This window comes from Bos taurus, chromosome 5 (assembly GCF_002263795.3).
Source record: "Bos taurus isolate L1 Dominette 01449 registration number 42190680 breed Hereford chromosome 5, ARS-UCD2.0, whole genome shotgun sequence".
Taxonomy (NCBI): domain Eukaryota; kingdom Metazoa; phylum Chordata; class Mammalia; order Artiodactyla; family Bovidae; genus Bos; species Bos taurus.
Genome location: NC_037332.1, coordinates 27,649,263 through 27,718,990, shown reverse-complemented (window position 1 = coordinate 27,718,990; position 69,728 = coordinate 27,649,263). Strand labels below are relative to the sequence as shown.

General features: G+C 49.4%; 3 protein-coding genes across 3 annotated transcripts; 2 read left to right on the top strand and 1 right to left on the bottom strand.

Annotated features, from left to right (window-relative positions):
- Positions 1 to 30,066: 30,066 nt before the first annotated feature.
- Positions 30,067 to 44,133, top strand: KRT7 (keratin 7). The gene is made up of 9 exons (NM_001046411.1): positions 30,067 to 30,423; positions 32,096 to 32,307; positions 34,696 to 34,756; positions 35,909 to 36,004; positions 37,557 to 37,721; positions 38,818 to 38,943; positions 41,785 to 42,005; positions 43,414 to 43,448; positions 43,821 to 44,133. The coding sequence occupies exons 1-9, from the start codon at positions 30,097 to 30,099 to the stop codon at positions 43,976 to 43,978; spliced, it is 1,401 nt and encodes a 466-aa protein (NP_001039876.1). The 5' UTR covers positions 30,067 to 30,096; the 3' UTR covers positions 43,979 to 44,133.
- A 112-nt stretch (positions 44,134 to 44,245) lies between these two features.
- On the top strand, positions 44,246 to 68,914 carry LOC787600 (keratin, type II cuticular Hb1). Its single transcript, XM_002687255.6, has 10 exons — positions 44,246 to 45,811; positions 63,236 to 63,667; positions 64,434 to 64,642; positions 65,243 to 65,303; positions 65,680 to 65,775; positions 65,999 to 66,163; positions 66,432 to 66,557; positions 66,810 to 67,030; positions 67,844 to 67,875; positions 68,410 to 68,914. Exons 2-10 carry the CDS (start codon positions 63,248 to 63,250, stop codon positions 68,520 to 68,522), a joined length of 1,443 nt encoding a protein of 480 aa, XP_002687301.2. The 5' UTR covers positions 44,246 to 45,811; positions 63,236 to 63,247; the 3' UTR covers positions 68,523 to 68,914.
- On the bottom strand, positions 46,555 to 58,577 carry LOC507184 (keratin, type II microfibrillar, component 7C-like). The gene is given in 8 exon segments (XM_059886890.1): positions 46,555 to 46,978; positions 47,709 to 47,783; positions 47,785 to 47,835; positions 48,047 to 48,211; positions 48,721 to 48,816; positions 49,651 to 49,711; positions 50,312 to 50,520; positions 57,780 to 58,577. Coding segments are annotated over 8 exon segments (1,323 nt in total). The 5' UTR covers positions 58,221 to 58,577; the 3' UTR covers positions 46,555 to 46,753.
- Positions 68,915 to 69,728: the final 814 nt, after the last annotated feature.

Below are 69,728 nucleotides of genomic sequence, written 5' to 3'. Positions count from 1 at the left end.
GTAGTGTTCAGTGGTGAATAAGACAGCCTTCTTGAGGGCAAGAAATGGAGGTGAAAGAGGCAGGAAAGATAAGAGGTGAGCTCATGTTCCAGAGGATGGAAGTTAGCACGCAGAGGTGGGTGGGCCTGTTTCTGTTTGACACCTCTTGAGTCAGAAAGGAAGCAGGCACATCAAAACTGCAGCAAGAGGGATAAGGGTGAGACACCGAGACCTCCTGACTTCCGGGGCTGTGTGTCATCGGCACGTGAAGGGCGTGTTGTCTAGGTAGGGAGAGCAGTTTGAAGGGCTCAGTCTGGAGGTGGGGGGAGGGGGATGGATGACTTGATTTTGGGGTCTTTGTGCAGGAGTTGTGTGTGTGTGCATCTGCATGGGCATGTGTGTATACTCAGCCTCTAGTGATGTATTTTCTGCCCCACCTGACTCTGAGCCCTCTAGTGCGTCTCTGTGCTTGTACCACAGGCACCCAAGGAAGAATATCCCCTTTGCTATGGTCTGGAATGTACTCTAGATTTGGGTGCAAGTCTTGACTGGGGACCATCCTTGTTCCCTGAATGTCCTCCAGTTGGACAGACCACTTATTCTGGGCCTGCCACCCTCACCCTCACCCACAAAATGTTTTCTCTGCCCCTTCTTCAGGGACCCCTACTCCCTTCCTCTTTCCTGAGGAAGAGCTAGAGTCAGGGCTTTAAGCTAGTGCTGTGCATGTCCTGAAACTTCCCTGTAAGACCTCAGTTCCACTTTGACTCATTCACCCCTGAGTGAATTCACCCCTCATCCATTCATTCCAACTTCCACAATATCAACCCTGCTGTAGTGAGTCCACATGTACAGCACGCATGTGTGGAGAAGAGGGATGCATGTGCCATCCCTGGCGTGTAACTGGGGCCAACGCTTGGTGTACCCTGTTGGGTACTGTTGGCTGCTGGCCCCTGTCTGCTCTTGGAGTTCAAGTCTGTATCCCTTTACAATAGGTTTGGGATCATATCCTGTGTTTAAGGCTCAATGGCAACATACAGAGTCAGAATCCTAGATGTCAGGGCCAGATTAGACCTTAGGGACCATCAGGGCTCATCTACCCTTCATTTATAGACAAGGGGTCCCCCAGAGAGGGAAGGGCTTTGCTCAAGGTCATACAGGAATTTGGAGCACATGTTTGGGCTTTCCCATGACACAGCCCTTTCCACCACGTACTTTGCCTCCCTAATTTTCACCAGCCCTTTCTCTCTTTTTCTCTTGTCTGTGCTTCTCTTAGACTTCCCTTTCAAATTCACCCATCAAGACCCTGCCATTCCTGAAGGCCTAGACTGCCCTCCTTCATTCTGGAACCGACCTGAGTACTCTCTCCAACCTTCTTCTGCACCATCAGCAGCATGTTCTGCTAATTCTCACTCCTTAATTGTCTGTAACACAAATTAATGCTTGAGTACTTGATGCTCTAATGACCTGGGTTCCAATCAGGCTCAATTGCTTCCCAACTGTGTAACCTTGGGCTAGTTACTTAACATTCTTAGTGCTCTGTTTTCTTGTCTGTAAAATGGGGCAGGTGTTTGAGCCCGAGTGAACAGTGAAGCTCAGAGAGCTTGACTTAGAAAACACCAAGCTTGCAATCCGGAGTGTAGTGGGTGTGGGTGGTGAAAGGCAGGCAGCAGCCAGATAGTGGGGCCCCTCAGCTGGGACAGATTATGCTCCTGGTGGTGGGGAGCCCTTGAGGTCTTTTTAGAAGGAAAGTGACAAGTCCCCACCTGGAGTCTGGGGTGGCTGTAAAGTGGGGTGGGAAGGGCATGGCCTTAGGAATCAGTGGATCTGGATTTACATTTCAGGTCTTCCACTGGTTAGCTGTGTGATGCTGTACAGATTGCTAGATCTCTCTGAGCTTCCTCTTTCTGTCTGCAAACTAAGAAGGATATCTACTCCATAGACGTAAAGGGGAGGATTAAATGAGAAAACATCTATAAATTGCTCAGCTTGGAGTCTTGCACTTAGTAAGTGCTTAATGAGGAGTAGCCATCGTGACTGTTGTGGCTGTCACCATCCACCAGCTGGTATCCACCTGCATCCTGGCCTAGCTTTGTCCCCGGGTCTGTCTGGCCCCCAGGTGACAGGGTCATTCCTCGATTTCCAGCCTGGAAGCTTCCCAAGGGCTGGGCCCGCATGCATGGTCTCCCTGCTGTAGCTGCTCCAGGAAGTGAAGGTGTTGGGAAAGCTGCTGAGGAGGGGTTGCACTTGGGGGCCTCTGGGGGGCTCTGCAGAGGCCCCAGGGACCTGCAGGTAGGAGGAGTGGAGTGCTGGTGTCTCAGACCCTCCTGGCCACCCATTGCCCTTGTAGAGTCTGAGGGGATTAAGGTGAGCAGGGAGCTGCATGTCAACAAGATGTACATCCACCCTCCTCGCTGGCATGGCGAGCCAGCTCTCCCAGAGATGGTCCTCGGGGCCCCAGACACTGCAATGGGTCTACTGCTGCTTGTGGTGTGGGGTGTTGTGGGGAATGGATGGAAATGAAGCCAGAAAAGTCTGCAGGGGTCTTGAATGCCATGCTGAGGAGTGAACACTCTCCCAAGGGGAGGGCCAGCTATGAAAGGGAGAGACATAGTCAGATGCAGGAGCTGCAGCGCTATGGGAACGGGGAAATGGGGGAGTCTGACTTCAGGTTTCATGGAGGAGGGAGTGATGGGGGATGGTGTGCTCCTGGGGACGGGGCATAGGGTGGGTTGGTTGTGGAGTGGGTTGCGGGGTGCAGGGTGTCTGGAGCAGGGTGTTGAGGTGCGCCCGCACATGTGGGAAGGGTGGGAAACGGGCAGGGGTTGAGGCAGTGCTCTGCTGGAGGGGGAAGGCTGAGCATAGGGCTGAAGCTGGAGCGAGAGCAGGCCAGGGGCCTGACCGTGGCCTTGGCTCAGCCTCCTCCTCCCTTTAGGCCTCAAATGCTGGTTGGCTTCACAAGCCCTCAGACAAGACAGGCCGCTTCTCTGAACCTCAGTATTCCCATCTGAGAAATGGAGAGCACCACACCTTCCCTTTGTCATGTGGAGTATCCAACTAATAAACAAGTCGCTGTTCCTCAGTCTGGTCCCGAATTCTGGGGCATGGAAGTTCAGAGAGCCAGAATCTGTGGCAAAGGAACTTCCCTGAAGGTCCAGTGGTTAAGACTTCACCTTCCAATGCAGGGGATGTGGGTTTGAGTCCTGGTCAGGGAGCTAAGATTCCTCCGCATGCCTATAACCAAAAAACTCAAACATAAAAAAATAGAAGCAATATTGCAACAAATTCAATAAAGACTTTAAAAAAAAAGATCCATATAAATAAAAAAGACAAAGAATCTGGCAGAAGCCTCGGTGGGCTCTGGGCATGATATGAAGCTCTTGGAGTGCTTGGGAGGGGCTGCAGGGACTAGGGTTCTGGGAGTGTGTCCAGGGTGAGGAGCTGGTGGACAAGATATGGGTCCATGGCCTCCTTTGCTCCTCTGTAATCTGAGCTGGTGTCTCAGAACATTCCAGCTTACTAGGCTCACTTCCTATCCTGTGAGAATGCGACCAAGAGTGGGACCAGGGTTGGATGGAAAGGCAAGATGGGGTGACCGCTTAGACATAAAGGGGTGAGAACCTGGAACTTTCCCAGCTCCAAAAGTCTCCAAATCTTGGCGTTTTTACAGCTCGACTTCTTACTTCACAGAGCCCTGAGCAGGAGGCAATAGGCCTGTGGTTGGCAGGAAGGATTCCGGCAACAAGAAATTCCAGCTCTGTCTCAGGGGTCCCAGCTTTCTCTAGACCCCAGGGGAGCAGTTGGGTGAGCTGAGGTGAGAGATGCTCACACCCTAGGGCCCCTTCCTGAGGCACCTGCCATCTGGGTCTTGTGGGAGGGGTCTTCATGTGTTTGGTGGGTGGCAGGTTAGGGCTGGCCAAGGCACCAAGGTGGATTGCTGTTGGTGGGGTAGGATGGAGGGTGGTCCAGCCAGCCTAGGAGACAGAAAGAGCCACCCCTCTTTCTGGTCCTGGAAAAGGTGTACTGAGCCCTGTTGCCATCTGCAAGTAGCCTCTTTCCTTCTCATCTCTCACACGCCTCCCTTACCTCCTTCCTCTAGTGTCCCTCGCATCTCTGGCACATCCTTTCATCTCCCTCCGTTTCTCTCTTTTTCTTCCCCCAGTCCTTCCCTGTCTCCTGGTTCCCCCCAGGACCCCCACGTCTTCATTTTTGCCTCTGCCCCTTGCTCCCTGTGGTTCTCTTCCACTCACTTGTCCCCGTTCAGACTTCCGTCTTGGAGTCCTTGCCCACCTGGGTGGGAGGTTACGCCACACACTGCGGGAAGCTCAGAAGTTCGGGGCAGTCTTGTCTGCAGTCCCTCTCCTCCTGACGATGAGAGGACCGTGCCTAAGGCCACTTCTGTCCCCAGGGCTTTGGGCTGAGCAGCGGCCCCTGGAGGTGAGGCTGGGGATTGCGGCTTTGTGTAGGCTTCAGCTCCCTGCTGGCTCACGCTGTCACCCCAGACATCGTGAAAGTCACACTTGTTTGTGTGGGGGTGTCCCTGAGTGTGTGAAGGTGTGTGTAGATTTGGGTGTGTGTGCCTGGTGTGGGTGTGTGGTTGGAGTGTGTCTGTGGTTATGTCGAGTGCATGCAGTAGTGTGTGTGTGTGTGTGTGTGTGTGTGTGTATTTGTGAATGGAATGCAGGCTCCTGCAGACTGTTGCTTGTATGTAAGCGCCTTGGATACTGGGGCTTGTGCATGTGCACACTCCAGAGCACATGGAACAGTGGAAAGACACATGGCTTTGTGGGTTCCTGGAGGAGAGCTTGAGGGCTCTGGCAGGTAAGAGTTCATCTGTGCTTGGGGACACCACTGAGCATGGGAGTAGCATGAAGGCAGAGTGTGAGTGCGAGTGAGGGGCTGTGAGCATGCGTGTGGGACCGCTTACAGCATGCACCTGTGTGTCCAAGACAGGCTGGCTGCCCGCGAGGTAGGTTGGTGTGTATATGTGTTACCACTGCAGAGGTGGGGAGAGGAGCCCCAAGGGAGGGGGACTGGGTCTGCGGTGCACGCGACACGGAGGGTGGGGGCGGGGCAAGCTGTCTTTGTGGACCTGCGGAGCAACTCCTCCTAGGCCAGGGGTGGGGCTGAGCTGAAAGGGGAATTAGTTAGTGATTTATAAGCTTCGAAAGAAATGACTCCACCCCCAATCAGGCCCCAGACACAGTGAGTCCCACGCATCACTCAGGCCTGACATCATCCAGGCACCTGAAACCACAGGAATGAGAAGAGACTGCCTCCCTTACCTGCCCACCTGCCGCAGGCTAAGGCCGGGAGAACAAGCACATTTCCCGCACTGAAGCACCTCCTGGGTGCAGGAGCCCGCAGCCCAGCTGAGGCCCCAGTCCCAGCCAGAGAACCCTTCTCTGCTGCCGAAGCAGTACCCTGGCAGGGAGTGGGACACCTGGGGGATGCCTTGCTGGACCTGGGGGCCAGGAACCCCCCTTTCCCAGTCAAGCCTGGCTCCTCTAGGAGAGCCGGGTGGGCCCCCTGCAGGCTGCCCTCAGGGACTGAGAGGGCTTAAAGCAGAGGGCAGGAAGCCCTCAATAAATACTGGCTGGGGGAATGAAGGAACAAATGATGGTTCCCAGGGTGCTGGCTGGCCCCAGGGAATCTCTCAAGGGTAAGTGGGAGGCTGGCTCTGTGCATGATCTTTTCTGAACCTCACTTTCTTCCTTTCTAGGAATTAGCCAACAGTGTCATTATACCAATGAAATATGGCAGTGTGCCTGGTGCTTGGCCCATGGTAGGTACTTAGGGAACCATAGGTATCTCTTCCTTGAGAGCTGACAGCTGCCCTGAGCCCCTTCCAGAGTTACCCCTGGGCCAGCTACGAATCAGCTACCGTGGGGCAGCAGGAATCCCCAGGTTCCCATTCTGGAAGCATGAGTCAAGCCCGAGTCCAGGAGGAGGGAGGTCACACTGGGGTCAGATGCTGGACCCAGGCAGGAGCAGGCATGCATCTGGTTGCTACCTTATCATGATGTGATGCCCACTGCCAGTGATGGAGCCGGGAAGCCAGGGCCCTAGGGCTGAACTGAGTACCCCCAGGTCTGTGGGTTGAAGGTGTTGTTGACATGGGCTTTGTGATATGTAGATGCTTTTCAGATAAAATATCCTGAAAAGGACCCAGCCAAGCCCTGGAAGGCTTTGCTTTCATAGCTGTTGCTGCTGCTGGGGGTGGGGCCTCTGGCCCTGTGGCTGGGGACTGCCTCATTTCTATCAGAGCTCCTGAATCCAGCTTGCAACACCCAGAGACCCATCTTGATTCCTCGAGAACCTCTGTTCTTCATCTAGATTTTAGCAGTCTCCAATGAAGACCCAGATGAACTTTCTCTAGGCTTTGGTGAACATTGGAGATGTGGAAATGCTCACTTTGAACTCTCTCCTACACCTGTGACTAGGCAGGAGGTTTTGTCTTTTCCTGTCTCTGCAAACTGTGACCATTCAGCACAATGTACAGTGCCCATATATTGGGTGGGCTTAGGTGGGGATGAGTGTCTCTTGCAACATTTAGTATTTTCACTACACTATGTAGATCCCCTGGGCTTCCCAAGTGGCGCTAGTGGTAAAGAATCCACTGACTAGTGCAGGAGATCTAAGAGACCCAGATTCGATCCCTGGGATGAGAAGATCCCCTGGAGCAGAAAATGGCAACCCACTCCAGTATTCTTGCCTGGAGAATCCCATGGACGGAGGAGCCTGGTGGGCTACAGTCCAGGGGCCTCAAAGAGTCAGACAAGACTGAGCGACTGAACACACACATGCAGATCCCCATTGCCTGGTTTCTTATCTCTAGGCGTCATTGCTTCTCTGAAGCTGGGAGTTTGGGCTTCCCTGGTAGCTCAGGGAAAGCGTCTGCCCACAATGTGGGAGACCCAGGTTCCCTGGATTGGGAAGATCCCCTGGAGAAGGAAATGGCAACCCACTCCACTATTATTGCCTGGAGAATCCCTTGGACGGAGGAGCCTGGTGGGCTACAGTCCATGGGGTCGCAAAGAGTCAGACACGACTGAGTGACTTCACTTTCACTTTCTTTCAAGGACAGCAAACTATGACTTACCCATTCTCAGTTGCTAAACATACCACTCCAGACATCCATGTACAACATGTGATTTGCATTGAGATGGCTCAGAGAGCCTTTGCACGTGGAAAATTAGGGGGAAGTTGTGGTGATGGGACTTATCTCTGCCACTCAGACATGAAAAAAAAAAGTCCACTGAAGCACATACATGCACACACACACACACATACACACACACACACAGAGAAACAGCATTCATGGAGCACTGGCTGTGCCCCAGCCCATATTAGAGACTGGGAAAGAGTGGATAAAGCGATGCCACTTGAGGTTGACTTTGCACAGCTTTCACCTACAGCAGCTCATAGTCACTCGGAGGAGATGTTGTTCAATCGCTAAGTCGTGTCTGGTCTGACTCTTTGTGATTCCATGGATTGTCACATGCCAGAATCCTCTGTCCTCCACTATCTCCCAGAGTTTGCTCAAATTCATGTCCATTGAGTTGGTGATACTATTGAACCATCTCATCATCTGCTGCCCACTTTTGCCTTAAATCTTTCCCAGCATGAGGGGCTTTACCAATGAGTCAGCTCTTTGCATCAGGTGGCCAAAGTATTGGAGCTTCAGCTTCAGTCTTTCCAATGAATATTCAGGATTGGTTTCCTTTAGGATTGATTGGTTTGATCTCTCTGTAGTCCAAGGAACTCTCAAGAGCCTTCTCCAGCACCACAATTTGAATGCATCAATTCTTTGGTGCTCAGCCTTTTTATGGTCCAACTCTCACATCTGTACATGACTATTAGAAAAACCATAACTTTGATTATACAGACTTTTGTCAGCAAAGTGCTGTCTTTGCTTTTTCATACGGTGTCTAGGTTTATCACAGCTTTTCTTCCAAGAAGCAAGCATCTTTTAATTTCATGGGTGCAGTCCCTGTCCTCAGTGATTTTGGAGCCCAAGAAAATAAAACCTGTCACTGATTCCACTTTTCCCCCTTCTATTTGCCATGAAGTGATGGGACAAGATGCAATTTGTTTTTCAAATGTTGAGTTTTAAGCATCTTTTCCCTCTTCTCTTTCACCCTAATTAAGAGGCTCTTTTAGTTCCTCTTTACTTTCTGCCATTAGAGTGATATCATCTGCGTATCTGAGGTTGTTGATATTTCTCCTGGCAGTCTTGATTCCAACTTGTGATTCATCCAGTCTGGCATTTCGCTTGATGTACTCTGCATAGAAGTTAAATAAGCAAGGTGACAAGATATAGCCTTGATGAACTCTTTTTTCCCAATTTTGAACCAATCCGTTGTTCCGTGTCTGGTTCTAACTGTTGCTTCTTGATTCACATACAAGTTTCTCAGGAGATAGGTAAAATGGTCTGGTACTCCCATCTCTTTAAGAATTTTCCACAGTTTGTTGTAATCGACACAGTCAAAGGATTTAGTGTAGTCAACGAAGCAGAAGTAGATGTTTTTCTGAAATTCCCTTTCTTTCTCTATGATCCAGTGAATGTTAGTAATTTGATCTCTGATTCCTCTTACTTTTTCTAAACCTCTGCCTTTCGAATATCTGGAAGCTCTCAATTCATGTACTGCTGAAGCCTAACTTGAAGGATTTTGAGCATAACCTTCCTTGCTAGCATGTGAAATGAGTGTAATTGTATGGTAGTTTGAATATTCTTTGGTATCGCCCTTCTTTGGGATTGGGAAGAAAACTGACCTTTTCCAGTCCTGTGGCCACTGCTGAGATATGTATTGACAAATGTGTATTTCTTTTCCATTCTTGAAATTTGCAGAATTAGCTCAGGGAAAACAATAAACCTACTAAAATATGCAAAAAATGAAGCAGCAACTTTGCTGAGTAGCCGGAAAACCCCAAACCTCGCAATCCCGCAATGACTGACTACTGGGACACCTGCTCCCAAAACAGCCCTCTCCTGGGTCCCTAGGCTACCGCATCAGCGGGGTCCTGCCCCCTGCTGCTGGGGACACGATGCTGGGAAACGGCATAGAGGTCCAAGGACAACAGAGTTTGGTGACTTTATGGACTAAATACATATTTATTGTATCAACAATGTGACGGTACCAGAAATTCAAGGTCATTTGCTCTTCTCTCTCCTTCTCCCTCTCCTCTTTTCTCCAAGCTCTGCCTTCTCTCATCCTTTAGGGTCTGATGGGAGGGGGCTTGGTGCTAGCAAGGTGTGGAAAGTATCCTGGTTTGCTCCTCCTCTTAACCTGAGTCCCAGAGATCATAAGCTTCTGAGCTCTTCCTAAGTGTCCCACGCTGAAGTTCCTCACATAAGGCATGGCTGAAGCTGCCACCCCAGCCCTCTCAGCCCCTGGTCTGATCCCTTGAGCTGTTTGCCCAACCCACGCCTGGCAGTCTGTCCCCAACCGTCAAGACAAACAGGTTTGGCTGACCGAACTGGTTGCAGCCTTTGCTTTTAGTAAGATAAAGAGTCAGAGCTTCTGGCCACAGCTGAAATAAACTTTTTGAACTTAATTTTCCTCTGAATCATCTCTAACTTATGGAAAAGTGGCAAGGATAGTACAAAGAACTTTTTTTTCTGAACCATTTTGAGAGTGAGTTACTGACCTGATGTTCCTTTACCACTCAAATATTTCATGTGTATTTCTTACAAAGACATTCTCTTTCACTCAACCACATTAGAGCCATCAAAACCAGGAGATTAGTATTGATACACTGCTGCCACCTAATCATCAGACCCCAATCTGAGGGGGTCTCAGATTTTGCCAGTTGTCTCAGTAATATCCTCTGTAGGGAAAGCATCCAGTGTTAACTGCATTTGGTCATCACATCTTCTTAATCCCTTTTAATCTGGAACAGTTTCTCAGTCTTGATTTTCATGACCTTGACACTTTTGAGGATTATAATAAGCCAGTTATCTTGTAGAATGATCCATGAGTTGGGTTTGTCTGGTGTTTCTTTGTGAGTATGCGTTATGGGCAGGAGTACCACAGAAGGGATGTTGTGTGTCTCCCTCCGTATCCTGTAAGGCAGTGAATGATTTCAACTTGTCCCATTATTGATGATGCTAACTTTGATAATAGCTGGCCAGGTTTCTCCACTCTAAAGTACCTTTTTTTCTCTTTGTAAATAAAATGTACCTTGTGGAGAGATACTTGATCTCCAAAGGATCAGGATACAATTTAAGAATCCTGATCCTTACCAAATTTCCTCCCACTAGGACAGCTGCTGTTTCTTGGCTTCTTACTATACTGATTGCCAAATCCAGGATTACTTCTACATTTATTAGTTGGCATCATCTGTATGGGAAATAAACCTCCTCTTCATATTTATTCATCCATTCATTCATTTATTTATGTTAGAGTAGACTCAGCGATTCCTATTTTATTTACTCTTTATTTTGAGGCTCAGATTGTCTCAGCTTTGGCCGGTGGGAACCCCTTCAAGTTGGCTTCTGTGTCCTTTCGATATAGTCCTTCCATTCTTTAAATTTCTGGAGCCAGGTAGTCCTGAATCATCTTGTGATTTATCTGTCCCAGCCCTGGAACTTATCATTTCTCCAAGGCAACTTAGCTTCCTTTGGTGGAGAATGGTATAGAAACCAAGATCTTGGCACTGGGTATGCTCATAGCTTTTGAAATGTTGCCAGTGATTTTCCAACTCTTTAGCCAGGAACAGAATGTTACCTTCAAGCTTTAATCTTCTGGACTGGGTGACTATGAAACCTGTTCAGGTGGTGGACAACATGGACATAATGAAACTTTTAATGGAAATATATGGGATTTCCCTGGTGGTCGAGGGGTTAAGACTTCGCTTTCCAATGCATGTGGCAGGGATTCAATCCCTGGTCAGGGAGCTAAGATCACATAAGCCTCACGGTCAAAAAACCAAAGCATAAAACAGAAGCATAGTGCAACTAATTCAATAAAGACTCCCACTAGACACAATTAAAATTAAAAATAAATATATATTTATTGAATAAACAGTTTACTGAATCTAAGACATCAGTGAACAGAGGTAAGGAATACATATGTGTGTCTGTGTGTGTGTGTGTGGGCTTCAATACTTTGGCCATTGGCCATCTAATGCAAAAAGCTGACTCATTGGAAAAGACCCTGATGCTGTGAAAGATTGAAGGCAGAAAGAGAAGAGGGTGACAGAGGATGAGATGGTTGGATGGCATCATCAATTTAATGGACATGAACTTGGGCAAACTCCAGGAGATGGTGAGGGACAGGGAGCTGCAGTTCATGGGGTCACAAAGAGCTGGACACGACTTGGCAACTGAGCAACAACCTTCATTTGAACACAACTTAAATCTATTTTTTAAATTTTTTCTGACTAATTTGAAGGCCATGAGTCCATATTTATACCTTGAATATCAATCCCAACACACCACATGGGTCATTTTAGTTTTCACACTTCCATCATCTCTTACAGCCACTGCCCCCAGCCAAGAATGCCCTCTTCTGTGTAGAGACAAGCACCCCCTGCCCCATCCCCTGCCCATCCCTACTGCTCTCTGGCATGGATGCCTGCTTCCTTTGGCCCCATCTTACAGCACTGGGACTGAATTATACAGGCAAGTAAGCAACATTTTGGACTTTTCACTGACCAATGAATCATTACATTTTCCGATCTTTGGGAGATTTTTCTCAAGACCTGCCCTTCAAAATGATTCTTGTTTTGCCATTGTAAATGTTTCAGACTGCATGGTTAATGTTTGGAAGATAGAAAAAAAGTCATCCATAATTTTACCACTCAAATACAACCATCATGTAGTATGTTAGTGCATTTCCTTTCAGTTTCTCCCCTGCATGCACCTGTTTTCTCTTAAATATAATTACAGCTTTAATGTTGCTGCACCTTTCGGTCTGCATGTTTACCTAAGGCAATAATAAAAACACTTACTACTTATGAAATATGTAGTGTGTTCCAGGCTCTGTATGTGTTGTTTCCTCTTTAATCCTTACTGTATCTGCAAAGTAGATATTTTCCTGATGTTAGAGATAAATTGAGGCTCATGGAGACTGTTAAAAATTACACTTCTAGTAAGTGATTGAGCTACGACCGGAAACCAGATAGCTCTGACTTCAAAGTCTTGTTTGCTACCCACCTCCCTGAAGATACATATATAAAAAAAGCTAAGTCGCTCAGTTGTGTCCGACTCTTTGTGACCCCATGGACAGTATAGCCCACCAGGCTCCTCCGTCTATGGGGTTCTCCAGGCAAGAATACTGGAGTGGGTTGCCATTTCCTTCTCCAGGGGATCTTCCCGACCCAGGGATCTTCCCCACCCAGGGATCGAACCCAGGTCTCCCACATTGCAGGCAGACGCTTTAACCTCTGAGCCACCAGGGAAGCCTGAAGATATATATAGATATAGATATAGATATAGATATAGATATAGATATAGATATAGATATAGATATAGATATATAGATATTTTTTTTTTACATAGTACAGCACTAGTTCCATAACTCTGATGTTAAATGCAGGCATGTACTAATGAGAAATTCTTTCATAACTTACACAACTGTTCCCGTCTTGCAGGATATGTGGGCTGCTGTCTCTTTCTCCCCCTCTCCCTTCTCCTCCATCTTCTTCTTTCCTCATCTTCTCTCCCCTCCTCCCCTTCCCCACACACACTGCCTTAATGAACATCTTCACGGATTTTTTTTTCACTAATTATTTGCTAAAGGTTTGACCTAATTTGAATGCCACACTGAAATGACACTGGCATGTTATCATTTTAAAAAGAGAGCCTATAATTTAATAGGTAAAAAAAAAACCACCCTTACTTGATTTAATTAGTGTATATTTGAATACAAGTTTGTTTTTATTCAAGGACCATTTAAGGCGTATCTGCTGTTTACTAGGACTGATGGCAGGAATGGAAACAACAAAGATATTTTTATTGCACAACTCAGTGAGAAAGCCAACAGCAAGGCACCTCAATTCATTCAACCCATGGCTAAGTTGATTGTTTTAGGGATTCGGTCATTGCTCCTAAGACCGAGGGGGTGATGTGTGGGCAAATGTCAAAACGATGAGTTGGTTTAATCAGCTCAGAAAAATGTGGTGTGGGCTAGATGGGATTCCCAGTTGATGGGTGTAATCAGTTCAGTTCAGTTGTTCAGTCGTGTCCAACTCTTTGCGACCCTAGGGACTGCAGCATGCCAAGCTTCCCTGTCCATCATCAACTCCTGGAGCCTACTCAAATTCATGTCCATCACATCAGTGATGCCATCCAACCATCTCATCCTCTGTTGTCCTCTTCTCCTCCTGCCTTCAATCTTACCAGCATCAGGGTCTTTTCCAATGAGTTGGTTCTTTGCATCAGGTGGCCAAAATATTGGAGTTTCAGCTTCAACATCAGTCCTTCCAATGAATATCAGGACTGATTTCCTTTAGGATTGACTGGTTGGAACTCCTTGCAGTTCAGGGGACTCTCAAGAGTCTTCTCCAACACCACAGTTCGAAAGCATCAATTTTTCAGTGCTCAGCTTTCTTTGTGGTCCAACTCTAACATCCATACATGACTACTGGAAAAACCATAGCTTTGACTAGATGGACCTTTGTTGGCAAAGTAATGTCTCTGATTTTTTAATATTCTGTCTAGGTTGGTCATAGCTTTTCTTCCAAGGAGTAAGCATCTTTTAATTTCATAGCTGCAGTCACCATCTGCAGTGATTTTGGAGCCCAAGAAAATAAAGTCTGTCACTGTTTCCATTGTTTCCTCATTTATTTGCCATGAAGTGATGGGATCGGATGCCATGATCTTAGTTTTCTGAATGTTGAGTTTTAAGCCAGCTTTTTCACTCTCCTCTTTCATCTTCAAGAGGCTCTTCAGTTCCTCTTCACTTTCTGCCATAAGGGTAGTGTCATCTGCATATCTGAGGTTATTGATATTTCTCCCGGCAATCTTGATTCCAGCTTGTGCTTCCTCCAGCCCAGCGTTTCTCATGATGTACTCTGCAGATAAGTTAAATAAGCAGGGTGACAATATATAGCCTTGACGTACTCCTTTTCCTATTTGGAACCAGTCTGTTGTTCCATGTCCAGTTCTAACTGTTGCTTCCTGACCTGCATACAGGTTTTTCAAGAGGCAGGTCAGGTGGTCTGGTATTCCCATCTCTTTCAGAATCTTCCACAGTTTATTGTGATCCACACAGTCAAAGGCTTTGGCGTAGTCAATAAAGCAGAAATAGATGTTTTTCTGGAACTCTCTTGCTTTTTCAATGATCCAGCAGATGTTGGCAATTTGATCTCTGGTTCCTCTGCCTTTTCTAAATCCAGCTTGAACATCTGGAATTTCATGGTTCATGTATTGCTGAAGCCTGGCTTGGAGAATTTTGAGCATTACTTTACTAGCATGTGAGATGAGTGCAATTGTGCAGTAGTTTGAGCATGCTTTGGCATTGCCTTTCTTTGGGATTAGGATGAAAACTGACCTTTTCCAGTCCTGTGACCACTGCTGAGTTTTCCAGATTTGCTAGAATAGTGAGTGCAGCACTTTCACAGCATCATCTTTTAGGATTGAAATAGCTCAACTGGAATTCCATCACCTCCACTACCTTTGTTCGCAGTGATGCTTCCTAAGGCCCACTTAACTTCACATTCCAGGATGTCTGGGTGAGTGATCACATCATTGTGGTTATCTGGGTCATGAAAATCTTTTTTGTATAGTTCTTCTGTGTATTCTTGTCACCTCTTCTCAACATCTTCTGCTTCTGTTGGGTCCATACCATTTCTGTCCTTTATTGAGCCTATCTCTAATTTTCTTGAAGAGATCTCTAGTCTTTCCCATTCTATTGTTTTCCTCTATTTCTTTGCATTGATTGCTGAGGAAGGCTTTCTTATCTCTCCTTGCTATTCTTTGGAACTCTGCATTCAAATGGGTATATCTTTCCTTTTCTCCTTTGCCTTTAGCTTCTCTTTTCTCATCTATTTGTGCCTTAGCTCCAATGTGGAGTCAAGACCTGGTTTTTCAAGCTCGCTCTGTTAGGACCTGCCAGTAGGGGGCGCCAGAGGGAACCTGCACGGTGCATTCTGTGGCCTTCCGGTCCGCACGCAATGCTCCAGTAATGTGTCTTCATGCTGACAGCAGCTTTGTCTTCCTGTAGTTGTAGCTGAATCTAGTTGGCAGTTTTCCCAACACTTGAAGAATCAATCAACTTCATTGTGCCTCCTACTAGAGGTACCAGCACCAGCCAAGCAGCGCCTCCTCCCCAGAGTTCTTTGTTCCAGAGGCCCCTTTTCTAAGGTTCTGAGTTTTAACGCTTCTAACCTCATTCCTTTATTCCTTCAACCCTAGTTACACCTCCTACGTCTGTCAGTGCCAGTTCCGTGATATCCTAGGGCACTCTTTCAGTCTCCCAGTTAACAACTCTACATTTAGTTAACAATTTTTTACATTAAATTCTTTCTGTATAGGTTTTCAGATTTCTGTCAGAATTCTTTCTGTTCAAAAAACTAGTGTGACTCTTTTCTCCCTATTGGAACCTGACTGACAAAGGGCAGGCCTTGAGCTCCTGAAGTTCAGAGGCCCTTGCTGTGCCTACGTGATTTCTTTTAAATTCTGTGTACACAGAGATATGAGGAAGCGATAGTTCTCTGGCCAGTCGCTTCAGTCATGTCCGACTCTGTGCAACCTCATAGACGGCAGCCCACTAGGCTCCCCCATCCCTGGGATTCTCCAGGCAAGAAAGTGAAAAGTGAAAGTGAAGTCGCTCAGTCGTGTCCGACTCTTTGCGACCCCATGGACTGCAGCCTACCTGGCTCCTACAACCATGGGATTTTCCAGGCCAGAGTACTGGAGTTGGGTGCCATCACCTTCTCCGTGGGAGCTATAGTGTTGGCTGAAAGAAAGTGGCCCCTTCCGGAACATTGTTGCTCTCTCTTGACAAGTTTCAAAGAAGAAGTGTCTAGCTGCATTGAGGAATTGCTGGCTGGAGAAATTCCAGTTAGAATGTTTGGCTGCTATATGTTCCATGGAGTTAAGGCATTTCCTGGAGATGAGAATCTATTTTAAATTGTCTTCATAAATTCACAGAAATATTTCGTCTGTTTGATGTATTAAATGGCCAAAGAACAACTTTCATTTGAACTCTATTCAACTAACATTAGTGAACACCTAGTTAGTTGACTCATTGGAAAAGACCCTGATGCTGGGAGGGATTGGGGGCAGGAGGAGAAGAGTTCGACAGAGGATGAGATGGCTGGGTGGCATCACCAACTCGATAGACGTTAGTTTGGGTGAACTCCGGGAGTTGGTGATGGACAGGGAGGCCTGGCGTGCTGCGATTCATGGGGTCGCAAAGAGTTGGACACGACTGAGTGACTGAACTGAACTGAATGAGGGTTGGGGGGCTTCCCTGGTGGCTCAGTGGTAAAGAATCCACCTGCCTGTGGAGAGGTACAAGAGACACAGGCTCAATCCTTGGGTTTGGAAGACCCCTTGGAGAAGGAAGTGGCAACCCACTCCAGTACTTTTGTCTGGAAAATCCCATGGAGAGAGGAGCATGGTGGGCTACAGTCCATGGGGCTGCAAAAAACTGAGCAACTCAACAACAACAGTGAGAGTCAGATCCTGGGCTAGAGACTGGGAAAATGGATATAGAGTTACTAGTCCTTATCCTGGCAGGTCCTACTGTCCACTTGGGAAGTAATCATGTAAAGAAATAAATATGGCAGATCGAACACATGTCTTTACCTCTGTTTCCCTCTGAAACCCACAAAAACTGCAGTGAAATTTGTTTCTTTGAATACAAACACAGTTGGTTGTTTTGAAAATGTATGTATATATATATATATATATAGGTCTCTGCTGCGGTCCATGGGGTCGCTAAGAGTTGGACACAACTGAGCGACTTCACTTTCACTTTCATGCATTGGAGAAGGAAATGGCAACCCACTCCAGTGTTCTTGCCTGGAGAATCCCAGGAATGGGGGAGCCTGGTGGGCTGCTGTCTATGGGGTCGCACAGAGTTGGACATGACTGAAGCGACTTAGCAGCAGTAGCAGCAGCATCCCTTTCCCGGCACAGAGCTCTTAAAACCCTTGTAATTCCCTAAGTGATAGGAGCCTTAGGAGCATCTTTTGTTGTAAAGTTTGGTCTTTGACTCTGTCTCTGACACAGGGCTCCTAAAGGCCTTGTAAATTCCCAAGTGATAAGAACAGTAGAAGTATCTTTTGTTCTTTGGAGGAGACTCTGGGTGAGCTCCTGGGTGTCAAGCCATGATTAGAAGCTTGGAATTTTTGTTTCCACCCCTCATTTTCCAGAAAGGGAAGAAGGGCTGGAAATGGAATTAATAATTGATCATGCCTATGTGAAGTTCAATACTTTGGCCACCTGATGCGAAGAACTGACTCATTGGAAAAGACCGTGATGCTGGGAAAGATTGAGGCAGGAGGAGAAGGGGACAACAGAGGATGAGATGGTTGGATGGCATCACCAACTTGATGGACATGAGTTTGAGCAAGCTCCGGGAGTTGGTGATGGACAAGGGAGGCCTGGCATGCTGCGGTCCATAGGGTCACAAAGAGTTGGACATGCCTGAGTGACTGAACTGAACTGAACTGATGTGAAGAAGTCTGCATAAGATCCCAAGAGAAGGGTGTTTGGGAAGCTTCCAAATTGCAGAAAACATCCATGGATGGGGCTGGGGAAGGTGATGCAATCTAACTTCATGGGGACAGAAGTTTCTGCTCTTGGGACCTACCCACACCTCACCCCATGTGTTTCTTCATCTGGCTGTCTACTGTGTTTTTTTTTTTTATCACATGCTTTAATAAACAGGTTAATATAAATAAGTGTTTCCCTGGGTTCTGTGTATCACTCTAGTAAATTGATGGAACCTGAAGATGGAGTTGTGGGAACCTCAGATTTATAGCCAATCAATCAGAAGCATACCTGACAACCTGAACTGAAAGGAGGGGGCAATTCTGTGGGACTGAGTCCTTGATCTACAGGACCTGATCCTGTGTCTAGGTCGATTAAGTGTCAGAATTGAGTTAGACTGTAGGACCCAGATGGTGTTGCAGAATTGCTTGGTGTAGGGAAAATTTCCCACACATTTGGCCACCAGGATTATCAAAAATGAAGTGTCTGTGTGAGTAGCAAAGGAGACACATAGGAGGGGAGCTCTAGGTTTTTTTTAATACACTATCTTAGACCCAAGAAAGTTGACTGTTAAGGCATCTGGGAGAAAGCAGAAGGGATCTACTGAGAGAGAGCCTCAGAAATCTGCAGGAATTCTCCTTGAGTACATGGTTAAATAACCAGTCTTGTATATGTAGAGTGATGATCCATGAGATTAGGCAAAGAATGACTGGGAAGTTGTAAGCTGAACAATTTTCAGAGCTCATTCAAGTTAGAACCAGGCAGAGAGGAGACTCCTTAATAAGCACCCTGGGCACTCGGTGGAGACCCCAGAAGCATGACACACTAGTGGAAAGCCTAAACTAGTCCATAGTAAAGACTACCCTAAACTTACCCTTAATACTGAGCTTAACACTGGGGGACTCGTGCTACCAAATTCCAAGACTTAATATAAAGCCACAGTAATTAAGGCAGTATGATATTGGCAAAAGGATAGACACACAGACGGATGGAATGGAATAGAATCTAAAAACAGGCCCATACATGTATGGTCAATTGATATTTGACAAAGACAAACAGGCAATTAATTTGGGAAAGAATAGTCTTTTCAACAAATGGTCCTAAAAGAACAGGGTATCTGTTAGAAAAAAAGGAGCTCAATGCATTACACAAGAATGAACTATAAATGGATCATAAACATTATCATAAAAGCTAAAACTATATAGCTTCTAAAGAAAACATAAGATAAAATCTTTACAGTCTTGGAATAGAGAGAATTCTTTGATAAGGCACAAAAAGCATGAATCATAAAGGAAAACGTTTGATAAATTAGACGTCCTAAAAATAAAACTTTCTGTTTTTCAAAAGATGCATTAAGAAAATTAAAAGTCAAGTCATCCTTGCAAATATAAACTATTCATAATCCACACATTTGACAGTGGGCTTGAATGTAAAATACAGAAAGAACACTTATTAATACAATTCAGTAAGAAGACAAATGTGTGTGTGCTTAGTCGCTCAGTTGTGTCCTACTCTTTGCGACCTCATTGGACTGTAGCCCTCTAGGCTCCTCTGTCCATGGGATTTCCCAGGCAAGAATACTGGAGTGGGGTGCCATTTCCTTCTCCAGGGACTCTTCGAAACCCAGTGATTGAAACTGTGTCTCCTGTGTTTCCTGCATTGCAAGCAGATTCTTTACCTGCTGAGAACAAGTAGCTCAATTTAAAAATGGGTAAAATATTTGATCACACACGTCACAGAATAAGCTGCATGAATGGCCAATAAGCACATGAAAATATGTTTTGTGTTGTTAATTATTAGGGAAATAAAATTAAAACCACCATTAGACCCGCCAAACCCCAGTACCACTAGAATTAGTGATGCTGTCAAGTGTTAGTGAGTATGTGGAGCAACTAGAATGTTCATGTGTTGCTGGCAGAAAAGGAAAATTGCATAACCACTTTGGAAAACCACATTGCAGTTTCTTATAAAGTTAAACATCGATTTACTTATGATCCAGTAATTCGACTTCTAGGTATTCATTCACCTAACTGAAATGAAAATGTATGTCCATAAAAATGTATATACAAGTGCTCATGTCAGGTATTCAGAATAGCCCCAAATTGGGAAGAACTCATATGTCTGTGAAAATTATGGATTGTGCTCTATTCATATGATATAATGCTGTGTGTGTGCATGCTTAGCTGTGTCAGACTCTGCTACCCTGCGGACTGTAGCCTCTGGGCTTCTCTGTCCATGGGATTTTCCAGGCAAGAATCCTGGAGTGGGTTGCCATTTCTTCCACCAGGGCATCTTCCTGACCCAGGAATCAAACCTGTGTCTCCTGTATCTCCTGCATTGGCAGGTGGATTCCTCACTACTGTGCCATGATGTAATGCTACTCAGAAATAAAAAGAAATGAAGATTTATCCATGCAATAGCATGGACGAGTCTCAAAAAATTTATGTTGAACAAAAGAGGCTAGATACTAAAAAGTACCTACTGTAGGATTCCATTTATATGAAATCCTAGAACAGACACATCTATTCTATAGTGACAGAAAAGAGATAAGTGTTTGCTTGGGGCCTAGGGTTGTAGGGGTTGATTATAAAGAGATATAAGGAAATTCTTTGGAAGTCATGGGTATGTTCTTTATTTTGGTGGTGGTTACACGAGTAACCTTCATCAAAACAGATCCAACTTCCACTTAAAGTGGATGAATTTTATTTTACTTCAATAAAATTGATTTGAAAAATCTGGAAGATTGGTCAAAATCTATTCCATGAGCTATTGGACTTTGGAATCCCCTCTTCTGCTCAGAATGGCCAGACACTGTTCCTCCCCACCTCCACGGAAGACTTCAGGTTTATTCTCTGGAGGGTTAAACAGAGGGTCTTTATAACAAGGCACAGTAGGGCACAGACACCTTACTGAAAAAATGGTAAATGAAGGAAAGTTTACAACCAAGGGTTAAGATCCCCAGCCCTCTTTTCTCATTTGGTTTCCAGAATGCTAGAAGTCAGGCTTGTGGACTCTTGAGAGGGAATTTGGAAGATTTTTCTAACTAACTGCAAAGGAAAGACCCAAAGCACTGACATTAGAATCTCTCCATGTGAATAGCTTAGCCGACACTGTATAGAGAGCCTACCATTGACATGCGTCATCCACACTCACGGAGTTGTTGGTGCTGCCCCTGGAAATGTGAGTTGTCAGCCATGGAGTAGTCACTCATTTGAGAAGAGCCTCCACATAAAAACTGAAGCTCAGATAGCAAACATGAAAAAAAAATGTGGAGGAAGCAGAGACTGCTGCTGCTGCTAAGTCACTTCAGTCGTGTCCGACTCTGTGTGACCCCATAGAAGGCAGCCCACCAGGCTCCCCCGTCCCTGGGATTCTCCAGGCAATAACACTGGAGTGGGTTGCCATTTCCTCCTCCAATGCATGAAAGTGAAAAGTGAAAGTGAAGTCACCCAGTCGTGTCCGACTCTTAGCGAGCCCATGGATTGCAGCCTACCAGGCTCCTCCGTCAATGGGATTTTCCAGGCAAGAGTACTGGAGTGGGGTGCTATTGCCTTCTCCGAGCAGAGACTTAGGGAGATGAAAATATTAACATTGATTTTATTAGTATTTTCAAAAAGAAAGAGAAGATACTTTATTCCTGAAACAGGAACAGGATACAATAAAAAATGCATATTCAGAAAAGAAGCCAGCTCTTGGAGATAAAAACTGTGATAACAGAAATGAAAACTTGAGTAAATAATTTTCAAGAGAATATGAAGGAAATATAGAAAGTAGAGAAAAAGAATAAAAATATGAGAAATAGGAGATCAAAGATAAGAAAACAAGAGGACCAGTTCAAGAGGTCCAGTGTTTAAATAAGAAGAGTCCCAGAAAGAGAGAACAGGGAAAATGTAAGGGGGGAAAAAAGAAGAAATATTCCCAGAAAAACTTCCAGAACTTAAGGATATGAATTTGCAGATTGAAATGGACCACGAAATCTCCAACAGATCTCAAGACATTTTACTGGGGACAGAACAGACTCTACAAACTTATAGAGTGGAGAAAAAAACTTTTGTATAAAGAATTTGGAATCAGAATGACTTCAAACTTGTCAGCAGTACTATTAGCAGCTAGAAAACAATTAAAACCTTCAAAATTTTGAGGGAAAACATTTTCCAACTCAGAATTCTATAGCTTTACAAACCATGAGTTACTCTTGAGCACAGGGAATATTCAGATGTGCATTCCTATCAACACATTGACCTCACCTTTCTCAGAAAGCTACTGGAGGATATGCTCTATCAAAACTAAGGGGCAGGACTGTATAGCACAGGAAGCTACATTCAATATCCTGCGACAAACCAAAATGGAAAAGAATATGAAAAAGAATACATACATATGTATAACTGAGTCATTTTGTTGTACAGCAGAAATTAACACAACATTGTAAATCAACTATTTTTGAATACATTTTTTAAAAAAGAAAAAAGAGAGAAAACTAAGGGGCAAGGGACTTCCCTGGTGGTTCAGTGGCTAAGAGTCCCTGCTCCCAATGCAGGGGGCCCAGATTCCATCCCTGGTCACGGAGCTAGATCCCATATGCTGCAACTAATTCGAATGCCACAACTAAAGATCCCACATACTGCCACAATGATCAAAGATCCAATGTGCCAAAGCTGAGAACTGGCACAGCCAAATACATAAATAATAAATAAATATTTTAAAAAAGAATAAAAAGGTAAACTTAAGAGGAAGAGACAGAATGCAGGAAACAGGGATTCAAGCGCAAGCGAGAAAATAAGAGATCCATTCATTCTTCAATTTATCTATACCTGGGGCATACTGGGAAAACAGTGGTTGGAGAAGGGTGATTTTCTTTTTCCCATTGTCCTTCTGGGAGACTCAACCAAGAGGATAAAAAGTGGACCAGCTAATGAGAGTGGATTGGGGAAGTTTGGTTTCTTGTTGGATCCCAGAGGAGATACGTCAGAATATTTGAATTCTCTGAGTTGTTAGAATCCTAGACACTAGTGAAATTTCAGAACTTAAAAAAAAGAATGAAAATCCTAAAAATCTCCAGACATAAAAACAATTCAACAATTCACAACAAAAACGGGTTATCTGCAAAGAGAATTGTACTGGCACTGAAGTTATCACCTGCAGCTTGGCAAGCCCCAGGGCCTTGGAAAAGACTCCCGGCTTCCAGGGAAAAGGAATCTTAGCCAAAATGGTGTTTAAGTGTGAGAACAGAAGGCAGGTATTTTCAGATCTGCAAGATCCATGATCCATTTCTCAGGAACCTAATCCAGAAGGTAGTTAAGACAAATGAAAGTTAAATTTGAATGAAAACAGAGACATCTCAAGAGAAGACAAAGAGCATGTCAAGCAGTGGAGAGTACCGAATCTAGTTCTAGTAAAATCTATAGCAAATAAATGGATGATGATAAACTGACTTTTAACTATGTTATAAACCAGAAAAGATCTTTGAAATAGAAGACAGAGGGAAAAATCCTTACTAGTAGGTTGAAATTAAAATGTCAGATTATTTTTAACCAAGCCCAGGATATGGGATGGAGAGACTGATGGAGTTGGGAGGAAAGAGGGGATGAAGACGAGGAGATAGAAAGTACAACAGTGTGCACTAAGCGGAGGGTATCATATAACGATATAATTTCGGTATGTTGATAGGGAAGCATGGGTTCAAATATAAATTGAAATCTTGGACTTCCCTGGTGGTCCAGTGGTTGGCAGTCCACCTGCCAATGTGGGGGACGTGGGTTGGATCTCTGGTCTAGGAAGATTCCACATGCCATGGGGCATCTAAGCCCATATGCCACAACTACTGAGCCTGTGCTCTAGAGACCATGAGCCACAAATACTGAAGCCTGTGTGCCCTAGACCCTGTGCTCTGCAACAAGAGAAGCCACCTCAATTAGAAGCCTGCAGACTGCACCTAAAAAAAGGCTACATGCAGCAATCAACACTCAGTGCAGCCAAAAATAAATATAATCAATTACTTAATTTAAAAATAAAGAGATACTAAAATATAAATTGAAATCTAATTACTAATAAACTTGAGATACATAGGAAAAAATTCCAAACACCAGGGAGAAGAAAAATGAATTTAAAAAAGAAAAAAGCTGGAAGGACAGCCACTACCGTAGTGACCTACAGGGACAGGTCAGGCAGTGAGATTTAGGGACATGAAGAGAGGACCTTCATCTTTCTATGTGCTTCTTGAGTTTTTGGGTTGTTTTTAACAAGTAGGATGTATTGATTAACAGCCTTTATAATTAAAGACAATGAAGTATGAAACTGAAAAGTTAACAGTGATCAAAGGTGCAAGCAGATACCATCTGCAATGTTTTTGGAGAAAACTGTTCTGTCCTGATTCACCCTTTTTTAATACTTATTTTTATTTATTATTAATTAATTAGGCTGTGCGAGGTCTTAGTTGCGGCACACACATCTTTGATCCAATCTTCGTCATGGCATGCAGGCCCCTGCATTGGGAGCTCAGACTCTTAGCCACTGGACCACCAGGGAAGTCCCCTTGATTCGCCTTTTCTTTCTCAGCATAACTGTTCATTTTCTACAAATGACTAAGGAATTTTGCTCAAGGAAAGGGCTAGGGAATCGTATGTAGATAACTCTTGAGGCCCCAGGGTGAAAAGTGAAGACTATATACTATAAACGTAGGTGGCTATCTGTGTACTTACATGTTCTCGCTTGGCGCAGAAGGAGATGATCTGGTAGCCCTCTGGGGGATTCAGTGTTCTCAAGGTTAGGAAATCGGACTCTGATGAGACTTAGGTGACCCCAGATTGGAAGCTACTAGAAGGGTGGCTTGGTAGGGAGATCTCTAGCCCAGATCTTCTTAACCTAGAAGTTAGGGTGCCTGGATTTTTGTTGCATCTCTGCCATTTTTGTGAGCCATCTATCTTTGTGTGAGTCCCTTTACCCTTTCTGAGACTCATTTCTCACCCCGTAAATACTACATTGCTACACAGAGTCAACATTCTCTAAATGTCTATATCAGCAAATAAAGGAATGAGAGAAGTGACCTGCCCAAGGCCCATGGGAGCTGTGCCTGAAGCCCACAGGTGTCTATGCAGTCCCATGCTCTACAGGCCGAGCACACAGTAAAGATGATCCCTCCTGCTACTGAAAGTGGGGGTCCAGCCTCTCGCCACTCAAAAGCCAATAAAGAAGTCAGGTGGGTGGAAACAAAAGTTTGCTTTATTTTGGATGCCCGCAACCTGGGGGTGGGGAGGGCAGACGCCTGTCTAAAGGCTGACTTCCTCCTCCCTCTCCCACAATCATGGGGCAAGAGCTTTTATTGACAGAGTGAGGGGGTTACATGCAGAAACAGTAGTCAGCTCAGACAGTCACCTTGGAATTGGTCACCGGTGGTTTGACAAGCGTTACCTACCAAGATGATTCTGCTTTATCGGTCTGCTCCGTCTTGTCTTGGCTCTCAACACTTGCAGTCCCCTTTTGGGAACTGGGGAAAGCTTTGCAAAGAAGAAGAGCTTCCAGCCAGGGAGAGGTGGGCACACATCCAAGGTACAGACTGACCCAGAGATGGAGAAAGTGACAGTGTTAGTGGCTAAGTCGTGTCCGACTCTTTTCAACCCCATGGACTGTAGTCCGCCAGGCTCCTCTGTCCATGAAATTCTCCAGGCAAGAATACTGGAGTATGTAGCCATTCCCTTTTTCCAGGAGGTCTTTCTGACCCAGGGACCGAACCTGGGTCTTCCACATTGCAGGCAGATTCGGTACCATCTGAGCCACCAGATGAAGCTTCCCCCCAACCAGGGAAGCCCTGAAAGGAGGGTGCTGCTGCTGCTGCTAAGTCGCTTCAGTCGGGTCCGACTCTGTGCGACCCCATAGACAGCAGCCCACCAGGCTCCCCCGTCCCTGGGATTCTCCAGGCAAGAACACTGCAGTGGGTTGCCATTTCCCTCTCCAATGCATGAAAGTGAAAAGTGAAAGTGAAGTCGCTCAGTCATGTCCAACTCTTAGCAACCCCATGGACTGCAGCCCACCAGGCTCCTCCATCCATGGGATTTTCCAGGCAAGAGTACTGGAGTGGGGTGCCATTGCCTTCTCCACTGAAGGAGGCTAGGGGGTAGAAAATGGAATAATTGGATTCAGGACTGGAAATGCTGCTGTGGCTGAAGAGTCCACCTGCTGGCAGTGGCAGAGGTATGAATGGCCCTGCAGTGTGAGGTCAGAGCTTGAGGTTTCAGAGACAGAGCAGTTTGGGGTCTTGAGAGCAGACACAGGCAGAGACAAGAGAAAAAGGATGGACATGGAAGGCACTGGAATTGGGGAGCCTGGATCAGGCTAAGACGCTGAGTGCGTCATATGCCTGGAGATGAGGTTTGTTGGGGGGGAGGGGAGAGGAGCACCCAGAACCAGCATCCAGAGTCGCTGGTGCATGTGAGGGAGTGGCCAGGGGATCAGGAGGTGACTGTGGGGCCCGCTGGGACCAGCCACAGGGTAGAGGGTGGATGTGGTATAGCTGATGGTATGAGCCACCTGAGAGTTTTTTTTAAAAATCACAATGATTTGTACAATCAATATATAAAGGTAAAATTTCAATCAGTGTACAAAGGCTTTTATTCCTTTTACTAGATAACGTTTCTCTGAATGTGTACAGCTCAATGCATTGAATCAGATCCAAGTGATGGGCATTTATATTGTTCCCTGTGTCTCGCTGATATAAAATAATGACAACAGAGGCCGTGTATGTGTGTGTGTGTGTGTGTGTGTGTATGCACTTTTGGTGAGAACATCTGTAGGATAAGTTCCTGGCAGTGAATGTGCTTGGCCGAGGACAAGCATATCCATTTCATTAGTTTTGGTTATGGAGGTAAAGGAAATGCCTTTAATTTTGATAGCTGTCGCCAACTTACCCTCTAAAGAGGATGCACCAACAGATGACACCTAAAGAGGATGCGCCAATAAAGGACAAAACTTTGTTACCCACACACTCCCTAACACTGATAGCAAATGATTTAGTCATTTGATAACCTGACAGGTACAAATCGATTTTTATTGCTATTCTAGTTGTGTTTCTTTAATTTGAGTGAAGTTGAACATTTTGTTTTTCATATTTAGTATTTGATTTTGTTTCCTTCTCTTCTTTTTTAGAAGTAATCCAGCAGTTCAAACTGCCAAGGTTCAAATCCTGGCTTTTCTGCATACTAGCTGTGTGACCATGGGCCATTTACTCAAATTCATTCGCTTTACCTCTCTTAAAATGAGATAATAACATACACTATGCAAAGAACAGAGTTGGGCGCAGATAAAGTAAGTACGAGGTAAGCACTGGCTGATACGATACGTGTTCATTGCCCAATTTTCTTTTCCTTATGGATTTGTCTCTTTTGGAAAGTTGGCTGCCATATATGTGTTTTGTCAATTGACTTTATTTTAAAAATTGTTTTGGCTTTATTTTTAAAGTATTACATTGCATGTGGAAATGTTAAATGGTTTTTGTTATGATTGCAATAATTGGAATTCCAAGATAATGAAAACAAATTATGCCTTAAACATTTGTTTTCTTTAGGAATCTAAGGAGGTATTTGGAGGGGATGGACAATGAGTAATGGAGCCAGAAAGAATGTCTACTCCACTTCTCACAGAGATCCAGTCTGTTCCAGCTTTGAGGGCTGTGGGACTGCGGTTTCTGGGCAGGTTTGGTAAAGCCAAGCAGGACTGTGGACTTGGGGCAGCTTGTTTGTTCACAGCTGAGTCCAGAGGTGCAGGGGAGGTCAGGTGGGCAGCGGGAGGACAAGTGATGTGCATGGTGTGTGTGTGCACATGGTGGTGTGCATGGTGTGCGTGCGTGTGTGTGTGTGACAGAACACTACAGAGATGAAGCGAGCCTCTGGGGTGGGGAGGAACAACTGGGAAAGGTTTTGGAAATTAATTCAGCTCAAGATTCTACCCAGAATCTCCTAAGGGGGTCTCTGTGAGGCCAGCAGAGGCATCGGCTGATGGGAGACCGGATCGGCTGGTGGGAACCCCTGGATGGGGCACTCTTGCGGGGCAGGAATTTGACCCTTGGCCTCTTAGTGTCGATAGCTCCGTGTGAAGCCCTCCAGAAGGTGTCTGTGTGGGCAGCTGGGCACCCAGTGGGCTCATGGTGCTGGCCTGGGAATGGAGGGACAGGAAGAGATTGGGGAGGGCTGGAGCAGTCAGAACACGTGAGGGAGGAGAGGGGGAGCTGAGGGGCGGGTCCAGGGCAGGTCTGGAACGGGGAAATGTGGCCAGAAGCCAGGCTGCGTCCTGGGCCTGAAAAGCCCAGAGGCCTTTCCTCCTTTGTTGTGTCCTCCCAGCTCCTTCTCCCCACTAACCTGCGGGCTTCACCTCTGGTGAAGACGCTGTGGCCCAGGGTGGGGCAGTGACTTGTTCAGGGTCACCAGCATTGTCCAGCCAGAGATTTCTCAGACCAGGAAAGAAGTGGGGGTGTGGGGTATAGGGGGAGGAATTCCTGGCATGGGTGGGGCGTAGACTCCAGAGGGCAGATCCTGGGAGTGGGGAGCTGTGTCTGGGGGGAAGGAGCGGCCAGCTGTGGAACTTGGGTGGGTTTAGGAGGTGGAGGGTGAGGGGGCTGGGGTGGGAGGTAGTGGAGAAAAGAGTTGAGGATAAACACTGAGGAATAAAGACTTTAGAGTGTGTGTGTGTGTGAGTGTATGATGTGCGTGTGCTCATGTGAGTGATATGGTTTGTGTGTGTATGTGTATCTGTAAGTGACATGATGTGCATTTAGGTGAATGTTTGTATGAATGTGTATGCGCGTGTATGTATATATGCATATATGTATGTGAGTGTGTATGTGTGTGAGTGTGTATGTGTCTCTCTTTCTGTCACACACACACCCTGCAGCAGACACACTGAAGGTCTCCTTGGGCATCCCTTGCCTGAGCTGTCCCAACACCACTATGAAGGAGAGGGAGGGGAAGGGGCCTGGTTCTCCACTGAGATCACTGAGAAAGGGTTGCTGCTGATTAGTCCTCCTTGTCTAACTGAAATGAAAACCAGGAAGGGCATTCCATGCCCACCCTCCTCCACCCAGGATGCCCCCAAGGGCTTGGTCTGAAGTGACAACTTGGCCTGTGGGGCTAGAAGTGGCCTAAAGATGACAACAGCCCTGTCAGTTGTCTTTTCCAAAAGCTTCTCTGGCTGCCTCTCTAGCAGAGCTAAAAGCAGAGCCATGCAGAGGGCGTGGCATGTGTGGCTGGAGACTAGGAAGTGAGGCCAGTGCTTAGCTCCTTGGTCCAGTGTTCCTTGTTCCAGCACATTTATCCCCATCTTCATCCTGGGTTTGAAACTGCTGGGCATTGTTTGGTGGTGGCTTCAGCTGTGGGACCTTTAAACAGGAAAGTGGCACGGGTGGGGAAGAGGCAGAAGTGTCTGAGTGCAAATATAAGCATATTGCACAGATGTGCTTACAAAAGTGTGCAAGTGTGTATCCACAGACGCACCTATCCACCTGCTCCCCCAAAATAGACTCCCATTTGTACAAGTTCATTCCCAATCATGCAAACAATATGGAAACACAAATGCCTAGAATGTGTATACCGCTGAGCCCAGGACCCTGCAGGCACGTGCACACAAAACTCACGAAACACTAGCGCCAAGCGTCTCTCACACACACAGGTGTCCCCTTCTTCTCCTGAGACAAGTGAAGTAAGTGGACAGGAATGTGATCTGGGAGTGGGGGGAAGGGCAGGCCCAGGGTAACTATTATCAGGGGCCTCTGGGCTTCAGATGGCTCCTGGGTGGGGAGGAGAGGGGCAAGCACTGGGGTCCTGCCCCACTTGGGCTAGTCTCTGTATAGAAATGAGGTGTTGGGGCCTGTGGCCAGGGAAACCAGCACTGGTGGGCTCACCTTGGGGTTAGCTGACTCAAGAACTGGGCTGCTTGATCTCTCAAGTTGGAGATGAACTTGGGTGGGAATGATTTTCTGGCTTTCAGTAGCCTGGGGAAGGGACCCGGGTGGGGAGGCTGATTCCTGCACTAGAACATTTTGTTCACCTCTTAGCTCAATCTTTTATCGCTTGATCTTTCTGCTGTCAGAAATCTGGATATTCTTCACCTCTTCCCCATGCCTCCTCCAGGAAGCCTCCCCTGACTCTCAGATGGATTGCGCCCGTTGTCTTCCACCGCTTTTTGCATTCGCCTGCATCAAGGGGTCTGGGGGTCTACAGCCCTCCTCCCCAGTCTGGACTGGCCCAGGCTGGGACAGAAAGCCTCCCCCAGGTGGACCGCGCGGAGGGCGGAAGCGCGGTCCCGGGAGGGGCCAGCGGGCAGAGAAAGGTGGCGCGCGGCCAGCCCCGCCCCTACCTGTGTAAGCCGATCCGCTCGCGCCTAGCGGATAAAAGCGGCCCTGTTCCCCGGAGGTCAGCGAGTTCAGCCCCTTGTTTCTAGCCGCTCATTCTATCCCGACCCAGCTCAGCATGTCGCTCCACTTCGGCTCCCAGGTCTTCAGCTCGCGCTCCGCCGCCTTCCCGGGCCGCGGCACCCAGGTGCGCCTGAGCTCGGTGCGCCCCGGCGGCTTCGGCAGCAGCAGCAGTCTCTATGGCTTGGGCGCCTCTCGGCCTCGAGTGGCCGCACGCTCATCCTACGGGGCCCCCGTGGGCACCGGCATCCGCGCGGTCACCATCAATCAGAGCCTGCTGACCCCGCTGCAGGTGGACATCGACCCCTCCATCCAGCAGGTGCGCCAGGAGGAGCGCGAGCAGATCAAGACCCTCAACAACAAGTTCGCCTCCTTCATCGACAAGGTGAGCTCCCTCACTGCCAGGAGCCAGGCTCCAGGCCCCAGCAGCCGCCCCGCCGTGCCAACGTGAGCCAGGCGCTGGGAGGGCTGGTACTCTCTTTCCTCCGATATCGGGGACTGAACCCTCCCCATGAATCCTGTGGCTGTTTTGCCAACCTCAGCCTCTCTCTTCCGGCAAGCTACCCAAATCAATCTGCTTTTTCCCTCCCCGAATGTGTGCCGGGGGCTGTCCTGTGAGCTGGAGTTCTTGAGCTCAGTTTTCGAGTTCCAAACGCCTGGGGCCAGGACTTCTTTCCCTGGGCCCCTTTCTCTGAGAGGGGGCTGTGTGGAGTCGGAGATGGGGTAGGTTGAGAACCCTCCCACCTGTCTTCTCCAGTTATTATCTAGCAGTTGCTGGAAATAAAGGGCTGGAGAGAGGGAGGCTCCCAACCCTGGCTGCCCCAACTACCTGGTCTTCCAACCCTCTATTTGGTGGTGGGAAGTGAGGCTCTTCCTGCCCTTGGAGAGAGCCCACTGGGGGCACTGAGTGCCCCCTGGAAGGGCCATTTAGGAAGTGTTTTTCTCGGTTGTTCAGGTCCCAAAAGAGTGGGGGATGGAGATGGGGGCGCAGACTTGTGGGGGCTGGATCCAGGAACTAAGGGCTAGTTCCCTGGAGCAGGGCCAGGGTCTCCTCCCTGGGCATGGAGCAGGCTTTTCCTCTCCTGCCTTGTGTAACTCTCCGCTTCTCTGTTCCCCATCTCCTCCTCTCCTTCACCCTTCAGACCATACACATCCTTCAGGTTCTGGGGCAGCCTCCACAGAAAGCCCCAGGCCCAGGCTTCCTCCCCCTGCAACTTAGCTGCAGCCCCAGGGTTCTGCTGCCTGAATGGCTGGTCTTGAGGAGGCTGGCTTCCCACCACCAGTCATACTGGTGCTTCTTAGGGCTCCTTTTACACTGGCTTGATTATAGCATCCTGTCCTGAGGCCCTGTTGGACAAAGAGGGAAGAGGGGAAGGGAGGATATTGAGAGAGGAAGAGATAAGGTCCCAGCCTAAGGGAGGGGGCCCAAGTCAGGCTCAGGATGAAGATAGGAAGGAGGCAGCCCTTCTGAGTGGAGAAGGCAATGGCACCCCACTCCAGTACTCTTGCCTGGAAAATCCCGTGGATGGAGGGGCCTGGGAGGTCCTGGTAGGTCCATGGGGTAGCTAAGAGTAGGATACGACTGAGTGACTTCACTTTCACTTTTCACTTTCATGCATTGGAGAAGGAAATGGCAACCCACTCCAGGGTTCTGGCCTGGAGAATCCCAGGGACAGGGGAGCCTGGTGGGCTGCCATCTATGGGGTCGCACAGAGTCGGACACAACTGAAGTGATTTAGCAGCAGCAGCAGCCCTTCCGAGAGGGTGGTGGAGACCATCACCTGTGGTGTGATGGGGAGCAGAGGAAGGAGGAGACCCTAAAGCGTAAGCACTGGGACATGTCTGTCATCTGAGCCCTGCACACACAGGAGACAGAGAGTCCTGGAGGAGAGGCTTGTTCAGGGTGGGCTTCCTGGAGAAGAGGGCCAAGGACTAGGGGCCCAGCTTGGGGGAAGAGCCAGTGGGAATGCGATTCTGCCACGTGGCTGGAGATCCTCCCAACTGCGCTGAGTGGCACAGTCTGCCCTCCATAAGTTCCCTCCTCCTGCTCCTTCTAGGTGCGGTTTCTGGAGCAGCAGAACAAGCTGCTGGAGACCAAGTGGGCGCTGCTGCAGGAGCAGAAGTCTGCCAAGAGCAACCGCCTCCCGGGCATCTTTGAGGCCCAGATTGCTGGCCTGCGGAAGCAACTAGAGGCCCTGCAGCTGGATGGGGGTCGCCTGGAGGTGGAGCTTCGGAACATGCAGGATGTCGTGGAAGACTTCAAGAATAAGTATGGTCCCCCAGTACAACCTGTGGGGATTCGTGCCCTGGCCAATGTGCCCCTGTCAGCTCACCCCCTCATAATCCTTCTGGGGTCAGAGGTCAGGGGGTGCTGCTGCTCAGTACAATACCTTCCTCAAGGGAAGGAAGGTCTTGATTCACAGGTTCCCTGCCTCTCCTCCCCTTGCTTCTCTTTGTCTCTGGGGGCTGTTTCCAAGTCATTCTGGTCCTTTCTCCCGACTTATTTCCAAAGAACTCTCTCAACCCTTTCCTGATCCACACTGTTCCCTTTGGGAGCCTGACCAGGGCCCAGGAGACAGCAGGGCAAGAAGTGTCCTATGACAGATATGCGTCAGAACTTGTATGACCCTCAGATTATTCTAGAACAACTCCATTTTGTTCTTGTGAGGATTAGAATCCAGCAAGTTGCAGGGACTTGATTGAGGTTGCAGAGTAGATCATTGGGAGTGCTGGGTCTTACTTTGGGTCCCCTGACTCCCGAGAGGAGACATACATGGAGCCAACTTGAGGAGGAAAGAAGCAGAGAGGATGATCACTGTGAGCGGTGGGCGAGGTTGCAGAGGCTGGGGTGGGGGTGGGGATGGGGGCTTCTGGCCAGAGCAGGAACCGGAAAGGAGGCTATGAGGAGGGGTAGGGAGTGTGGAGGCTGGTTTTGAGGGCAGGCCTTTGAGGTGCCCGCTGTTCTCACTGAATAGAAACCAAAACCAGAGGCTGAGTGGGCATCCCTGCCCTGTGGGCACAGGGTGGGGGGTGGGTAATGAGTGAATTCTGTGCTCTGCCTAGGGGTGTATGACTAAGCGAGCAGGGTCACTTCCTCTGACTGGAGGTAGAACAAACAAAGGCCTCAGAAGGGAGTGTCCCTTCCCCCCTCCCCCAACTTCCCTAGGGCAACAGTCAACAGGATTAATCTCACAGCAGGTGGAACCAGACAGGTGCAGGGCAGGGGAGGCCCGGGACAGCCTGTGAGCCCCTGTTGTCCAGGCCTCCCCTGCCCTGCGTGTGTTCACACATGCTCCCCGCCAGCCAAAGCCCCAGAGCACTTTCCTGGGGCCCCAGGCTGAGCTCTGGGCCAGGCTGAAGGAGGAGCTGGAAGGGAATGTGCGGAAGGGTCCTGATGCAGCTGCCCAGGGAGCCCTCGTCTGTGTGTCCTCTGGGCCCAGTGGCACAGCAGGAATGGACAGACAGCCTTGTAGATATTTTTCTAACTATTCTAGAGGCTGGGGTAGGGGGAGTGGACTTTGGGGGTCTGGGCTCCTGGAGGGCCTCTGCCTGTCTGAGCATCCTGCTCCCCACTGAAATTGCCCCACATTGCTCCTGTTGTTCTCCAGAAGCTTGTGTGCACTGCTGAGTTTCAGTTTCCGACACCTATTTTGAATCCTCCAGTAAACACTGGGTCAAGCCCAGCTGCCCTCTTGCTCTGTGCCCGGCTTTGCTGGTGTCCTTCTACGGGCAAGGGGTTGGCTCCTTGAGAGAAAGAAAGATGGGAGGGGGGCTGTAAGAGTAGGGATGGGGGCTCCCCACATACTTGGGACCTGGTTCTTCTTCCCGAATCCACAAGGTTCCTCCTTTTCAGACCCCTTCTTCACCCTCAGCCAATGGGATTAAGCAGGTTAAGCTCAAGCGTCAGATGACCAGGCTTCAAGTCTGGGCTTTGCACTTAGCAGCTTGATGACTGCACAGAGTACTTTGCCTCTCAGCACCTCTGTTCCTCTTCCTGTGAGTCACAGCACCATTGTTAACAGGATTGTTGTGGACATTAAATTAGCGAGTGCGCAGGAAGCACATAACGGGGCAGGGCCATATGAAGCGGTCCCTAAGCATGGCTGTTCTCTGCCGTCTCACTCCCAGGATACGCAGCCTCTGTCCTTTAATTCACATACGTTCCCTGCTCCCCCACCCCCACCCCCTGCCAAGACTCAAAGTCCTAGGAATAGCCATATGGACGAGTCAGGGACACTTTGCGTCATAAGTGAAAGTGAAAGTCGCTCAGTCGTGTCTGACTCTTTGCCACCCCATGGACTATACAGTCCATGGAATTCTCCAGGCCAGAACACTGGAGTGGGTAGCCTTTCCCTTCTCCAGGGGATCTTCCCAACCCGATTGAACCCAGGTCTCCCACATTGCAGGTGGATTCTTTACCAGCTAAGCCACCAGGGAAGCCCAAGAATACGGGAATGGGTAGTCTGTCCCTTCTCCACTGGATCTTCCTGACCCAGGAATCGAACCAGGGTCTCCTGCATTGCGGAGATTCTTTACCAACTGAGCTACTGTGTCATTAAGGAGGGAGTGAAGGTGATGCACGGCAGACCTTCACACTTGGATATGAGGAGATGGAGGCAGAGTTGCACCAACACCATGCTTCTCTTCTTTGCTGCAGGTATGAAGATGAAATTAACCATCGCACAGCTGCTGAGAATGAGTTTGTGGTGTTGAAGAAGGTGAGGGGGCAGACAGGGAGGGTAGGGGACACTGTAGAAACAGAGGGGCCAGGGGACCACATGCCTCTCACCAAAGCAACCAATAGGAACCTGGGTCAGAGTCTGGCTGGGTCTATAAGAGGGAAATGATGGGCTTGGAGAAGGAAAGATCTGAAAGCCAGGCCCTTCATAAAGCTATATTGTGGGCATGTATGTGTGTGTGCATGTGTGTGGTGTGTGTGTGTGTCTGGCAAGTCAGTAGACTTGTTTCTGGGCTTGGAAAGGTTAGAATTAAGACTACAAGTTGGAGGTTAGAGAGGGCAATTTCAACCCCACAATAAATAAGTGTTCTATCAGTTAAAACATTCAGTTACAGATGAGGGTGGCACATGGCAGGCCTGAAATATTGAATGGATGGGCTGCCTTGAGGCAGAGTGAGCCTTCCCATACCTGGAGGTGTGCAAGTTGAGTTTGGAAGGCCTTAGGAATAAGGGCTTGACTTAAGACTATGATTTAAAGTACACATACTCAGTGTCCCAGGCCCATCCACAGAAATGTAACCTGCCCTGGAGTGCTGGGCCCTTGGAAATTCAGGGATGAGTGGAAGTGAGCGCTCCCCACAGGAGCTAACCCACAGCAGAGGATGGGGCCCAGACATCATCTGGACTTGTGGAGTTATCTGTGGCCTGCCTGCTTCAGTATCACCCAAGTTGCCAGTTACACATTTGGGCTGGAGATTTCTCATCTCTGGATGTGGTATCCTGGAGTCTGCATGATTTCATGCTCTCCTATTTGAAGCTGAGGCTCCTGGAGTTGTAGTGATTTGTTCAAGGTGACATAGCCTCTAGTGGGCAGAGCCGGGGGTGTGTCTAAACAAGCCTTTAGGAACTGGTGAAGCGCTAGGTTTGGGGCTTCAGAATGCTCTGGGCTGTCAGTGCTGAGAAGGCACTTCCAGTCCTGGGGATGAGTGGAAACAATGTCCATCTCAAAGCCTGGGCGGGTCCACTGGAGGGAACTTTCCGCTGTGGATGTGTCAGGCAGCATGGAGCTGCTGTATGTTTTTTGGTAGGGCAATGGGGTTTGGTCCTGGGGTTGGACAGTACTGGCTGCCAAATATTTACAGTACTGAGAACACGCTATCTATCTACCCCTTCTTGCCACCACCCCTCCCAGGATGTGGATGTTGCCTACATGAACAAGGTGGAGTTGGAGGCCAAGGTGGATACCCTGAATGATGAGATCAACTTCCTCAGGACCCTCTATGAGCAGGTGAAGACCTCAGGGGTGGGAAATATGCCATATTCTACATGTCCTAGCCAGGGGGCCATCTGGTCTACCCTCTGCCTCTGGGTCAGTCTGGGTGTGTGTTGGGGAGATGTAGGGGAGATGACCCTGCTCTTTACTTTTTCTAGATTCAGGAATCTGTGGTGGGTGAGGAGCTCAGAAAGAGCTGAGGCAGTGCAGCAGGAGGGTGAGGAAGGGGGGTTAGGGGGTGTGTCAGTCAAAATTGGCCTTCTAGAGACATGGGATGACCATTTGTAAGGAAGGGAGGTTGAGAGGGGCTGGAAGAAACCAGGAGGATGTTGAGGGATCTGGGCTGTGACAGGGTTCATGGGTGTGCTGGGTGGGCTGGCAGGGGAGCCAGGTCAGGAGAGATTGGAGTGCCTGAGGGTTTACGCCCACCACCCAGCCTCTCTCTCTGCCTACCCCTCCCATCTCCTTTCCTGCCCTGCCCTGAGCTTCCAGATCCTTTCCCTGAAGGGGGTTAAAAAGCACTTCATCCCATTAGTGTGAGGCTCTGGCCTTAGGCAGAAGATAGTATGGCTGATCATCAGGCTGGTCTGGGACATAGTTACACAAGAGGCTAGTTACACAAGTAAGTTGAGTTTGGAAGGCCTTAGGAATAAGGGCTTATTTATTCCTACTTCTTACTTCTTCAGTTCTTACTTCTTACTTCAGTTCTTACTTCTCTTACTTCTTACTTCTTCAGTCTCGTTTTTACCTGAACATCCAGCTTCCACTTGCATCTCTGAGAGAATTTCCACGTGTGTTAATTTTGGGGGCTGGATCCTTGAAGCTGATTTTGGGCCCTCCTAGTCTCATTGTGGGCCTTTATATGTCTATCACATGTTATATATGTGTGTGTGTGTGTATATACATGTATATGGAATTATTTTCCTCTTGTTATGAAATACATACTCACTGCAAAAAATCTAGAAAATTAAGTAAAGCATAAAATTGAAAACAAGCTTCCTATACCGTCTCTTATCATCTTGATAGCTACATTTTCAGGCTCTTTCTGTGTATATATATATATATACACACACACATAAAGATACAGAAATATACACATTTAATAAAGTAGAGTCATACCTTTTTTACATAACTGTATATCATGGATGTAGTTCCCTGTCCATAAATATGGCTGTATCATCAGTGTTAAAGACTGCAGAGTGTTCCATCCATACTAGGGTGGAATATGACTTTTTTTACCCACCCCCTAGTGATCCTCTTCATAATAGAGCTCAACCTGCACAGCAACTCACAGCCAGGAGCCACCGACGTTCAGCACACTCTGCTTTTCCTCTGTGATCCCACCAGACTCTTAGATTTGACAAGCTGCTGATGGGCTCCTCCAGGAGCCAGGGCTGGCGGAGCCATTTAGTAGGTGCTGGGTCTGTTGTGCCCTCTGGCTGCCTGGTGACTCGCTCCCACTCTGGCCTCTTCTCCTTTTATCTTTCCCTAGTGCAAGGGATCCCAGGATGGGCGTGGGGACAGGAATGTGTCACCCAAGCCCTGATGCCCTGTCTGGTCCCTACAGGAGCTGAAAGAGCTGCAGTCTGAGGTCTCAGACACATCCGTGGTCCTGTCCATGGACAACAACCGCTCCCTGGACTTGGACAGCATCATTGCTGAAGTCAAGGCCCAGTATGAGGAGATCGCCAACCGCAGCCGGGCGGAGGCCGAGGCCTGTTACCAGACCAAGGTGTGTGCTCACTGGAGCCATTATTTTCTCTTCCTGGCAGGGTCCTGGGTGGTGGCTTCCCTTACTCCTCACCCTGTCTCGAGCCTTTGGGGCCTGTGTCTCACTGTGCTGACAGGCACCAGGGATTAAGTCTGTGGGGGTCTCCAGTGTCCTGGGAAGAAGAGGAAGAGAAGGCCAAGCCCCTGCCCAGGGAGAGATTCCAGCCTGATGTAGGCGGCAAGGCAGAGGAAATGAACATGGAGTAATAATTATTATAGCTGAAATTTGGCGAGTAAGCACAGTGCTAGGCAACATTTCAAATGTTTTACCTGTATTGACTCATATAACCCACAGAACAGCCCGTTAGGTAGGCAATATTATCCCTTTTTCACAGGTGGGGAAACTGAGGCATGGAGAGGTTAAGTGATTTTTCTAGCTCCACACAGGTAGTGAATGGAAGAGCAGAGACCAGATTCTGGATCCAAGGGCTCCAGATTAGGTTTAATCATTATATGCACTGGGCAAGGGCAGGGCAGCTGACAGGCAGGAGCTGAGGGAATGGGCTGGGGTGGGGTGGGGGATGCTGGGGTAACTGAGGGAAGGAGCCTGAGGGTTTAAAAGTGGCATAGAGTGATGTCTCTGCAGATATAGGGGGTCATCCATGGTGCGTGTGAGAACACAGGTATGTCAGTAAGGACTTGCTGTGTGACTCTCAGGCAGTCCCTTCCACTCTCTGGGACTCATTCTCTTCATCTGTGAGATGGATGATGCTGATGAAGGGGTTAACAGGTGAGGATCTCAGACTTCTGTGGTTCTCCAGCGTTAGGACATGATGGAAACAGGAAGAGGACTGGTATCAGTGGGGACGGGTCCAGGGAGCCATCGTTGTCCTCCCTGTCCTGGCTGGGAGGAAGCTGAACCCCACCCCACCCCATTGTCCAGGAGTCTGGCCTCTGGCATCGGGCAAAGTTTGCTGGGAGTCAGACTATCCCTCCCTGGCACGATAAGCTGGGAGGCCTTGTCACTCAGAACCTGGGGCCTTCTTTGGGTGGGGAGAAGACGAGCCCCCTGTAATCATAGCCCACCCCTGCCATACCCTTCTGTGTGGTCCCTCCAGTTTGAGACCCTCCAGGCCCAGGCTGGGAAGCACGGGGACGACCTCCAGAATACCCGGAATGAGATTGCGGACATGAACCGGGCTGTCCAGAGGCTGCAGGCCGAGATCGACAGCGTCAAGAACCAGGTGGGCACCAGTGCTTGTCCTTGGGGCAGGTGAAGGGCAGCCAGCTGGGACCATGCTCAGGATGAGAAGCAGGAGGCAGGGGCATCAGTCCTGCCCCTGCTGCCCTGGGGATGAGGCTGGGGCAGCTCTAGCCTCTCAGACCCTCCAGGATGAAATGTTCTTGACCAGGTGCTGGTTTGGCCAAAGGGAGACCAGGAGTCCTAGCAGGGCACAGAGCTCATGGAGGGAGCCTCAGGCTGCTGGCCAGATGAGAACCACCATTCATTATCACATTGGTCCTGAGCCCTCTTCTTGCACCTAGCTCTGGGTGCAATGTCTACCTGGGATAGGGGCCACGGGGTCTGGGGCCAACTTGCTGTGACTCCCGAGACCCCGCCACATCCGCTGACCTCACTCCCCACCGCTCCCTCTCTGGCCGTGCTCTTGCCGCTTGCTGGAGATGATGTTTGCCAAGCATCTTCATGCTTCAGGGCCTTTGCACTCAGTGTTCCCTCCACCTGGAATGTGGTTCTCCCAGCTCTGCACATCGTGCCCCTTTCTCATCATCTTTTGTTGAGGACAAAAGACCTCTTCTCAGAGATGGCTTCCTCAGCCACCTAGCCACTCTCTTAGCAGTCTGTGGGAAGATCCCTGAAACACTTAACACTCTGGAATGTTCTGTCTTATACTGGACTGGGTAGCTATTCTCTTCTTCAGCAGATCTTCCTGACCCAGGAATCAAACCCGGGTCTCCCACATTGCAGGCAGAGTCTTTCTGTCTGAGCCACTAGGGAAGTCCATTGACTTACTAGGTAAGTCTTATTAATTAAGTGTAAGTAAATATTGTCCCCCACCTCCACTGGGATATTAAAAATGCCATAGTAGCTGGGCCCCTCTTCCATCTGGTTCACTGCTCCTCCCTTCCCAGCATAGTAGGGCACAGGTCTCAGATGACAGACTGATGGGAGGAGATCCTGTGAAGCTGGGGCGGGGGGCACTGATGAGAAAGGGTCCCCTAAGATCTGATGAAGGCATGGAAGTAGGGGAGGAGGCTAAGCTTCAGCAGGCATCTGCAGTGGGAAGGGAAAGAAGCTGATGGTTGACAGCTGGGGGATGGGATGTGAGGGTGATCTACCCAGAAATGTCCTCCTCTTGGAGCCCTGCAGGCCTGTTTACACGTGGGCGAGAATGGAGGCTTCCTCCTGGCACAGAATCGGAGCCATGAGTCACTGGTGCAGTGAGCCAGCATCCAGGCCAGGAGGGGAGGCACAGAGTAACGAATGGCAGTTTCCCGAACCCCACAGCTTCTCCTATATCCGGTTCTCCTCTCACACAGCAGGGCAGGCTCAGGCCCGGAAGCTGTGGCTCAGAGGCAGTGGAATGACCCTGCCAAGGGGGCACCAATGTGACGGGGAGGATGCTCACCGGTGGATGGGGGCAAGGATGTCAGCCAGCCTTCAGGGCAGGACTGGGAGGATCAGGCAGAGAGGCAGAGTGCATGTGCTGAGGAGAGAGGATCTGAGGGCAGAAGGTGGTTGTGAAAATGAAGGAGGAGGAGCCCTGGGCTAGGGGATGGGATGGTGGCCCTTGGAAATGAATAAGGGGCGGCTCAGGCTTCTTAGGTGGTGCAACAGTAAAGAGTCCACTTGTCAAGGTAGGAGATGCAGGTTCCATCCCTGGGTTGGGAAGATCCCCTGGAGAAGGAAATGGCAACCCACTCCAGTATTCTTGCCTGGAGAATCCCATGGACAGAGGAGCCTGGCAGGCTACAGTCCATGGGGTTGCAAAAAGTCAGACACGCCTGAGCGCGCGCGCACACACACACACACACAAAACATTATGTAGGCTCCTCTAGTGGGGGATGGGCCACAAGAGAGGGAACACTAGGCCAGGCAGGAAGTGACAGCTGTTGTTCAGGTCCCTCTGAATCACACCACCCCTACCTGCACCTGGGGGGCTGTTGACTTGGAATCTAGGGGTTCCAGGAAGCATTTCTGTGCTCCAAGTCTCCCTGTTCTGGGCCTGTTGCAAAATGGCTCCTGTTTTCAAGGTACCTGAAAGGTGCCTGGTCATCTGCCTGAAATTTGAGTACTACACTAGAATCCCATGGCCTTGGAAATCCTCCAGCTAGGGGTCGGGCATGTGAGCATTTGTAAATCATAATCGCATTTACTCATAATAGCGTTTATTAAGTGCTTACTGAATACTAGACACTGTGCCAAGGACTTGTATATTATTTCATTTCATTACTTGAGCTATTCCCATCTATATTTATATACCGTGATTACTGTTATTTTAGAAAAGAGGAGACTTTTGGCTTAGAAGGGCTGATTCATACAAGATCACATGGCTTGTAAGAGGTAGAGCCAGAACTGAAAGCTAGGCATTGGGTATCAAAGCCCATGTTTTTAAAAATTAATTACTGGCTGTGCTGGGTCTTAGTTGCTGCACGCAAGCTTTCTCTAGTTGTGACAAGCGAGGGCTACTCTCTAGTGGTGATGGACAGGCTTCTCACTGCTGTGGCTTCTCTTGCTGCAGAGCACAGGCTGTAGAGCGCACGGGTTCAGTAGCTGTGGCACACTGGCTTAGTTGCCCCTTGGTGTGTGGGATCGTCCCAGACCAGGGAGGGAGCCTGTGTCCTCTGCACTGGCAGGTGGATTCTTAACCACTGGACCACCTGGGAAGTCCCTCAAAGCCCATGTTTTAAACCCTTGGGATTCCCTGGTGCTTGGGGAAGGAGGCTGGTGCCAGTGAAGCCACAGTAAGCAAGTTGCCCAGGCGCTCACCGCAGGATGGGGATGCAGGAAGGCAGTGACTGATGAGGCCTGCGACCCCGGTTCAGAGCCCTGCTACTCCCCACAGCGCTCCAAGTTGGAAGCCGCCATTGCCGATGCTGAACAGCGTGGGGAACTGGCTGTCAAGGATGCACGGGCCAAGCAGGAGGATCTGGAGGCCGCCCTGCAGAAGGCCAAGCAGGACATGACCCGGCAGCTGCGGGAGTACCAGGAGCTCATGAACGTCAAGCTGGCCCTGGACATCGAGATCGCCACCTACCGCAAGCTGCTGGAGGGCGAGGAGAGCCGGTGAGGACGTACAAGCTGGCTCAGTGGGGCTTGCAGCTTGACACCCATCCACCTGCAAGCATTTCCTGTATCCCTCCTTTTGCAGGGCGCTGAGGATGGGAAGTGCAGGGAGGGTACAGATAATGCTTGCTTCTTTGCCCTTGATGGCTTTCTGGAGGGAAGACCTTGTGGTATAAGCTCAGTGGGAAAGTTGATAACAGCATTTTTGTGTGTTAACAAGGTCATCTTATTTGATTCTCAGAACACATCAGGTAAGCAAGACAGGTATTATTGACTTCCGAGTGTACAGAGGGGAAACTGGTTAGTTTTATTAACTGAGGGACAGAGCCAGTATGCAATTGAGCTCTGCTGAGTCCTGGTCCAGCCATCTTCCTTGGCAACAGTCTGCTTCTCACTACATAATTGAGGGCTAAGTCATGGGGTGTTGACTGAGCATGGTGAGGAGGTAAATTTCCCCTGTCCCCAGAGATATTTGCATGCTTACCTGCAGCCTGCGATGAAGCTGGGCTGGGTTAGTCTTACAGGAAATTCTTCACAAAAGACTCAAAACCTATGTCCGTAAAGTTGGGGTCTTCATTCATACCTTGATGGCTTGATTGACTCATTTTGTCAACAGATAAGGGGCCTGGAAGATTCCTAGTGTCTGCCTCTCTTGCCCCTGCCCTTTGCTCTATCCCCTTCCAGGACTTGGGGCTGCTGAGGTCAGCTGGGCTTCCTTCACTTGCTCCACTAAATTGAGGCCTTCTCTTCTCCCTGCAGTGTAAATTCATCCTCACGGCCAAGGGCTTGGTGACAATGGGGCTATGAGTCACAGAACAAACATACCTGTCTGGGATAGATGTTTAATTTCCAGTACAAGACCTGTTTCAGCTCCCCAGGCTGCTTAAAGCCACCGCTGCCTCCTCCTTCCCCTCGCAGTTCCCACTGTAGCTGAATTCACTCAGTCAACACTTAACACTTCATTAACCATTTCAACCCATATTAAGTAAATAGCATGTGCCAGACCTCATGCTGGTGACTGGAGATGCAGGAATCAATAAGCCACAGCCTTCTTTGAGGATTTTATGATCTGGTTAAGGGAGGCAGCCATCTACATAAACAATAAGAGCAGCTACCATTTATAGAATCTTGTGTGCCCAGGGCTTTAGGTAAGTTATGAGTTTAACCCTCACAAACAACCTTGTGAGGTTGGGACAGGTTAAGACTGCATTTACAAGTGAGGAAATGGAGGCTCTGAGACATTCCCAAGATTGTTGTAGCCAGAAATGAAAGGCTGCAGGAAGGCTGGATGTGTGGGGACACAGGAATGAACATGAGTCCTGCTTGCGGCCTGGATGGAGGGGTGCAGGAGTGCCTCCTCTAGTGCTGAGGATAGAGCAGCCCTCACAGGTCTCTCCTCTGCCCCCAGGTTGACCGGAGATGGAGTGGGAGCCGTGAACATCTGTAAGTCCTTGGCTGCGGCCCATCACCTGTGCTGTCCAGACTAGGCTGGGTCTATTAGATGGCACATTGGCCTGAAGACCTGGCCTCATGGAGGCCCGGCACCTCCTTCCCTTAAACAGCTTTCAGCAGGTGCCTGGAGATTCCATCCAGACAGGCTCAACAGCCCAGCAAAGCCATGCATGAGGGCAGGGTGGGGCTGGGGCAGTGTGGAGCAGCCCTCACCTCTGTCTGAGGCTACTTCTGGGTTGGCTCCTGGCTGTTGGTGGGGGAAGGGTGGTGAGTAGAGGGAGGGAAACAGGCAGCTATGGCAGGAGGCTGGGGGCGCAGGTAGTGGGCCTCACACTGATGGAGACCTCTTCTCTTCTCTCTCAGCTGTGGTCAGTTCCACGGGTGGCTCTGGTAGCCTGCTGACCTTTGGGGGGACCATGGGCAACAACGCCCTGAGATTCTCCAGCGGTGGAGGGCCTGGGACCCTCAAGGCCTACTCCATGAGGACCACATCCGCCACAAGCAGGAGCCCCCGCAAATGAGCCCTGGGTGTGGGGAGATACATACCCCCTCCTCCCATAGTCACAAGGAGACCCCCAACCCTGGTCCCACCCTCATCCCAAGAACTGCAAGACAGTTTGAAAAAAGATATCAGAATAGCTTCCAATAAAGCAGCTGCTTTCTGAGGCCTGGATGAGCCCCTGCCTGGCACCTGGTATCCTGGCTTCATTAGGCCCGGAGGGGAAGGTGAGGCAAGGGAGGGGCTCTAGAGAGCACTGGGAGAGCACACTGGTGACGTGGGGTGCTGCTGAACGGAAACTGGCTCTTAGTTAGAGTGAGGCCGTGGCCCCTCTCAAGGCTGGGGCTGATTCCAGCTCCTCTCCTGAACAAGCCAGAAAGCCCTGGAAGTTCTGGTTCTGCCAGGAAGTGGGCACAGGACTCCTCTCCTGCTGAGGGGGTGGGAGGGCTGTTTGCACACCCCCTCCTCCTGCCAATGCCCTGTGCTGTCAGAGAACATTCCTCAGTGGTGAGAAGACCACAAACATTTAGCTGCCCCGGGCCTGGGTTTCGGGTGGACCAGCCAACTGGCAGTTCAGCCCTTCCTGGTGCTGAGTTGGCCAGGCCCTGGGCCCTGGATGGTGTGCGTCTGAGGTCCTGGAGGGGTTCTGGGATTCTGTGGGAGTGATGGCAGTGGGGGGAGGTCTGTGTGTGTTTGGGAGGACTTTATGGTGCGCGGGTCCCAGAGTCTGGATCCCTGGTAGGGGGTTGTCTCACCTGCCTCACCCAGGGACGGGCTGTGGATCTGGATCCCTGATGGGGTGGGGATCGGGGAGGGCATCAGTATGTTAAGGCTCTGCTTGATGGGACTGTATCTGTATATGTCAGGGTCTCTGACGTGGTGTGTGTGTCTGTGAGTGTGTGGGATGTTTGGGGGTCTGTGCTTGGGAGTATCCATCTCTGATGGACAGCAGCTCATATCCTGGGTACTGGAGGGGAGGTAGGAGGTCTCTGACTGGGATGCCCTGGAGGTGATGGAGGTGGTGGGTGCGGGGGCAGGGTTGGAGGGGACTATCTAGGAAGTATTGGTTTGTGGAAAGAGATGAAGGCTGTGTGTTTGACCCCATGGTCAGGAATTTTCATATACTGAGGTGGGAGTGGAGTGAGGGAGTAGAGGAAGGGGACCACTGGTGTTTCAGCGGCCACATGTGATGAGACCCTTCCCCTGCTGGCTCCCTGCAGCCCCTCTCACTTCCCTCCCAGCTCCCCCTTATGCCTCCGTGTGTCTGGATTTTGGGGGCTGCAGGACACCCCCAGGCACCCTTCAGGTTGTGCAGTGTGGTCCTAGGGGCAGGGTACCTTAGAGACAGCCCTCTCTCCCTCTTTGCTTAGAACAGTTCCTCTGTTCCCTTGGAAGAGGGCAGAAACGGAGCTGGCAGTCCACATGTGTAGGGAGATTCTCAGAGAGCGTTATATTTGGGTCATGAGCTTAATTGGAAACTTGGAGACCAAGCACAAGGGAGAGAGTGGAAGGGAGGCGGGGGCATAAAGTTGTTCCCCCCACCCCCGGGGACGCAAACTCGGGCACCGTGGGAGGGTTTAGGAGGCACCCGAGGGGCCCTGGGGCCAGTCTGTCCCTTAGAAGCCAAGGGCGTCCAAGCTCCCAGAGCAGCCCGAGTCTGGATGGGCTCTTTGCCCAGGGCTGGAGGAAACCGGTCATTCTGACTCTGGGGGGTTGGGGGCTAGTAGCCCGCCCCTCTCCCTGAAAGAAATGAAGAGACAAACCGCAGGAGAGATGCAGGAGGAGAAAGCAGCCGTTGGGGCAGGTCAAGCCGGCTAGTTCCAGAAGCTCCAAGACTCGCCGCCGCCCGAGGCAGGTAGGATTGGCTTGCGGAGCGGTGAGTTTACAAAGCGGAAGGCGCTATGCAAAGCGCAACAGGCGGCTGTTTCCACTGCTCTGGCCGCAGGGCGCGCACAGGCCGGTGCTCACCGCCAGGTTCCCGCTGCAGGGGGCGCTGCAGACGCTGCCCGTCACCGGCCGGGAGCCAGACAAGCTGAGGTCCCCGCAGACGACCCCGCCTCGGGAGCTGCTGACACCTGCGGGGCAGAAAGATGTGGCTCAGTCCTCGTGCAAGGCTGTCGTCAGCTGCTCCTGCCTGCTAGCCAGAGTCCCCCCACCCATTCTTCTCTGGCTCAGAGCCCCTTCCGTCCATTCTATTCCCCTTCCCCCTCAAACACCATCATACCCGGACACTCCTTCCTGTAGTCCAACCTCAAGCATCCTAGAAAAACAGACCAGGCCCTCCCTATAGGCAGGAACAGCTATTTAAGTTATTACAATCATTCACTGCCACACCCCCCTCCTTCCTTTCAGGGTCTTAAGCTGTGGCCCCCTGAGGGCCTCCTGTCTTTGTATATAAAGCTTTATTGAAACCTAATCACATCTATTAAGTATTGCTATGGCTGTGGCTGCTTTCACATTACAACAAGCAGAGCAGTTGAGCAGAGACCGCGTGACCCACCAAGTCTAAAATATTTACTATTTGGCCATTTGGTAAAAAGTTTGCCCACCAGGAACCCCAGGCTCTTATTTTAGGACCCACAGTACAGATTACTTACAGACATTCAGAGTTCCGATGCCTTCACACAACCTTGTGGGGAGAAGAAAGAGACAAAAATTAGTTGGGGAGAGCAGAACCAGCAAATTCCCTCCTCCAAATAATCTTGATGCAAATTAGATGTAAATAAGATGTAGACACGTTCCTGGCTCTGAACACAGGTTGGAGGGTGAAGAGACATCCTCTGCACAGATGTGGTCCTCACCTCTGCTCCTCGCCCTCCAGCAGGCGCCTGTAGGTGGCGATCTCGATGTCCAGGCCCAGCTTGGAGTTCATCACCTCCTGGTACTCCTTGAGCAGGGAGGCCATGTTCTGCTTGGCCTTCTGCAGAGCCTCCTCCAGCCCTGCTAGCTTGCAGCTGGCATCATTAAGGGCCGCCTCACCCTGCTGCTCAGCCTGGGTCACTGCAGCCTCCAGCTTGGAGTTCTGGGGGGGAGGGTAAGGTTATTAAGGCTCCTTCTTTTGGACTTAGGGTCAGAGACCAGGTATCCACTGGCCATTGACTGTCAGGGGAAGAAGGGGCCTTACTGGTTTGTTGGGTCAGGGGTTGCAAATTAGTGCTCTTGGGGAATGTCGGCACAGTGTCCTTAACTTTTTGAAATTTAACGTATAAACCCACATTCCTGGCGTCTCTTGAAAAATCCGAGGATCTGGCCACACTGGGCCTGCTTTTCCACAGGGCCTGTCTCAGTTTGATCTGATGAGCTCTGCCCATTGTGCTTTCCAGTTTACCAAACCCTAGTGCCTTTGGTATGGCCTGCTTCGCTCATTCACTAATCTCTGGGGACATCTCAGTGTGTGATCGCTGACCTAAAACAATGGGCCAGAGAGGTGAAATGGGCCCCTCAAGTCACGTGACGAGCTAGTGGCAGGGCTGGTTAGAGAGCGTAGGTTTCCGGCCCCTCAGACTGCTATTTCCCCTGCCTCATTTTGCCTCAGAGACCATGAAAGACCAGGTCACTCCATTCTCCTCCATAGCCCTGCCCCCACAAGCCACATTCAGGGGGAATGGAGAACATTGTCTATGGAGGGGACCTGCCTGAAGTTTCACGTTGCTCCTTTTCCCACACTTTGGCAAGGTGTCTGACTTCAATCTCCCTGTCTCAGGCCAACCCTGTTCTCTTTCTACACTGAGGGGTGGGCCAGGACCCTGTACCTGGCACTTGGCATTCTCGACCTTGGCTGTCAGCCTCTGGATCATGCAGTTCAGCTCGTTGATCTCCTCCTTGGTGCAGCAGCAGGGTCTCCCCGTGCCGGATCACTGTGGCCTTGATCTCCTCACACTGGGGAGAAGCACAAATGCTCATGAAACACAGGCTATGTCATCCGACTGAACTCCACAGCTTGCACATCTGCACCCCATCCCGAGAGCTGCCCGCCCTTCCCTTGCCCACCCAGACAAAGGTCAATGCTTTTTCAGCATCCCTCCCCACTCTGCTAATGTTTTCAGATTTTAGCATCCCTGTTCTGGGAAGGGAGTGCTGGACCACTCACCTTGCTGCGGTACCAGGACTCAGCCTCCGCCCGGCTGCGACCGGCAGTGTCGTCATACTGAGCCTGGATCTCAGCCACAATGCTGTCCATGTTCAGGTCCCGGCTGTTGTCCATCTTGACGATGACCGAGGTCTCTGAGATGTGGGTGTGGAGAACTTGGAGCTCCTGAGGGGAAGTAGGGGAGTGTTAAGAGCCCCTTGGACCATAGCCCCCCTCCAGGCAGCCCGCTTTCTCACCTCCTTTCCTGTCCCCTGCCCCTGCTTCTTCCACAGCCTCACTGTCTGAAACCTCAGTTCAAAGGTGACATCTTCCTTCAACCCTGGAAGCTCTCAGTGCTCCTCAGGACCAGAGGCCTGAGGCTGAGAGGAGTCCAGCTCTGAGGCCTGCTTACCTGACTTCAGTCAGGGCCTCCTGTCTTGATCCTTTGGATCTAGGACTAGAACTTGAAATTTGTGATAATTGTCACCATGCTAACTGGGAGCACCAGTTTGTCTGGGCTTGGCAGGTAAGACACGAAGCTATACCTTTCACCTTCTGACAGTAAACCTGCCTCGGGTTCCTCAACTCTGCCCTATGTCCCCAAACCAAGAGTTTCAGGAGCCAAATGGTGGCGAGTACTTTCCAGTGTCTAATTGCCATCCTCCTTGGTGCCCAGCTGCTTTGTGGCCCCTCACCTCCTCATACATCTGCCGCAGGAAGTCAGTCTCCTGGGTCAGGGCCTCCACGTTGGCCTCCAGCTCTGACTTATGGAGGTAGGCTCCATCCACATCCTACAGGGAGAGGGAGGGGCAAGAGTCTCAGTGGGGAGACAGCACAGAGCTCTCCCCAGCAGGGAGGGCGCACTCCCTGGACCCTCCTTAGCTGCTCATTCCGGTGCCTGGTGTCATGGTGTTAGTGAAGTCCTTTACTCATTTTGAGGGGTCAGGAGCAGGTCTGGGTGAGAGGGGGTCCCGATGTTTCCAGGCATTCCCCTTGGTACTAGGATGATCCCTCTAGAAGGCACTATCATGAAACGTAGGATCTAATGTAAAATAGCTCAGTTCTAACGCTGACCCACTTCTCCCTGCTCTGGAATGTTATGGAAAGAAATCTAGAGATGTGTGGTCAGAAGTCATCCCAGGGATCAACTCCGCTCCCAAACCAATGTGACTCAGGGCGAGACCCTTGCTTGGTCTGTGTCTCAGTGTACTGAGGGCGGTGTTGCTGAGTCAAGTCCTAAGAGGTGAGGAGCAACAGCTCTGTTCATGCCAGTATTTCCCAACCATTGCTGGCCAAGGATGGAGTCATCCCCAAGCATTCAGGTGCTCTTCTGTTCACAAAAATTTATGCAGTGCCTGTTTTCTGCCAGGCTCAGAGCAGGAGGAGGTGGGAAGCCATTGGGCAGGTGGGAGTTAGCTTGGATGGTGGAAGATTGCCCTGTTTGAAGCACTGCTCTGATGTCCATGGCCACTCAGGGAGCACTGGGACATTTGGAGAAAGAAATAGGGGAGAGGTTGGGCTGTGTGATTCCAGGGAAGTCACTTAGCTTCACTGAATCACAGAGTGCTCCCTCCACCTCTGTCCACGGTTCTGAGTTGTGGGATGTGTATTCTGGGGCCACTCACCTTCTTCAGGGCCACAAATTCATTCTCAGCAGTGGCCCTGAGGGCCACCTCCTCTTCATACCTGGGGACAAAAAGGGCACAAGTTTCAGTGGCCAGAGTTTCAATAGGCTGGGATTTGAGGAGAAGCAAAGAGAAGGAAGGCTCAGACAAACACATTCCAGGAACTGGATCTTTTGGATGTGGTCATGGAATCAAAAATTGTCCATCCCTCTCCTATGGGCACCCAAAACAGCCATGTCACCCACTGTTCTTCCTGTTTTAGAGGCAGGGTGGGTGCCATGCACATTCTTGTAGGCCTCCTTTCTGTTCCTGAAGCTAATTCCCCAGCGGTGGCGGCGGCACCCTGATCTAGTTTAGGTGTCCCCTTTTCCTGTCCTCTTGACTTTCTTATCCTTACCCCTCTTCAGGGCCCAACACAGCACCTGGAACATAGATAAATGCTTGATAAATCAAAATAAACACAGAATGATGAGGTGGCTGGAGAAACACAGACTTGCCAATGATTCCTCTCCCATTTCAGAAAAGAAAAAAATTTCCCCACAGTCTTTCTGTCACTCTCTACTTCCTAGTGGAAAGTTCTTCTAGGGGTCTAACCCAAATCTATCCTGCTTTGATCGCACCCCATTTCTTTTCTCCACAGCCTCCTCCCCGACGCACTCACTTCTTCTTGTAGCCCTCCAGTGCCTCCTGTATGTGGTTGGACTGTGAGGCCAGCCTCCTGCCGTCAGCCTCCACATGCTCAGCCTCCCGCTTCAGCGTTTGGATGTAGCCCTCATAAAGGGCCTCCAGGTTGCTCTCGCAGCACTCGCGGTCCTGGTGGAACTGCAGCTTGGTCTCCAGCAGCTTGTTCTGCTGCTCCAGGAAGCGCACCTGGTGTGGAGGTGGGAGAAACAGTGAGAGGAGCCAGTAAGCCCAGCCCTCCTGCGAGAACAGGCAGAGTGAGAGAACTGGAGCTCACAGCAAGGTGTGCAGAGGCAGAGGGTGGGTGGATGGCATCATCCTTGCTGGGCTCTCCTGGCCTTAGGAGGCAGCTGGAGACTCCTTGTTCCTGATTGCTTGCTCGAATCTGAGTGAGGGTCTGTCCAGTTGGGCCTGGCTGGGGTAAGTGCGACACTGAAGGGCATATGGGTTGTGCTGGGTTGGGTTGGGGCAGAGACAGATAGGAGTTGACAGTAGTGACAATCAGGGAAGGTTTCCTGGAGGAAAGGAGTGTAGAGGAGGGTTGAGAGGGTTAGAGTAAGAGGAAAGCCTTTCACTGTGAACCTCACCAGTGCAGGGGAGCTCTGTCCTCAGTGGCCAGCCTGGGGCTTGAATGGATGGTCAGCCTGGGCAGGGCTTCCTACCTGGGGAGGGAGGTTGGAGAGGGCAGTTTCTCACCAAGTAGGAAGGCTGGGGTGTGAAGAGGCCTGGTGGAGGATGACACACACTCCTGTGTGAGGAGACACACACTCTTATGTGTCTGGAAGCCAGGCAGGTAATGTGAAGGGGGGATGATAGTAAAGCATGCAAACCAACGCTAGAAATCATTCAAACTGGACAGATGTGACAGCAGCAATCACGGTGCCGCCAGAGGGGAATCAGCAAACAGGACCAGGCTCCCTGGTCTCCCGTTTTCCCCTCTCAGATTTTTTTAGCTGGATTTGGGACGTTGCCTTGCCTTTTACAGGCCCGAAATCCTTTCATCCAACCCGATGAACGCAGCTAGGCAATCCCTGTGGAGCTCCCAGAAATGGGGAAAGGGCACTGCTGATATGACGTGGGATCATTTTAGGGGGTCTTAGCTGGCAGGGCTCGAGCCATGGTGGTGAGTTGCTTGCCTGTCTTGATCCCTGTGTTTCCTTTCAGAGTCGTGGCCAGCACACACACTGCACCTAGCACAGCTTTGGGGCTGAGGGGGGAAGCCACACACAGAGAAGCATCACACACAGAATCAGTGGAGAAACGACACAGAGCCCATGCTGTCTGCTCCTGGGCCAGGACCCTTTCTGCTCCACTCCCTGTCCACCTTTCCCGGGTGTGAGCTCCAGCACACTCAGGATGGAGTGCCTGCTGAAGGGGACCAGCTCTCGCTCGAGAGGAGTGGGGGAGCTGGGCCCCAAGCTTTGAACTCCCTAGCCTCAGGGGCCTGGAGAGCCTGGAAGAGCCAGGCTTGGACCCCTGCTCTGCCACCCACTCTCAGGGAATGTGGGTGGGGGCTGGGGCCGGTCCTGCCATAATTCCCCATCTCCTTTCTCCTCTGTGTGCACTCAGAGGACTACTCTGGTGGCAGTGATTCTCAAACATGAACCCTTCACAGGCCAACTTCAGGATTTTGCCTGTTTTACTCATGATTTATCTACAAATGGATTTGTTTAGTATTTCACCAAACACTTAAATGGGGCTTAAAGGGGTAGCTTTATATTAGCATCATAGCTGTAAAACCAGTATCACTAGGCATACATAAGAGGAAAACAGAAAGCATGACATTCTAGCTGAAACTGTTGCCCCAGACAGCTTTGAAGCTGAGGCTTGCTCTCTTTCATTAAAAGCATGAGAGTAGCAAGTATTAGCAAGTATTAGACAGAGAAGGCAATGGCACCCCACTCCAGTACTCTTGCCTGGAAAATCCCATGGTTGTAGGAGCCAGGTAGGCTGCAGTCCATGGGGTCGCAAAGAGTCGGACACGACTGAGCGACTTCACTTTCACTTTTCACTTTCCTGCATTGGAGAAGGAAATGGCAACCCACTCCAGTGTTCTGGCCTGGAGAATCCCAGGGACGGGGGAGCCTGGTAGGTTGCCGTCTATGGGGTCGCACAGAGTCGGACACGACTGAAGTGGCTTAGCAGCAGCAGCAGCAACTATTACAGGGATATTAAAGACATATTAATACCTAATGAGATTTCCCCAATTTGATTTTAAGGATCAAATTAAATAAATTCAGATCAGATCAGATCAGATCAGTCATGTCCGACTCTTTGCGACCCCATGAATTGCAGCACACCAGGCCTCCCTGTCCATCACCAACTCCCGGAGTTCACTGAGACTCACGTTCATCGAGTCAGTGATGCCATCCAGCCATCTCATCCTCTGTCGAACCCTTCTCCTCCTGCCCCCAATGCCTCCCAGCATCAGAGTCTTTTCCAATGAGTCAACTCTTCCCAGGAGGTGGCCAAAGTACTGGAGTTTCAGCTTTAGCGTCATTCCTTCCAAAGAAATCCCAGGGCTGATCTCCTTCAGAATGGACTGGTTGGATCTCCTTGCAGTCCAAGGGACTCTCAAGAGTCTTCTCCAATACCACAGTTCAAAAGCATCAATTCTTTGGCGCTCAGCCTTCTTCACAGTCCAACTCTCACATCCATATATGACCACAGGAAAAACCATAGCCTTGACTAGACGAACCTTTGTTGGCAAAGTAATGTCTCTGCTTTTGACTATGCTATCTAGGTTGGTCATAACTTTCCTTCCAAGGAGTAAGTGTCTTTTAATTTCATGGCTGCAGTCACCATCTGCAGTGATTTTGGAGCCCAGAAAAATAAAGTCTGACGCTGTTTCCACTGTTTCCCCATCTATTTCCCATGAAGTGGTGGGACTGGATGCCATGATCTTCGTTTGCTGAATGTTGAGCTTTAAGCCAACTTTTTCACTCTCCACTTTCACTTTCATCAAGAGGCTTTTGAGTTCCTCTTCACTTTCTGCCATAAGGGTGGTGTCATCTGCATATCTGAAGTTATTGAGATTTCTCCTGGCAATCTTGATTCCAGCTTGTGTTTCTTCCAGTCCAGCGTTTCTCATGATGTACTCTGCATATAAGTTAAATAAGCAGGGTGACAATATACAGCCTTGACGAACTCCTTTTCCTATTTGGAACCAGTCTGTTGTTCCATGTCCAGTTCTAACTGTTGCTTCCTGACCTGCATACAAATTTCTCAAGAGGCAGATCAGGTGGTCTGGTATGCCCATCTCTTTCGGAATTTTCCACAGTTTATTGTGATCCACACAGTCAAAGGCTTTGGCATAGTCAATAAAGCAGAAATAGATGTTTTTCTGGAACTCTCTTGCTTTTTCCATGATCCACTGGATGTTGGCAATTTGATCTCTGGTTCCTCTGCTTTTTCTAAAACCAGCTTGAACATCAGGAAGTTCACGGTTCACATATGGCTGAAGCCTGGCTTGGAGAATTTTGAGCATTACTTTGCTAGCATGTGAGATGAGTGCAGTTGTGTGGTAGTTTGCGCATTCTTTGGCATTGCCTTTCTTTGGGACTGGAATGAAAGCTGACCTTTTCCAGTCCTGTGGCCACTGCTGAGTTTTCCAAATTTGCTGGCATATTGAGTGCAGCACTTTCACAGCATCATCTTTCAGGATTTGGAATAGCTCAACTGGAATTCCATCACCTCCACTAGCTTTGTTCGTAGTGATGCTTTCTAAGGCCCACTTGACTTCACATTTCAGGATGTCTGGCTCTAGGTCAGTGATCACACCAGTGATTATCTGGGTCGTGAAGATCTTTTTTGCACAGTTCTTCTGTGTATTCTTGCCATCTCTTCTTAATATCTTCTGCTTCTGTTAGGTCCATACCATTTCTGTCCTTTATCGAGCTCATCTTTGCATGAAATGTTCCTTTGGTATCTCTGATTTTTTGAAGAGATCCCTAGTCTTTCCCATTCTGTTGTTTTCCTCTATTTCTTTGCATTGATTGCTGAAGAAGGCTTTCTTATCTTTTCTTGCTTTTCTTTGAAACTCTGCATTCAGATGTTTATATCTTTCCTTTTGTCCTTTGCTTTTCACTTCTCTTCTTTTCATAGCTATTTGTAAGGCCTCCCCAGACAGCCATTTTGCTTTTTTGCATTTCTTTTCTATGGGAATGGTCTTGATCCCTGTCTCCTGTACAATGTCACGAACCTCATTCCATAGTTCATCAGGCACTCTATCTATCAGATCTAGGCCCTTAAATCTATTTCTCACTTCCACTGTATAATCACAAGGGATTTGATTTAGGTCATACCTGAATGGTCTAGTGGTTTTCCCTACTTTCTTCAATTAAAGTCTGAATTTGGCAATAAGGATTTCATGATCTGAGCCACAGTCAGCTCCTGGTCTTGTTTTTGCTGACTGTATAGAGCTTCTCCATCTTTGGCTGCAAAGAATATAATCAATCTGATTTTGGTGTTGACCATCTGGTGATGTCCATGTATAGAGTCTTCTCTTGTGTTGTTGCAAGAGGGTGTTTGTTATGACCAGTGCATTTTCTTGGCAAAACTCTATCAGTCTTTGCCCTGCTTCATTCCATATTCCAAGGCCAAATTTGCCTGTTACTCCAGGTGTTTCTTGACTTCCTACTTTTGCATTCCAGTCCCCTATAATGAAAAGGACATCTTTTTTGGGTGTTAGTTCTAAAAGGTCTTGTAGGTCTTCATAGAACCGTTCAACTTCAGTTTCTTCAGCGTTACCGGTTGGGGCATAGACTCGGATTACTATGATATTGAATGGTTTGCCTTGGAAATGAACAGAGATCATTCTGTCGTTTTTGAGATTGCATCCAAGTACTGCATTTCAGACTCTCTTGTTGACCATGATGCCTACTCCATTTCTTCTGAGGGATTCCTGCCCACAGTAGTAGATCTAATGGTCATCTGAGTTAAATTCACCCATTCCAGTCCATTTCAGTTCGCTGATTCCTAGAATGTCGACATTCACTCTTGCCATCTCCTGTTTGACCACTTCCAATTTGCCTTGATTCATGGACCTGACATTCCAGGTTCCTATGCAATATTGCTCTTTACAGCATCGGACCTTGCTTCTATCACCAGTCCCTCCACAACTGGGTATTGTTTTTGCTTTGTCTCCATCCCTTCATTCTTTCTGGAGTTATTTCTCCACTGATCTCCAGTAGTATATTGGGCACCTACTGACCTGGGGAGTTCCTCTTTCAGTATCCTATCATTTTGCCTTTTCATACTGTTCATGGGGTTCTTAAGGCAAGAATAAATAAATTAAATTAATAGATTAAAGAGATGAATTTTTTCATCAGGTGTTTTGATGTTATTTAATGCTTCAATGGGACATCTAAAACATCTAAATTTATACCACATAAAATATCAACAGTCCTCATTCCCCATTTCCAGGAGAGTTCAGTTCAGTCGCTCAGTTGTATCTGACTCTTTGCAACCCCATGGACTGCAGCATGCCAGGCCTCCCTGTCCATCACCAACTCCCAGAGCTTGCTTAAACTCATGTCCATCGAGTCGGTGATGCCATCCAACCATCTCATCCTCTGTCATCCCCTTCTCCTCCTGCCTTCAATCTTTCCCAGCAGGGTCTTTTCCAGTGAGTTAGTTCTTCACATCAGGTGGCCAAAGTATTGGAGCTTCAGTTTCAGCATCAGTCCTTCCAATGAATATTCCGGACTGATTCCCTTTAGGATTGACTGGTTTGAGCTCCTTGCAGTCCAATGGACTCTCAAGAGTCTTCTCCAACACCACAGTTCAAAAGCATCAATTCTTCGGTGCTCAACTTTCTTTATAGTCCAACTCTCACATCCATATGTGACTACTGGAAAAACCATAGCTTTGACTAGATGGAAGTTTGCTGGCAAAGTAATGTCTCTGCTTTTTAATATGCTTTCTAGGTTGGTCATAGCTTTTCTTCCAAGGAGTAAGCGTCTTTTAATTTCATGGCTGCAGTCACCATCTGCAGTGATTTTGGAGGGAGCCCAAGAAAATAAAGTCTCTCACTGTTTCCATTGTTCCCCAACTTTTTGCCATGAAGTGATGGGACCGGGTTCCATGATCTTTGTTTTCTGAATGTTGAGTTTTAAGCAAACTTTTTCACTCTCCTCTTTCATTTTCATCAAGAGGCTCTTCAGTTCTTCTTTGCTTTCTGCCATAAGGGTGGTGTCATCTGCGTATCTCAGGTTATTGATTTTTCTCCCTGCAATCTTGATTCCAGCTTGTGCATCATCCAGCCTGGCATTTTGCATGATGTACTCTGCATATAAGTTAAATAAGCATGTGACAGTATACAGCCTTGACACACTCCTTTCCCAATTTGGAACCAGGCTGTTGTTCCATGTCCAGTTCCAACTGTTACTTCTTGATCTGCATACAAGTTTTTCAGAAGACAGACAAAGTAGTCTGGTACTCCCATCTCTTGAATTTTCCACAGTTTGTTGTGATCCACACAGTCAAAGGCTTTGGTGTAGTCAATAAAGCAGAAGTAGATGTATTTCTGGAGTTCTCTTGCTTTTTCGATGATCCAGCGGATGTTGGCAATTTGATCTCTGGTTCCTCTGCCTTTTCTAAATCCAGCTTGAACATCTGGAAGTTCTTGGTTCACGTACTGTTGAAACCTCGCTTGGAGAATTTTGAGCATTACTTCGCTAGTGTGTGAGATGAGTGCAATTGTATGGTAGTTTGAACATTCTTTGGCCTTGCTTTTCTTCTGGATTGGAATGAAAACTGAACTTTTCCAGTCCTGTGGCCACTGCTGAGTTTTCCAAATTTGTTGGCATATTGAGTGCATGACTTTCACAGCATCATCTTTTAGGGTTTGAAATAGCTCAACTGGAATTCGATCACCTCCACTAGCTTTGTTCTTAGTGATGCTTCCTAAGGCCTGCTTGACTTTGGACTCCAGGATGTCTGGCTCTAGGTGAGTGATCACACCATCGTGGTTATCTGGGTCATTAAGATATTTTTTGTATAGTTCTGTGTTCTTGCTCTCCAGGCAAGAATACTGGAGTGGGTTGCCATTTCCTACTCCAGGGTATCTTGCCCACCCAGGGATTGAACCAGGGTCTTCTGCATTGCAGACGAATTCTTCACCACTGAGCCACCAGGAATGAACTTCCAGGGGAGACTAGCCTGTAAATTCTCAGGTCCTGCCAGGACTTCTGAGCTCAGAAAGGGTGGGATCTTGTCTGTGGGGACCCTGCCTGTCTGGAAAGAGGTTGTTTATAGTAACAGTGCTCTAATCAGGAGCCCCTGCTCTAGACTCATCTCTCTGGTCTGGCTGTGCCTTGGAAGTGTGTCCATCTCCTCCATCAGCCTGGGGGCTCACCTGGCCCACATCTCTCTTGCCCCCGTGACTAACCCTTGAGTGCCCACCCAGGAAGGGAAAGTTCAGGAAGGGTGTGATCAAGGACACTCACCTTGTCGATGAAGGCAGCGAATCTGTTGTTGAGACACTTGATCTGCTCCTTCTCCTCTTGCTTCACGCACTGCGCATTGGGGTCGATCTCCAGGTTGAGGGGCGTGAGGAGGCTCTCATTGACTGACACGGTGGTGATGCAGGGAGGGCTGGGGCCGCTCACGCCGCCGGAACGGTACCCAAAGCTGCGGTCGCAGGACCCGGCGCGGAAGCCCCCGCAGATGCTGCGGCTACCGAAGCCCCCGGTGAGGCCGCGGTAGCAGGAGATGCCACGGTAGGGGGCGGCCGTGATGCAGCAGCGGCCGGGGCGGGGTCCGCAGGCGGAGACGCAGCTGAAGGCTCGCACCCCGCCGGGGATGCAGACGGGCGATGGGAGGCAGGACATGGTGCTGTGGCGGCGAGCGGCGGTGGGAGAGGGCAGCTGGACCCAGAAGCCCACCATGTGCCTTATATCGCGGCCCGCGGGCCGGAAGGAGGAGTGCTCGGCCCACTCGTTTATGAGCTTGGAGGTCGGGCTGAGAGCCTCTGCGAGCCGGAATTAAAGTGAACCAGGCCTCCCGGCTGCCTCTATAAAACGGCGTTCGCCTCCCGCCCGCGCGCGCTTTATGGGACCGGGTAGCGCCTGCTCAGCTTCGCCGGCCGTGCGCTGCGGGCTTGGGGCCGGCCGCCCGCGGCCCTAGGCCGGGACTGGGCCGGGAAGCGCGGGGGCATTGGTTCTAGTCCCAAACTGGGCAGCTAGGCACCCCGGGCCCCACCAGCCTGCGCCACCGCCCTGCAGGCTGGGAAGCTTTGGTCTTAGTTTTCTGTGCGGCTCTGCGAGGTCTCTGTGTGAGTGTGTATGTGTTGTGTGTCTGTGTGTGTGTTGAAGGGGAGGCATCTTAGAGGTCAGTTCTGGAGATTCTTGTCATGATCTGGGACAGGTGAATAACCTTTCCGAACCTCAGTTTCCTCATGTGCAAAATAGGGATCCTAACAGAACCCGCGGGGGCGCAATGGACAGGGTAGCATTTAGGGCCCTACTTAGCTCTTAATAACAGCTCCATAAATGTTAGTTTGTTTGTTTGTTCTGTTTATTCTATTATTAATTTGCCATTCATCCTGTTTCCCCTGGGACAAAAACTCTCTCTCCTCTCTGTCAGAACTCAGCTCATAGTTCCTCACCCAGTAAGATTGGATCCTCCACCCCCACCCCTCATACTTCTCTCCACTCTACTGGTGAGGAGAAAGGGAGTTTACATTTATGGAGTACCTACAATGTGTGGGCTTCCTGGGTGGCTCAGCAGTTAGAGAATCTGCCTGCAAGGCAGGAGACGCAACAGAAGCGAGTTCAATCCCTGGGTTGGAAAGATCCCCTGGAGGAAGGCATGGCAACCCACTCCAGTATTCTTGCTTGGAGAATCCCATGGACGGAGGAGCCTGGTGGGCTACAGTCAGTGAGGTCGAAAAGAGCAGGAGACGACTGAAGCGACTGAGGACACAAGCACATACAATGTGTGAGGAATTTATCCTGCATTATTTCATCTAACCCCGAGGGCACTCTTCTGAGGTCAGAATTACTGTGTCCATTTACTTGATTAGGAAGATGAACTCAGAGTGAATCAATGGCTTATTTACAATCAAGCACAGGGGCTTCGCTGGTGGCTCAGTGGTAAAGAATCCACCTGCCAACGCAGGAGACACAGGTTTGATCTCTGGTCTGGGAAGATCCCACATGCTGTGAGGCAACTAAGCCTGTGTGCCACAACTGTTGAATCTGTGCTCTAGAGCCTGAGAGCCACAACTACTGAGCTTACTTGCTCCAACTAGAGAGTAGCCCCCGCTCTCCACAACTAGAGAGTAGCCCCCGCTCTCCACAACTAGAGAAAGGCCCCCGCTCTTCACAACTAGAGAAAGGCCCCCGCTCTCCACAACTAGAGAAAGGCCCTCGCGGCAACAAGGACCCAGCACAGTCAGAAACAAACAAATAAAAATAATGATTAAAAACAACAAGGTAAAGCACAGAAGTGTCCATCAAGGGCAAAGTCAGAATCTGGAAGGAGGCTCCTAGCCCTTTGCCAAGATTGAAGAGTCTGAGTCTTCAGGACTGAATGAGAGTTAAGTTCCTCATGGAGGCAGGAGCCCAGACTGCTAGGCTTTGGGGTCTTAGAGAAATCAGATCCAAAGCCTTCTCCTCAACTGATGCTTGCTCATGGCCAAAACCCTAGAAGGCTACGAGCCGTCATAATGGTAGTTAATTATGTGTCCAATTATGGACAGAGGAAACCAGAGTGTGAACTCAGCAGCTTGCATTAAAGAGAAATACACAAATCATCTTTGGCTTCCTTTGCTTTTAAATATGACTTGTTATTATGCAAGGGGGTAATTAAATCCTGGAACAGCTGAGGTCACCCTGGCCGGCCATGCCTGGCTTTGGCTGCCTGGTGTCCCATTTCTAGGGAGTGCCTCACTGCCCCCTTTGCTGTCTTTCCCAATTCTCTTGTGGGCCTGAATCCCTTTGGTCCAGCTTTGATTTTTGCAGGGGTTTCAGTGTAACCTTAGAGCCATCCTCTGTAGAAGATGGAGCCCCACCTCCAGTGTCTGTGCTTCTGCTCCCAGCTCTAGCTGTGTGTCTAATGGCTTCAGGATTATGAATTTCTACTCCAGTTTTCTTCGTTAAAAAATTATTGATTTTTGGCTCTGCTGGCTCTTCGTCACTGGGCGGATTTTTGTCTAGTTGTGGAGAGAGGGGCTACTCCTTGCGGCAAGCGGGCTCAGTAGTTTGTGACACACGGGCTTAGTTGCTCTGCATGTGGGATCTTTCCGGACCAGGGACTGAACCTGTGTGTCCTGCATTGGCAGGTGGGTTCTTTACCCCTGAGCCGCCTGGGAAGCCCTCTACTCCAATTTTCTTTAGGGAATAAATTGGTATTGAAGAAGTCTTCCCTTGGTATCTCCCTCACAAGAGGAAATGGACTTACCCCAAAGTATTTAATTTCCTTAATTTAAAGATTTAAATTAGACTTACAGAAGCACTTTCATGATGCTTGCTTGGATCTCCTTCTGCATTTTGGTGGATGGATGGAGCAGATTTTCTGTGCTATCACAATCAATGAGGAGGTTAATAATCAGCTTTTGTTCACACTGATAATTAAGTGCATTTAAAGCCCCAAGAGACCAGAGGCCTGCAGGCTGAGCTGTACTCTCTAACATGACCTGAAGGATGGAAATGACAGGTTTGACAACTAAAGCACAGTGGTCCCCCAAGTGTCAGTACCAATCCCTGACCCAGCTCCAATTTCTGATACATTCAAGGACAGACTTCCCCATAAAGACAGTTGGTGGTCACAGTGATGGGGAAGAGGGGGGCTGCTCCATTTTCAGCCACATCTTCTAGAAATTGATCCCTTGCCCCCTTTATCTCTTCGGGCACCAGTTTAACCCACCAGTCAACAGATGGAAAGCTGGTGTCGTGTCTCTTCTTTACCCCCACCCTAGGCCCCTGGAGCAAATAGATACCCAAGGCAGGGAGCAAATAGATACCCAACAGGAGCCAGGCTCAGAGTTGGAAAGAGTCTGCAGCCCCCACAGAGGGCAGGCACATGCAAAGGACTTTAATACAAGGCTGCAGGGGATCTGACTTTAATGCCAGGGTACTCGGTGGGAGAGTCAGCCTCCAGCGCCTTGGGGCCAGAGGTCAGGGTATGGTCTTACAGGAAATGACAGCTTGGTTGGGGATGAAAAACACTGAAGAGCTGGATGTACAGGGAAGAGAGAGGGGAGGAGGGTTCAGGCAGAGGGAACCGTGTAAGCAAAGACACAAAGGGAGGGAGGCCAGAGGATGTGGGAGGAACAGCTGGCAGCGAGTCTACTTTGGTTTGGAAAATGGGGGATGGATGAGGTTAGGGGGAAAGGAGGCAGGGGGATGGTGAATATGGTGGGTGGGTAAGGTGGGCTTAGACTATCAAGCTGAGTGTGAGAGGTAGTTGACTGGGAGAAGGCCATATTCACCGTGTGTGACCAAATGGGATGTGAGGATAGTACATGGAGGGTGTGTGTGTGTGTCTACTTTTGGTAGCCCAAGGCGTCCTTATGAAACATCTTGAACATCAGCATGCCGATTTCAGAGACACACTTCTTTTTTCTCTGTGGAATAATGGTCAAAGTAATTCTGGAATCAGACATACCTGGGTTCAAGCCTGGGCTCTGCACCTTGCAATCTGGATGAAAATTCCATAACCTCTCTGAGCCTCAGTTACCTTTGTATCTAGAATGAAGATAATCAAACTTATCCGGGGATGTGATATGGATAAAGTGAGTGTATATGTAAAGCATTAATACAATGCCTGGTGCCTAGTAAGTGATCAATAAATATCAGCTGTTATCATTATTGTTGTTGTTATTATTTCCCCTCTATGGCCCATTGGTTGCCCAGGTACCTTCCCTTCCAACCATCCTGGCCTCTGCACTCCCCTCACCCCCACCCTGGGCCTGCCTTGTCTTCCAGGTCTGGGAGCTGGGGCCTCCTGCCCATTGAAGTTTCTTGGAAAGGATCCCAGGTCCCACCACTCAGTCCAGGCCCAGAGCTTATTGGAGAAGCTCTTCTGAAAATGCCCCAGAAAACAGGGAGGCCTTTGAAAGAGACTGTCTGGGGAGTGTGGCCTTGCACTTAAGGTCTAGTTGAGGAAGACGCTCTGTGTCAGGTGTGGGTGAGGAATCTTGAAGGCACACAAAGAGGGATGGAGGTGGGTGGACAGAGAGGGTTTTAGGGATTCAGATACTGAATTCTCACACCACTGCTCACACACATCTACCCACTTCATGGATCCCCCAGCATGAAGTGGCTGAACAAATACTTTTTTTTGGTTGTATGACTGGCTTTTCCACATCTTGGTGGGAGTAAACACAGTTTCCTTCTGGCCATGCCAAGGGTCAAGTGTCATAGGTTGCCCTGAAGAGTTGGTCCCCAAGACCCTACCTGTGAAGCCCCTGGAAGGCTCTTGCTCTCAAAGCTGCCAGGGTCCACGGCCACCTTCCCACCATAGGCTGGCCCACCCTTTGTCCCTGGTCTTAGTGCATCTTGTGGCCCAAACTAAAAGTCAGAGGTCATGAGTCCAGCTGACCTGAAAACCATCATCCCAACCCAGCTTCCCTTCCTCTCCTCAATTATCTCGCAAAATGCAGAGTCCCCAGGCCTTGGTTGATCTAGGCTCCTTGGCACCCTCAGGCCCTGAACTATGGAAAAAATTCTGCCAAGGCTTCAGAGTTGCCTGAGTGTAGGATTTTCCAAAGCCCCATCTTGATGATATTATCCCAGGAGAGGAGAAACAACTGAGAAATTCCCCAAGCCCATAAAGGTGACAAGAAGTTTGCTCCACACGGTGACGTAGACAGCGCCAGGTGTCTGGGTTTATAAAAGGCACAGACAGTGAGGGAGAGCTCAGAACCCTTCTCCTCTTCCTCTGGCTTCATCTCCTCCAGCCTTGAATCACTATGACCTGTGGATCGGCTTGCTTTAGCTCCCGTAGCGGAGTCCGCAGTTCCAGCTCCTGTGTGACCACTCAAAGGTACGCTCCTGGTCGCACCTTCAGCTGTGTCTCGGCCTGTGGGCCCAGGCCCAGCCGCTGCTGCATCACGGCTGCTCCTTACCGCGGTGTCTCCTGCTACCGTGGGCTCACTGGGGGCTTCAGCAGTCGCAGTGTCTGCGGGGGCTCCCGTGCTGGTTCCAGCAGCCGCAGCTTTGGGTACCGCTCTGGTGGCCCCAGCCCTCCCTGCATCACCTCCGTGTCAGTCAACCAGAGCCTCCTCAAGCCCCTCAACCTGGAGATCGACCCCAATGCACAGCGCATAAAGCACCAGGAGAAGGAGCAGATCAAGAGCCTCAACAGCAAGTTTGCTGCCTTCATTGACAAGGTGGGTGTCCTTGATCACACCCTTCCTGAACCTTCTTTCCTGGGTAGGCACTGAAGGGTTAGTCAGGGGGTAAGAGAGATGTGGACCAGATGAACCCCAAGTCTGATGGAGGAGATGGACATATTTCCAGGGCACAGACAGACTAGAGAGATGTGAGCATTGAGCAGGGGCTCCTAGTATGATAGCACTGTTATAATGTACAAGAGAGATAAGAACAGGCTTGGAACTGCATGTCAGAGGGAAGCGGACACAGACCCCTGTCCCCCATGGGACACATACAAAATTTACGTCAGAAATAGAAACAGAAGAAAAAAAGAAATAGAAATAGGACTATAGGGTCATCCTTGTGGACATCTGGAATGCTTAGTTGTCCCCGCCGATCTCTCTCTCCGCATCCCCGCCCCACACTCACTCACTCACACACTCTCACACTGAACTCTGGGGCCAGCTGAGGCTTCCCCAGTAATGTTCACTTCAGACAGGAATGGGCCAGCAGGAGACCTAACTGGGGAAGGTTTTCCAGGGGAAGGCTTAGTCATTTGGGAAGGGATTCTGATCCCTGGCACAGTGAAGCCAGGCATGAGAAAGGACTTTTCCGCTTGATCATGGATACTTGGACTCAGATCTGCAGCCATCTCAGTGACAGAGATCCTCATGTATGTGTTGGGGTGGGATGGGAGAAAGGGATGGGCGGAAGTTTTGGAGGGTAGATTCTGCAGGATGCTGGAATTACGGCTGTCTGGGTGACTATTCCTCTGGGCGGCAGGTGTGCTTCCTGGAGCAGCAGAACAAGCTGCTGGAGACCAAGTGGAAGTTCTACCAGAACCAGCGCTGCTGCGAGAGCAACCTGGAGCCCCTGTTCAATGGCTACATCGAGACGCTGAGGCGGGAGGCTGAGCGTGTGGAGGCCGACACCGGGAGGCTGGCCTCAGAGCTCAACAGCCTGCAGGAGGTGCTGCAGGGCTACAAGAAGAAGTGAGTGCATTTGGGAAGGTCCACTTCTCTCAGAAGGGTTGACATGATACAACAATTGGGGAACCACTGAGCACACTGGCCTTAGAAACTTCTTTCTTCATTAACCCACTTTTGCTTTTATCAGCTTTAAAGGCAGTGACAGGAAGACACACGAAAAGAAGAGAAGCTGAAATGTCAGCAAAGAGTCTTTCTATTGCATTATGAACTTCTTAGGATAGGGACCATATGCCTCTTCATCCATCCATCCATCCATCCATCCATTGACCTGTCCCACAAACCTGTTCTGAACACTCACTCTTTTCTTTACTGTGCTAGGTACTGGAGGTACAAAGAAATGACACTATGTCTTCTCCACTGTTCACAATCACTGGTTGAACTTACCAGTTCCATCCACCTTTCCAGGCAGTTTATTATACTTGAGTAATAACAAAACCAGTATCTTTAAAGTGAATCATGTCTAAGTTAAAGAAATGTGTAATTAGGGATATGGGTGAGAGGGATGTTTCAGATATCCTGGGGGGTGGATGTGATGGGTCAGGTTGAGCCCTCCTTTCCATTACTAGCTAAATCTCTTGTTTCAAATTACCTTCCCTTGTGGAGGTATGAAGAGGAGGTCGCCCTGAAGACCACGGCAGAGAATGAGTTTGTCAAAATCAAGCAGGTGAGTAGGTCTGCTTGGGGGATAGTTGCCTGGGAGTCTGGTAGCCCTCAGGGCATCGGTATGCCCTTGTTCAGTTAATAAACTTATATTTTATCCCAACCGATAGGCATATCCCTTCTCACACTCTGGGAGATCTACAGGGCAGGAATTCTTTGGCTCTCCCTTAATAGAGTGGCCCAGAGAGATGGAAGGACTTTCTAAAGTCACACAGGACGTTTTGCTAGAGTTGGTGGGAGACCTTAGTTCCCTTATTCTTGACTTACTGATATATGCCTACGACTTGCTTTGCAGGGCTGGGGATGGGGTTGGGGGAAGTGGAGCCCCCACTGGAAAGCCTCTGCAATGACTAGGGATTGCTGTGTGTTTGTATCTCCAGGAGGTTAATCGTGCCTATGTGCTCAAAGGAGATCTGGAGGCCAACGCACACAGCCTGGTAGAGGAGGTGGGTTTCCTGAAGACCTTGTATGAAGAGGTGAGCACCAGCAGAGAGGACATTACTCAGGTCTCCTGATTCCCAGGCCGGCCTGTGTACAGAGGAAATAGACAGGGGTGCCTGCAGGCGTGAGGGTTTTGGAAACTGTGGGCTTGTGTGTGTGTGTGTGTGTGTGTGTGTGTGTGTGTAAAGGTGGAAAGTGAACTCTGTTCTACTTGGCTCTGGATGGTGTATGTAATGTGAATGACTCTTGGCCCTACAGGAGTTGAGAGTCATGCAAGCCCACATCTCAGACACCTCAGTTGTCGTCAAGATGGACAATAGCCGGTACCTGAACATGGACAGCATTGTCGCCGAGATCAAGGCTCACTATGATGAAATTGCCAGCCGCAGCCGGGCCGAGGCTGAGAGCTGGTACCGCAGCAAGGTGAGTGGTCCAGGACACCTGCCTCCTAGATGTGGCGCTGGGGGGGATTCAAGGCATTTATTAAAAAAGGCTACTTTTGTCTGGGGATTCTGATCCTTAGGGACGGTAAATAAAGTATTGACATCTCTCAGGCTGGGGTAGAAAGGCAGGGCTGCCGTGTATGGTTGCACAGGCTGAGCACTGGACAACCTGCAAATCATCTACATTGTCCTGAATGTGTGGGAGGTCCTGTCCTGAGTTTCATGAGCCTCTCTGCTTCCTCTTCCAGTATGAGGAGATCAAGGCCACGGTGATCCGGCATGGGGAGACCCTGCGCCGCACCAAGGAGGAGATCAACGAGCTCAACCGCCTGATCCAGAGGCTGACAGCTGAGATTGAAAATGCTAAGAGCCAGGTAGGGTTTTTTTGAGGCCCACCCAGGGTCCCACAGGCAGTGTGTGCGCCCAGCTGGATCTCACCATTCACTCTCCAACCCATTCGTATGACTTGAGTCCTAAGTTATGGCCCTTCAGGGAGCCCCAGTTGATGAAGGGGAGAGGTCTGTTTCTGGGGTGATCTCATCTAGGTAGAGAGACTAGACACATCCAGGAAATGGACACAGAAACCCAGAGGCCATAACCCACCTTGTTCTCTCCTGGGCCCTTAGAACTCCAAGCTGGAGGCCGCAGTGACCCAGGCGGAGCAGCAGGGCGAGGCGGCCCTTAATGATGCCCGGGGCAAGCTGGCGGGGCTGGAGAAAACCCTGCAGAAGGCCAAGCAGGACATGGCCTGCCTGCTCAAGGAGTACCAGGAGGTGATGAGCGCCAAGCTAGGCCTGGACATCGAGATCGCCACCTACAGGCGCCTGCTGGAGGGCGAGGAGCAGAGGTGGGTACAGTCTGCACAGCTGGGGCCTCAATTGCATAGACCTGGCCCATTTTTTTTCCTCTACTACTTCCCCATTCCTTCTTCTGCTTACATCTTGGAACCCTTTCTGGCTCCCTCTCTGCTCCGAGGAGAGGCTAAGGAGAACAGTCTCAGTTGAGCCCGCTGTCTGATTTCCAATGGGCTCCAACATCATTTGGTTAGGGACAATAGTTTGCTGGTTCTCTGAGGGAATAAAAAGTCTGTGATGTATAACATTTGCATATTTTAGTGGTGTAAATACTTCTATCATGCCTGGGCTCAAGCTACCACTGTGACTTCATGCAGAGTTGGCTAGAAATGTACAAAACAGTATCTGTGAACTAACTGGTAGGAGCTGGTGCCAGAACATCCTTGCTTAAGGGACAGGATAAAAATGGCCTCAAACTGAAAGGGCAAATAGAAAAATACATTTCGATTAGAGAGATGAAAAGCTTGTGGCCCAGGGAGACTGGATTGTTCAGGATGGTAGAGCCAGTCAGTAGGAGTGGGGTCGGCAGTCTGAAGCTGGAGTCCTGGGGGCAGTCCCACTGCACTTCAGTAGGACCCTCTTCCTAGAGGGACCTGGGAGATCCTGCCCCTTGTGTTCTCTTGAAACAGAGCTGGGGAGATGCTGAGCCTCTAGGGGTGCTGGACCCCAGACCTTCTCTGACCTTCTGGGGAGGAACTTGGGTGGCTTCTTAGGTGACTGGGTTCAGAGTGGGTGACCATGTGACTTCTGGGATCGTTGTCAGAAACTAACACCCAGTCCTAATGCTCTTTTCTCTCCCACATCAGGCTGTGTGAAGGCATCAGTGCTGTGAATGTCAGTGAGTAATTCGGGCCCTGAAGGGGAGACACTGAAGTGAGACAGTGGGAAAAATGTCTTAGCTCTGAGGGTGAAAAGACCCTGGGAGAAGAGTTCCATTCATTTCCAATCACACAGTTACAAAGAGGGAGCTGGTTGACAGGTTAGGAGTGGAATAATACTTCACCCCCTGCCTGTTAGAGTGTCAGTCTTATTTTCCCCATTATAGGAAGCTCTGACTTTCTCCTTGTCCAAACACACTTGTCCATACTCCAGTTGTCTTGTTCTAGATCAAAACAGGTATTTTGTTAGCATGGTTGTCCCCATGGAGGTCTTCCTGAAATCAGCTACAGAAGAATAGATTAAGAAAGATTGAGGTCATTCCTGTCCTGTGAGGATGGGAGTCCTGAGACCACACGGGAGTTCAGATTGTCTTTCTCCCTGGAGATGTGGATGATCCAGAGACATCCTGCTGGGTGTTAGGGAGGGAGTGTGCTTGGGACCAGCTCCCCACTACCCCCGAAGGTTCTGACTTACCATTATTGTCTCTGTGCAGGAGTGAGCAGCTCCCGGGGTGGAGTTGTATGTGGTGACCTCTCAGCCACCCGTACCTGTGGCATCGGTTCCTATGGGGTGGGAGCCTGTGGCAGCAGCTGTAAGAAGTGTTGAGCTGGTAGGACTTGAGGAGGCACCCAAGCCCCAGCCCATCTCACCCTCTCTGAGCCTCCCAGCTGGCCTGTCTGCCCAACCCTACCATGTGCAACCCATCATTCTGACTCACCTTCTCTACTGTCCACCTCTCAATTCTTGTGTGGGAATCCCCTCCTCCCCTCCTTGTCTCCTGCCTGCCTCTGGCTGAGAAAGGCTGCTGGGAGGAGTGATCCGTGGATGTAGTCTATTTGAGGATCCTGGGCTCTCTGATCCCACGAAGAGGGCAACACCTAAGTCCCCCTCCCACCTTTCTTTCCCTTGCATTCTTGAATGTTCGTCACTTCCTTTCCCAAATCTTCTTTCCTCCTTGCTAACTGTGCTTAAAATAAAGTCATCTAGTTTCCATCATATGTGTGCATCTTTCTGTCCATTATTCCAGGCTTGGAACGGGTGGGTGGGATCTCCAGGAAGTGGGGGTGGGATGGGGGGTGGTGGCGGGGGGTGTTGGAGGGGCGGGCCTGATGCTCAGGCTGTGCTATTGTGTGCTCAGGGCTCTCTGAGGTAGTTCTCTAGTGCTAGGAAGTGTCTGACACAGTGTTGGCTTATAGCAGGCACTGAGCAATGTTGAGAGAATGAATGAGTTCATCTCTGAGGTTTCTGATCGACCATGGGGCACCTCCACGTGAATGTTGCACTGATAATTGAAATTCAAGCAGCCTTAAAAACATCTCATCATTTTCCTGTCTACAGATGGCCCATTCATCAACTTTCCTTCTTTCTATCAGTTCTTTCTAATATCTCCAGCTTAAAACTCTTTGACACCTATTTTCCCTATCTAACGAGTCACCAAACTTTGTGAATTGTTTTCTCTGAAGAATGCCACCAGCAACTTCTTTTCTTGCGGTAAGTCAGACTGCTGCTGCTGCTGCTAAGTCACTTCAGTCGTGTCCGACTCTGTGCGACCCCATAGACGGCAGCCCACCAGGCTCCTCCATCCCTGGGATTCTCCAGGCAAGAACACTGGAGTGGGTTGCCATTTCCTTCTCCAATGCATGAAAGTGAAAAGTGAAAGTGAAGTCGCTCAGTCGTGTCCGACTCTTAGCGACCCCATGGACTGCAGCCTACCAGGCTCCTCCGTCCATAGGATTTTCCAGGCAAGAGTACTGGAGTGGGGTGCCATTGCCTTCTCCGAAGTCAGACTAGGAACTCTGAATAAACTTTTTG

Excerpts from the sequence above, each read along its gene's own strand:
- KRT7 (NM_001046411.1), top strand. The coding sequence starts at position 30,097 with ATGTCGCTCCACTTCGGCTCCCAGGTCTTCAGCTCGCGCTCCGCCGCC. Across the intron at positions 32,308-34,695 it reads GTGGAAGACTTCAAGAATAA|GTATGAAGATGAAATTAACC; the intron begins GTATGGTCCCCC and ends TCTTTGCTGCAG. Across the intron at positions 38,944-41,784 it reads TCGACAGCGTCAAGAACCAG|CGCTCCAAGTTGGAAGCCGC; the intron begins GTGGGCACCAGT and ends TACTCCCCACAG.
- LOC787600 (XM_002687255.6), top strand. The coding sequence starts at position 63,248 with ATGACCTGTGGATCGGCTTGCTTTAGCTCCCGTAGCGGAGTCCGCAGT. Across the intron at positions 63,668-64,433 it reads TTGCTGCCTTCATTGACAAG|GTGTGCTTCCTGGAGCAGCA; the intron begins GTGGGTGTCCTT and ends TCTGGGCGGCAG. Across the intron at positions 66,164-66,431 it reads AGAGCTGGTACCGCAGCAAG|TATGAGGAGATCAAGGCCAC; the intron begins GTGAGTGGTCCA and ends TTCCTCTTCCAG.